At 40.9% G+C, this 61,027-nt stretch overlaps 3 protein-coding genes across 3 annotated transcripts; 1 reads left to right on the plus strand and 2 right to left on the minus strand.

Moving 5' to 3' along the window:
• Positions 1-15,270: 15,270 nt before the first annotated feature.
• LOC311486125 (immunoglobulin superfamily containing leucine-rich repeat protein 2-like) lies at positions 15,271-17,424 on the plus strand (the record flags this gene model as incomplete). Its single annotated transcript, XM_084541887.1, has 1 exon — positions 15,271-17,424. The coding sequence occupies exon 1, from the start codon at positions 15,283-15,285 to the stop codon at positions 17,422-17,424; it is 2,142 nt and encodes a 713-aa protein (XP_084398013.1). The 5' UTR covers positions 15,271-15,282.
• Positions 17,425-21,019: 3,595 nt separating this feature from the next.
• On the minus strand, positions 21,020-31,241 carry LOC311510112 (receptor for retinol uptake stra6-like; the record flags this gene model as incomplete). Its single annotated transcript, XM_084575057.1, has 17 exons — positions 30,800-31,241; positions 30,430-30,496; positions 27,997-28,082; positions 27,768-27,907; positions 27,198-27,364; positions 25,869-25,976; positions 25,388-25,455; positions 24,165-24,244; positions 24,025-24,086; positions 23,762-23,924; positions 23,604-23,679; positions 23,165-23,298; positions 22,808-22,925; positions 22,618-22,719; positions 21,629-21,792; positions 21,388-21,525; positions 21,020-21,303 (listed from the first exon to the last, which is right to left on the minus strand). Exons 1-17 carry the CDS (start codon positions 30,898-30,900, stop codon positions 21,020-21,022), a joined length of 2,058 nt encoding a protein of 685 aa, XP_084431183.1. The 5' UTR covers positions 30,901-31,241.
• Positions 31,242-35,090: 3,849 nt separating this feature from the next.
• LOC311486076 (photoreceptor-specific nuclear receptor-like) lies at positions 35,091-40,296 on the minus strand (the record flags this gene model as incomplete). Its single annotated transcript, XM_084541833.1, has 8 exons — positions 35,091-35,976; positions 36,454-36,559; positions 36,993-37,233; positions 38,073-38,251; positions 38,426-38,731; positions 38,849-38,952; positions 39,466-39,616; positions 40,206-40,296. The coding sequence occupies 8 exons, from the start codon at positions 40,294-40,296 to the stop codon at positions 35,844-35,846; spliced, it is 1,311 nt and encodes a 436-aa protein (XP_084397959.1). The 3' UTR covers positions 35,091-35,843.
• Positions 40,297-61,027: the final 20,731 nt, after the last annotated feature.

A 61,027-nucleotide genomic window follows, 5' to 3' on the forward strand; every position in this document is an offset into this window, starting at 1 on the left:
AAAGTCCATCTGGGAGTCATAGAAGTCAATAAAGTTCTTTGTGTAGGAACCATAGACAGTATCAAGTGGAGCTCCCCCTGGTGTCTGGCTGCAGTATAGGTCATAAGCTCCGCCTCCTCCATGTTAGTGGAGTGTGCGCCAAACTAAAACACTAAAATACACGTCAAATTATTATTATTATTATTTTGTTTCTGTCATTTTAGGTTGTTTATATAATGTTGATGCCTGTTTAAGTGTCAGTTTAAACTTGCGAATAAGTACAGTGCATAATCCAACATTTCCTTGTAACCGGTGGCTCAACTCTCGGACCATCCTAATCACACTCTGGCTCCAAAGTAGCAAGATTGTGCTGCCTGAACCCCCAGGAAAATAGCGTCAGTTTGGCCGATGCAAGGAAGTGAGGACACGTTGTCCATACAGTCTGTGGTATGAACCATAGGAGACTGTACATCCAACAAAACATACCATATCTCTTGACTTGTTGGAAATGATAAATAAAATAGTTGATACTGGAAATTTTAAAATTCCTCAGTGACACAAACATCTTTGTCCTTGTTTGGCCCTTACAAAGTAATTATATGACGGACACCATGTCTGAAAGACAAAAAGCCGTTAGTTTAACAAATTAAGGCAGCCACGCTAGCTACAGTATTCCTTAAAAGGTTCCCTTCATTTTTATTCCACACGGCGCCATGTAACCTGCCTGCTCTAACGGCCGGGCCAGCGCTGTCTTGCCTCTATGATAAACAGAGGGTTTTACATGCCGCTCTCTGCGTCTGAGCGTCTGATGAGTGCATGGACAATGTAGCGTTAATGGGTTTGTGAGTGCCGTTTTAATTTCCCATGTGGAGGCCGGGGGAGCCCGTCCTCCTGACCCTGGCGTGTGTCGGACAGCCCTTCCAGAGCTCAGCGGAGAAAAACGGCCTTATTAGCCCAGTTCATTAAAATCATTAATAGTCATGAAATGAGAGGCACCAGAGTCCAAAAGGCTTAATGCTCCATCCATATTAATTAGACGCCCACAAATCTGAAGTGAGGGAAACCGAGGCTGCTGCAGCTCCTGGTGCAAACACACACGGATGTACACACACATTTAAGCAAGCTGCCTACTGTGGCGTAACCTCCTCACACTCCCCTCCTCCCACTGTCAGCGCCGCTACCCTCCTGTTACTACTCCCGATTAAATTCCGTTTTAATTAAAACTGATCACATTAAGAAACTGATGTGGTTAATTAACTGGACTCTGGTGGAAGTGCCTTCCTCCACATCTGACGGCCGCATTGTAAAACACTTCCTGCTGAGGGGAATGGCGCGGCATGTGATATAGCACCCCCAGCACCCCCGTCGTCTTCCACCTTCGCTCCCCTTCTCATCTTCACACGACCCTCATTTCTCTTAAACATTCACTGCTACGCTCGTCTGTCATAACAAGTCCTTCAGGCTCATTTTCAGGCTTAATTCAAAACAAAATCTCGGGGCTGCAGTTTTTTTATGTTTTAGGAATTTCCTAGAAATGTGAGCCTCCTCACAGGTGTGATCAGTCTGATATGGCTCTTTGGTAACATCTACTGGCTGCCCTAGCAAACCACAATATTTTAAAGTATGTTCTTCTGCATTAAATTCTTCTCACTTATACATTTTCCTGCTTTAAAGGGCAGCTTTTTACCTAACAAATAACATCCTATATGTGCATCTATCCTGAAGCTTGCGTTCATTTTTAAGGGATGCAAAACAAGTGAGGAAAAAAAAAACAGTAGGCTGTGCAAAGCTGATCATTTTCCAGCCGAATTCACAGAACTGGAAGCCATGGTGAAGGTCATGAGGCCTGAAAAATGTTGAAGTCTGGCTTATATTTTTTCTTGTTCAGAAAGACTGGACTCTTTGCAGCCATTCAAGGTTCAACTACAAGTCTTTACTGGGCTAGAAACACAGACGGCATGTATAAAACAGGACAGAGTTTCCCGTAGGAGACTATGGTCCTCCAGTGTCTGCAGAACCATGATGCACATGCTCTATCACCTGGTGGTGACCAGTGTAGCCCGCTGGGTGAAGACATCCATTCTGGTTCTGTCCTAGGAATGGAGCTGGTGTATTTGGTGGAGGAATTCGAAGGAAAAATGTGTTTTACCACCTGCACGTGACACAGTACTTACTGGAGGAGATTCAGCCATAGACTAAGACTAAAGAGGATCACCACAGATCGTCACAGGAGGTCTTCCCTACCAATGGCCATTAAAATATAAAACTCCTCCCACTTCACTAGGGCGGAGAGCTGTAAGCAGAATCACAGTGAACATTATATGCAATATTTTCTTTTCTTTTCCTTAATACCATATGCAACATTGTTTTTCAGTGTGAAAAATGAATATGCAACACCACAGTGATGTGCTCATCAGACCGGTGCTGATCTGCAGCATTAGAATGAACCCCACTGATATGTTGTGGTTGTTTAAAACAATGAGCACGTAACATATTCCTGATTGCATTTGAAATGAGAATAAGAAGAACAATATCCAGAGACTAGATTCATTGCAGGCCTATGTCTGGATAAAACAGCATCTCTATACATGTTTTTTCATTCTTGATGCACGCTACTCTCCCACTCTTGATGCCTTTTCTCATCCCGTTCCTTCTCACGCTCTCTTTCCTGTCCTTCCTCCTCTTTGTTCTTCCTCCCCCCTCGTCACTGCCTCCCTTGTCTTCTTTGCCAAGCCTCCGACCACACGGCGCTCTTGCTAGCAGTTAGAAGTTATGGTTTGTGGCTGGTGAGCTGACAGCACTACAGCAGAGGGCGAGATAAGGCTGTGACCTCTCTGGCCGGAGAGGATGAGATGAATACATTTACGCCCCGTGTGATGGTAGTCTGGGGCGGGGGGAGATGAAGGGAAGGAGGGGATGGTGTGTGTGTGTGTGGGTGTGCGTCGTCCCTGGATGCCTCCCCCAGACTAAATCTGTAACAAGGGCTTCAGACAGCAATGGGGGAGGAGGGTGCATGTGGGTTTGGGGTGTGTATGTGGGTAAATATATATGAGTGTGTATCGTCTCTTCTTTTTTTCCCCAAGGCCTGATATTGGATGATGTCCCAAAATCAAGGCCTCCTGCCACGAAGCCACGATTCATCACTCAGTGTGTGCATGTGTGTGTGTGGGTGGGTGTGTGTGTGTGTGTGTGTAAGAGAGGTTGTGCAGTGTAGTATACTGTAAATTCATGCACTACAGTAGCTGCCTACGATGAATTAATCTTAACTATTTGTAGTTATTTTTAAAACATATACATTACTGGAAATCACGTCCTATAAAAACATGTTTTTGAGATTTGAGGGAACGAGACAGGAAGCATGGCTCAACACAGGACAGGCAGCTCGTCAGGAAACGATTCACTGGTCCACCTACACCTCAAGGACAAAGGACACTCCTTTGAGGACAACAACGTCCACATTTTAGCCAGAGAAGACAGATGGTTTGAAAGAGGAGTAAATGAAGACATCTTTGTCAGACTGGAGAATCCTTCTCTGAACAGGGAACTGATAATATAATCTGCCGTCAATTCAGAATACAGTCTTAACACCTGTACCCAAGAAGTTTCACCCTCGTTCACAGCGTGAGACTGGAGCCTCTGACTGATAATGGGTTGTTAGGGTACCATTTACTGGGGATGGAGGACAGGCTCAAACAGGCTCCTCCAACAACAGGTCAGTCTGGTCGTTAACAGACACTGGTTTTCTGATGATTTAAACCTCAATTCCAAGCCAGTCCTTTAGGAACTAAAGACGCTACTTGGATGAAATGTCTTCAAGAAACTCTACAAGTTCAGCTTCCCTTGTTTCAGATTTTTTGGAAGTACATACAAGACTAGTTAGTTTAGATCTATAACTACAAATCTTATAGGCTGCACATTTGTTAATAAATAAGATTTTGAAGCACCATCTCTGGGTGTCCTCTCCCTACAGTTATAATGAGCCATTCAGAGATACTTGAATCTTATCTGTGCTGTATGATAAAGTAGTTTAAGTGCAGATTCATGTGAAAGGTATACATTAACTTGCGAGTAACATTCAGCTGATTAACAAAAAATTATCAGACTTTCTAAGTTCAGTTGTCCCAAGCGTAATAAATTCTTAGTAAATTGACTAAAACATGCAAAACTACCACTTTGTTCCTTTCAACGTGTCTTTGCACGAGTGTTTTTGTGTTTCTCTTTTGGTTATGTGTGTGTCCACCAAGGGCATCATTTATCCACCAGCCCAGAGGCAAAAACAACCTGCTGCCAGTATTGATGGCTCCTCCTGCAGTACCTGCGTGGATTGGGTTCAGAGGTCACCAGTCACAGGCAATCAGGAGTAAATGGAGCCTGTGTAACACTAGACAAACGGCTAAGAGCTTTAGAACAAAGCCAAGGCCGCCGCGGTGTGCGCACTGTTGTGTGTGCGCGTGTGGGTTTCTGTGTATTTCCACAATCTCACTCAACCTTAGCCACTGTAACAGGATTAATTCTTGTTTATTTCTAAGCGTCTGACCTTGCTGATGATCCCTTTATCCTTCTGCTTCTCCTCAAGACTGCAAACCTCACCAAAAAAAAAGAAAAGAAAGTTAAAATCACATCTTTTTTTTTTATTTTTAACTTAATAAAATGGCTGCTTGGGGAGCCACTCTGCAGCCAAAACACATTTCCAATCCTTTTATCCCCGTAGTAAGGTTTAACACTCCCAGCTCCTACAGACGCCATCATACCCTGTTCATCCGTAGGCTCATCCAGTGCTGTTTTATTGTCTTATTGACTCTCCGAGCCTGAACGCCAAGATTCATTACAGCTTGTGGGAAGCCTCATGAAAGGAAAGCTGCCGAATTCCGCATCTCTGAGCGGGACGAGTCGAGGAGGGGCTCGCTTGAGGAGGAAGACACGTATCGCAGAGGTTTTAAAACCCACTGATCCGCCGTGCCTTAACTCACTCTTACATCATCATAAAACATCATCCAATTTAGCAGCACTGTCAGAGAGGAACCATAACACATTTGCATAATGCAGCGTCTTCACTATGTTAATTCTCCCTCGACTGCCGCGTACAAGGACTCTTTTTGTGTGTTTAGACTTGTTCTGTCTCTCTCATCCTGTATGTAGTGTGTGCATGAGTGCATTACGCCGTCCTAGCACCTCAATGACTGTGAAAGATTACGGAGTTAAATGAGGCCCTCCAAAAACCCTCCAAGCTCTCCATGCACCGGCGTGATAGTCAGCGATACCGCGGGGCATCGCAGGAGGAGCAATAGAAACACATTACTGGTGAAATCACATTGCTCTCCTCCGCTGAGGGGTGTAAGTTACCGGGGAAATGGATGGAGCACACAGGGGGGAGGTGAGGGTGATGGAGGTGGAGAGTGAGGTTCAGCCTCTCTACAATTTGCATTGACACATGTGATCTCTTTTTAATTTTCCAGGCGGCGTGAAATATGGGAGATGACTTGATTAAATTCCGCCTCGGCTGGATTCAGACGCGAAGCGGCGGGTACTGACTGACTGCACAGACACCTCTAGTGCAAGTTCAAGTGTGTTAAAGGAAGAAACGCCGCTTTAGACCCTATGGCACTGCTTTATAGCATCGATTTGAGGCTTTCAGTGAAGTGCAAGTGTCGTTGTGTGATGAGATGTTATCATTTTTAGATGATGGCTTTGCTCAGCAGATGGTAATAAAGGTCTGCGGGTTGGTGCACCAGTTTGGCCTAGACTCAAGTATTTGGCAAAATATTCCATTTTGTAGAGACATTGGTGGCACCCTGAGGTTTAAATAGGAATCCTGCTGATCCTGCTGATTTGGGATTTTGGAGATTATTTTTTATGTAGGCACAGGATGAGAGTGTTATTTTTGGCTTTTAGCAATATAAGTCAAAATCTTTAATTTGGATCACGACGAAATTCCTCTGGGATTCCGATATCCTGTCTCTACATCTATGACAAGTTTGCACCAGATAGTCATTGTCCCTTGCCATCATGGTGTGACTATTTGGTGCTTTCAAAACATAATCTATTAATCTATTAATCTATTAAATACATCATTCGTAGTCCCCAGAATATACAATTTAATGACCTGGGTAGTTCTTCCTGTCTGACCTGTACTGCCACCATGAGGTTGTGGTTTGGAGTGAAATGTTTCAGCAATTATAAAAAGGGTTGTCATAAAATTTCTTTCATATATTCTTAACATATCTCTACATCTATGACAAGTCCCCAGAGGATTTATTATTTTATTTATTCATTTTTGCAGCTCTTTGGAAATATCCCTCTAGCACCACCATGATGTGAAATCTGGTGGGTCACGGCCCCAAGAGGATACGAATTAATGACTTATCTCGTATCTTTCCCCGAGCACCACCACAAGGCTTGTGGTTTGGAGAGAAATGTCTCAATAACGTCTTTAAGTATTTGATAAATGACATTTAAATGGTGATAAAGAACGTTTCCTAGAGACATTCGTGGCACCCCGAGGTTGAATCCTGCTCAGTTTGGAGATGATTTTTCCTGTAGTTATGCAATGAGGTTGATATTTTTGGATTTAAATGAAAGACTGAAATGAAATGAAATATGAACTGAATTGAATTTAGAGTACAAGTGTGTTAGTGTCAACATGTGAAAATGCTGAAATATAATTGTAAACCTGGTAAATATTACACCTGCTTAACCTCAGAGATTAACACCGTCACTGTGAGCATGTTAGCATGAAGTAGCTTGAAGCACTGCTGTGCTGTGGTGCTGACAGGAGACTCTTGGCCATATATTCGCAATATATTCAGTAGTTAGCTGGTAAAGAGAGGAGCAGGTGTCACTGGGCGAGTGGGGCCATTTACAACTCTAGACGGGTCGCCAGTCTACCACAGGACTATCACAGAAAGACCAACAACCATTCAGTAGCCAGTGGCACCCAGTAAATATTTTATATTATTACCTTTTTATATTATATTATGACGTACAACCAAGAGATTTATATCTATGTTTTAGTTTAGATTTTCCCTCTTCAGAAGCATGTAAAGGGTGGTGGTGCTTGGTATTTTAAGTCTTATGGCACGAATTATCTGCATTTGTGATGAGCTGAGGTAACAAGGGTTAATTTTGATTTCTTTTTTGCCTCATTGATCAGTTAGCGTCATGATCAAGGCTTCAAACTGTTTTTTAGATGAGCTTTGAGTCAAAGGATTTACGGCATTATTTAAGGCATTATTATCTGACAAATCATAATTTTATAATGATACAATTGAGGCCTAAATAGACTTTACAAGTGACTAAACTTTTGCACACAGTCCAGCTCTCTTTATGAAATGAACATTTGAATAAAGGTTCCTTCTCCTAAAGTTTTGTTTGAACAAAATGTGTAGTTTATTCATGAATGCCTTAACTTTTCCAGTTAAGAAAACTGCACAAAGTGAAATCAAATCTGAATACATCAAACACTGGATACATCATCCAACCAATATTGCAGTTTAAATTTAAATTAAATTCAGTTCCTTGTGATGTGACTTAATGATGTAAGAAAGGACTGAAGTGTGGAGGTTTAGCGGACACATCAGCGGTGGTTCAACTCCGCATGAGAAGCAAACTTTACGTGCGACTTTCAAAAGCTGAACATTCCTAAATGAAGAGGACTCTGAGCTGGACTGGAGAAGAGGAGCAGTTTGATGGATTAAAGCAGCAGTGAAGCTTGACGAGCAACAAGACAGCTCAGATGAGAGGATAACACGGAGATAAGCTTGCTCCATAAAGCTCCACCTCAAGTAAAGTCAGTTAAAATGAACTGAAACATTTTCTTTATGAAAGGATTCTGGTGCCATCTGCTGGAATATTACCCTCTTTACAGAAGAGTCAAGTGACATTTAGTTTAAAAAACGTTTATTGATGCTGATCAAGAGACTGATGTTCAAATTAGCTTCAGCTATGCACTTATGTTGGACACCATTTCCCTAAATCTTTTTCTGTTCAGGTCCCTCACAAATAAAGTTGTTTTATTTGTTATTTATTAAGACATGCTTGTTAGGTTAATTGGTGATTCTAAATTGGCCGTAAGTGTGCATGCGAGTGTGAATGGTTGTCTGTCTCTCTGTGTTAGCCCTGTGATAGACTGGCGACCTGTCCAGGGTGTACCCCACCTCTCGCCAGATGACAGCTGGGATAGGCTCCAGCAGACCCCTTGACCCTTCACAGGACAAGCGGTTGCAGAAGATGAATAAATGAATGAATGAACCTATTTCTTTGAAACGGTTCTGGCCAGCTTCTGGCATTTTGTAGTTCCTGGAGTATCTTCCTAATGTGGAGTTGATGGGACCCATATCCTTGGAGTGCCAAAGTGCATTTACCTTCTTGTGACTGGCGCTGATTGTTTGATAGTAATGCCGCTCATTCAAACTGTTACCATGATATCACCATGAGTTTTGAGATGTGGAAAAACTATTACTTTATTTTTTAGTTATTTAATTTAATCCCAGTAACTGTCCATTACATATTTTTTTTGTCTATGTGAGTGCATGAGGGGAGGACATGCATTTGTGCACTGACGCACGTGTTTGGAAATCTGTTTGAAATTAAACATTTATCAAAATGAGAAACTAAATTCTGATTCTGATTCCTAAACCATATAAAATTATTACGGCACAATTAGATTAGGTGTCACAAATAAAAGGGAAAACTATCAAATAAAAGGGAAAAAGGGAAAAAGGGAAAACTATCATGTGCTATGTTGAAACACTGCAAACCTCGCAACCTTTGACCTCGCATAAAGATTAAATCATCAAATGTTCGTAGAAATACAGCCAGTTCAGGTATTAAAGTATTAATGTGGACCACAGGGGCAGCCGCTTAAACTCCCAGCTCTGATTACAGACAGCTACTTGACACACCTGTTGGTAGGATTGACTGAACAGAAAAAGATAAAACGGACAAAAAGAAACTGACTTTCACAGTGAAAATACTATGTCACTATAAAATAGAAAAATTATTAAGTCCTAAACAACATCTCATCTCAAAATTAAACATCTTCCCTTTTTATTCTTTCGCCATTCATTCATTAAATTTTAACAGCTCTAAAAACAGTTTCTGGCTCTACAACAATGAATAAACATGAATAATTCCATAAAAGAAACAGGAAACTCACAGCAGATCATGGTGCAGTTTGCAGACCTCATGCAGCATCAGGCCTGCTAACTCTCCAGATGCAGCCGATCAGCCCGCTGATTGAAAACCTGCCTCCTCCTTGAAGGCATTCTATTCTGTTCTATTTCAGATGTCATTTGATTTGCCACAAGGCCTCTCTGCTCAGGAAATGAGAAGTTACATCCCCTCATCATAAAACTTCTAATGTTCCGCAATATCGACCGAACTGCGCAAAGTGAGACGTTAAAATGTGCCATACTTAAACACCTTCATGACTTTAAATTATGTGTTTTTCAAAATATAGCCCTTTATTGTGACACTTGATGTCAGCTGGTAATTTGTTGCCACCTAGAGGACGCAGAGCCACTGTGCATGCCACTGACTGGGAATGTTTAACAACAGTTCAGTAAGGAGAAAGCAGATGACAGAGATTAGTAGATTTAACATTTACTGGGCAGAAAAAGAGCAGGGACCGTCGACTGGCTGGCTCATAGAAAGCTGCTAGATGGATAAATGGAGAAGAGGCATTTGCAACCTGCATAAAAATGACTCAACACATCAGTACATTTTCACATAAGTCATGATGGCAGACAAAGAGAACCCAGTCAAATAAATGAAACAGAAATATCAAGCTTTGGTACTAGTTTATTCAGGAAAATGACCCAATATTACACATCTGCGAGGTGCAAAAGTAAATGCAGCTCTGGGATTACAGGTCAATTTCTAAATTAGAGTCCATGTGTTCAGAGGCATTTCCAGTCCATGTGGAGGGCTCTGGTGTCGTTCAGTGCCCCGTTTTTTGTCACAGTCAGAGGGATTTATCACAGTCTGATCTTCACATCTGATGTTTGAGGAAGTGTATGTTGGCACAGACAGGGGAGCTGTCTGAGGAGCTCAGAAAAAGTTGTTGTTGATCATCAGGCTGGAAAAGGTTACAAAACAATTTCTAAAGCGTTTGGAAGTCTCAAATCAACGGTCAGACAGATCATGAACAAATGGAGGAGATTTAAGACGACTGTTACCCTCCACGGGAGGACGAAGCCACTGCTCTCCAAAAAGAACATTTCTGCAGTTTTCTAAACATCATGTGGACAAAGCAGAAGACTACTGGGATAAAGTTTTGTAGACAGATGAGACCAAAGTAGAATTATTTGGTTTAAATGAGAGGCGTCATGTCTGGAGACTAAACCACACTGCATTCCAGCATCAGAACCTCATCCCGTCTGTGAAACATAGGGGTGGTACTGTCCTTGTTTGGGCCTGTTTTGCTGCATCTGGCCCAGGATGTCTTGCAATCACGAATTCTGGATTATACCAGAGTGGCAGGGGTAAGGAAGAAGTAAGGAAACAGAATACAGATCACCACCTTACAGTAGAAGTGCAAAAACTATTTTCATGATGCAAGGGCTTGATTGTCCTAACTGTCCACAACTAATTTCATACTGCAGGGTGTGTCTTCACCTTATCCCTGTATGTGTCTCTGTGTTTCTGTCTAGGCACGGCTCATCTATATTGCCCAAAGTATTCGCTCGTCTGCCTTTACACGCTTATGAACTTCAGTGTCATCCCATTCTTAACCCATAGGGTTTAATATGAGGTCGACCCACCCTTTGCAGCTATAACAGCTTCAACTCTTCTGGGAAGGCTTTCCACAAAGTTTAGGAGTGTGTTTATGGAAATTTTTGACCGTTCTTCCTGAAGCGTATTTGTGAGGTCAGACATCGAAGAGAAGGCCTGGCTCGCAGTCTTCGCTCTAATTCAAGGTGTTCTGTCATGTTGAGGCAAGTCAAGTTCTTCCACACCAAACTCCCTCATCCATGTCTTTATGGACCTTGCTTTGTGCACTGGTGCGCAGTCATGTTGGAAGAGGAAGGGGCCATCCCCAAACTGTTCCCACAAATTTGGGAGCATGGAATTGTCCAAAATCTCTTGTTATGCTGAAGTATTCAGATTTCCTTTCACTGGAACTAAGGGGCCAAGCCCAGCTCCTGAAAAACAACCCCACACCATAATCCCCCCGCCATCAAACTTCACACTTGGCACAATGCAGTCAGACAAGTACCGTTCTCCTGGCAACCGCCAAACCCAGATTTTTCCATCAGATTGCCAGATGGAGAAGCGCGATTCGTCACTCCATAGAACGCGTCTCCACTGCTCTAGAGTCCAGTGGCGGCGTGCTTTGTTTACACCACTGCATACCAACTGCATTGTACTTGGTGATGTATGGCTTGGATGCAGTTGTTCAGCCATGGAAACCCATTCCGTGAAGCTCTCTACGCACTGTTCTTGAGCTAATCTGAAGGCCAAATGAAGTTTAGAGGTCTGTAGCAATTGACTCTGCAGAAAGTTGGCGACCTCTGTGCACTATGCACCTTAGCATCCTCTGACCCCTCTATGTCATTTTAGTTGCTGTCATTCCCAGTCGCTTCCACTTTGTTATAATAACACTGATAGTTGACTGTGGAATATTTAGTGGCGAGGAAATTTCATGACTTTACTTGTTGCACAGGCGGCATCCTATCACAGTCCCACACTGGAATTCACAAACTTAAAAATTATAATAAAAATTAGTTTCCATTCACGAACTATTAAGTCTTAAAGAAAATGTCAACCTAGCACCTGAGCCTTATTAGCAGCTGAAGATCACTCTTATCACAATATGCTGCTTAGTTCAAACCTGGAAGCCAGACCAACTTCCCCATCTACAATTTTTTTTGTGGCGAAATATTGGACTGGAGTTGGACATTTGTCCACATTGGAAACTGATTATGCTCCAGCAAAGATCAGCCAGTCCACTCAAATGGAGGTTTGGGTGGGCCTTATGTGGTGATGGACGTAGTCATACTGAAATGCAAATTGGGATATGCTAGATTAGTTTTGGTGTTTTTTAAATATCGGAAACGTTTCGCTTTTTGTAAATTCCCTTGGTGTCCACTCTTGTGTTGTAGCACATATGCTGGTGATTATGGGAACTCGTCGTGCTTTTAAAATGTCTCTCTGTAGGTGTTTTTGTAAGCGCTTTTTTTTTTTTTTTTTTTTTTTTTTTAAGTAGGAAAAATAGTAGTAGGAGAAGAATAAAAGCCCAGTTCCTGATTTAATGTTCAGATTCCAGGCAGGAAGATGATGATGTAAGATCTGAAGTAAAAGAATCAACATGTCTTTGGATCGTTCATTCATTCATTCATTCCAGTATCTAATCGACTACTGCAGGTCTCTCTGATTTCCCATTGTGAATTCTAAACGTGTGAAAGCAAAAAAGCAAGAAGTGTGTTTCCTTTTCATTGTTGCGCCCCTCTGCACCTCCACTGGTCTTGCAGTGGCAGTGCTTGTGCTTAACTATCTTAACCAGCCACACCCGAGAAGATGTAAATGAAGGGCATTGTTGAAGAGGCCTAAAGCGACCCCCCTGTCAGCTGCAGAAGCTGACTGTTGAGTTTTTGTTTTCTATTTTTTAATGAAATAAACCCTTATTTTTGAAACTCTGTCATGTGTCTCTATTCTATGTTGTAGCCCCTCGGGCCAGGTCGTAACACAAATGGGGGGTTTTGTTGAGACTGAATACTGGAATAGTTGTTGTTTTTGTTTTTTAGTTTTTTTTTTATATATAGGGTGAGAATGGGGATTATCCAAAGCTTAACTTGCAGTAGATGTTGATTTATTTATTTATTTTTCTTATAGAAGTTAGTAGGTTCAAGCTAATGTTGCCACATGAGGTAAATTGGCATGTTTTAGAACAAAAGAAACTCAACTTTTAATGTCAGTGTGGCTGAATTTCAGCAAAAGCTTAATGTAATAACAGGAACGTGTGTGTGGGTGTAACACAATACAGTTTAATAGTACTACAAAATACAGCCTCCAAAAAGAAAACACAGCTGAATCTCTCAGTTAAATCAAACTAATGCTGAATACAGTAACATTTGTAAAGCAGAGATTTAATGCCGGGCTGTTTTATCAGGATGCCTTCATTGTCACCAGTGTATCAGTGACTGTTTCATCGGTTTCCAAATGTGTAATTCCTGGATTCAAGCTTAGATTGCTGAAATTACTGCTGCCATGCAGACAGACATAGCAAACTGACTTATTGTGGCAGGAATACAATTTAAAATCAGTTTAATCTTCTAATTAATTTGTTTAGGATACACAAAGGTCACATAACGGTCCAAAATACCAAGTCCAATTTCCCACACTAAAGGTCAGAGCACAGATTACTGATTTATTGTGTCAGAAATGACAAAGAACTGCCCCAGTTAAGAAGATGAAACATGCAATGTCTGGATAAATAAAATGATTATTTAGAAATATGCTGAATAATCTTCTGGATCATTAAGCATTCACCCTCTAGCCATTGCCTCTCTAATCCTGATTTTAAGGTGTCATTTATTATCATTCATTTAATAATTTGAATCATATTTTACTGTCCTCCCTCCTGGTCACCCGCTGTTTGCTGCTTTCTGTGTCTAAATGTTGAGCTCTGATCAGTTCCCACACCCCTCCGGATCACGTTAGAGGTCGGTTCCCCTTTAAAAAAAAAAAAAAAATGGGACAGTTCTGTCCAGAGCTGATGATCAGGATGGAGGGAGGAGGAGAGGCACCTCAGTAAGACATACGGTATGTTCTCAGATAGGATGCTGCCAGGAGCGGACATGCGTGTAGAGGCAGACAGACACACGGACTCAGTCTCAGCCTCAAACTTCTGAGCAGCGCATTTTTGACGCAGTGGGATTTCGGAACCCAACGACGACAAATCGCAGAAACAAAACGCAGGTAAGCTCGTCTCCCAGTTTTAGGCTGCTGTCTGTCACTGAGGTGAGGGATCCTCTTTCCTCCGTGCATCAATTTTTCATGTGCGTCGAGGTCTTCTCGCAGGTATGAACTTTGGTCCGTTTGTGTCAGATTACAGCTGCGATGTTCGTGGCCGTGGATTGAAGAGAGGATTCCAGCGGTTTGCAGACAGACAGACAGACAGACAGACACAGAGGCGTGAGGCTGCCTTTCAGCACCAAGGACAGAGAGCTGGAGTCAGCTGCGCAGTTTTAAAATCTCCTCTGAATCAATGTGCGTCTGCAAAGCTCCAGATATGAGAGACTGAATGTGCTGCAGCTTTATTTTATTATATATATATTTCTGTTTTCCAGACACCACAGGGCCATGTTGTTGTTGTTGTTGTTGTTGTCAGAAAAACTCTCTGTATGCACCTAATGCAAATCAGCAGAAGAATGGCATTGCTTGTTTAAAAGGGACAAAATCAGGTAAAAGAAATCAGGAAAGCTTTAAATGTGACCAGCAAATAATAAAAAAATAGATAATAATGGAATAATCCTCATGAGAATTAAGAGAGAAAGGGGTCCTTCTTGCACAATCGACAGCCAATAGATGTCATATGCTGAGTGCAGGCAGAAATAATGGAGGAGAAACACAAGCTGCTATTAATCTCAGGATGAATAAAGTATCTATCTATCTATCTATCTACAAAAGTGTAATTATGCAGAGGATGGCTTTTATGTGGGCGGAGACTGTGATATGCAGTTTCTCAGTACACTGGGGGTTAATCAGTTTTATATTTTTAACAAAGTCTGAAAACATTGTCCTGGTTATTGAGAACAATATGCAAGCCTCACCGTCAGGCTTCTTCATTAAGAATATTGTCAGTAATTACATAACTCTGCTGAGACAGACGGCAATAAACCAAAACCTCCAAGGGCAACGTCTGCTGTATTTTATGAGCACTGTAATTTAAATTTTACTTGACCCGTGAGAAGCAGTTCCACAACTCTAAATGCAAATTAAACAGTGGGGCTGGAGCTGAGATGTTTTGTAACTTGGGCGCACCAATCCATGCATTAACGCTGGCAAAATTATGCTTTAACGCAAACATGGATTTGAGCTGTTGCGAAGAATCCCAAAGTCTTTCATAAACCAGATCGAATACACACGAACTGATGGAGGAGACAGCTGTGCATGTTCGTTAACGCAGTGTGAGATCTATCAAGTATCCAGCTGTTTGGGAACAAATTTCTTTAAAAAAAGTGATCCAGCTTTGCTCTTTTCTTTTCTTTTAGTCTTCCAGTGTAAGAATTCAGCATTAAATGTTCTAATAAATCAGGGTTTATGGCCTAATTGACGGATTAATCTGTTTTACAGGAGGAGAAAATGGCGGCTGCAGACATCATCCTCCTCTTCACTTTATGGATCGCCTACGCCTTCCCTGCTGGGCTCTGCTGCCCCGAGCTCTGCACCTGCTCAGACAAATACAGACGACATTTTGCCCAATGCTCAAACAAAGACTTAACCGAAGTCCCAGACGGTTGGCCTCCCAATGTTACAACCATAAGTCTCTCAGTTAACAAGATCAGTTTCATACCACTGGGCAGCTTTGATAATGTCACTCGGGTGACTTCCCTGTGGATGGCCCACAATGAGATCGTCTCCATCGAGCAAGGGGCTCTCACGCCTTTGGTTCATCTGCGCAACCTTGACATCAGCCACAATAAAATCACAGACTTTCCTTGGGAGGATCTGCAGAATCTCACCACCCTGCAGGTGTTGAAAATGAACCACAACAAGATGGTCCACCTGCCGAGGGATGCCTTCTCGAACCTCAAAGATCTGAGTTCCCTCCGACTCAACGAAAACAAATTTGTGACCATAGCCGAGGGGACATTCGACGGTTTATTGTCTTTGTCGCATTTGCAGATTTATAACAATCCTTTCTTGTGCACCTGCTCCCTCGACTGGCTCAGACACTGGATTTTGATGACAACCATCACAGTTCCTGATAGAAATTTGATCACCTGCGCAGCTCCCGAGAAACTCCAAGGAATGGAGGTCGCACAACTGCCCGAGTCGAAGTGTACGAGTCCAAATGTCATAATACAAACTGAGCCAAATGTCCGTAATAGTAAAGTCTATGAGGACAGTGAGTTGGTCCTGACTTGCGAGTTCAGAGGAAACCCGAAGCCGCTGGTCATGTGGAACATTCAAAGCAAAAGCCAGAAACAAGAGGTGGCCTTGTTGTTCACTGAGGACAACTCTGAATCTAATGAAGAAATATTCACGTCTCATAATTCTGTCAAAGTCTTTAATAACGGCACTCTTCTCATATCAAAACTCAGCAAGGAACACGGCGGCAACTATAGCTGCTCTGCCACGAATGAGTTTGGTAGAGCTGAGGCTTCGGTGTCAGTGGAGGTGGTGGCGTCTCCAAAACCAATACCCGAAAAGCAAATGACCACAACGCCCATTTACGCTAGAACAAACTCGTCTATACGGCAAACCACAGACAAAGCATCTGTCTTTGATTCTGTGCGTCTCCCTGATATAAGGAGAAAATATGTCATGAGCATCGCGCCGACTCATCCTCCAACTGAAGGCGCCAATTCCAAGTCTTACGAGGAGGCATCGGGATATCCACCAACCCCTCATAAATGTGGCCTGACTGCTAATACACGATACATTTCTGGTCACATCTTTAACGGGAGCCTGGAGGACGTCAAGCAGTACACGTATGACTTTGGCGTCATTGCTTTAGGGGTGTCGGAAACGGAAGCAACGGTGCGACTCAATCCCCTGCTCATACCCAGAGACAAGAGCACCAACCGGGCCGCTGCCACCTCATCTGAGAGCCTCGACGCTGACAGCGAAGAACGCCACGGCCTCTCAGAAAAAGCTTATTCAAACGGCTTGTACCTGTGCATCACAGCCGACCACAAGCACTCGGCCGTGCAGTGGTCGAGGATCAAGGAGGGCGTCAACACATATCTGTTCAGAGATTTACGGCCCGGCACCAACTACACGCTGTGTCTGACCTACAGAGGGGAGGACTGCGAGGTTCAGGTGCTGTTCACCACCAGACGAAGGGTGCCGAACCTCCTCATCATTATCTCGGTCAGCATCTGCCTCCTCACCGTGTCGACCGTACCCCTGCTCGGCGCCACGTGCTTCCACCTTGTGTACAAGTACCGCAGCAAGACCTACAAGCTGATCCTCAAGGCCAAAGACCAGTACCACATGGAGAAGAGCCTCGGGGCCAACTTCAGCCTCCACGCGCCTCACACCGAGTCCCAGAGGAGGATTAACGGCAGCCAGCTGGACGAGGAGGAGGCAGAGATGGAGAGCGGAGACGGGGAGAAAGAGGCGGACACGGAAGAGAGCGTGGTGACCGAGTCGTTTACTTTGTCCCAGTGCAGGGGAAATTTAGACGACTGTGAAGTGGGATCAGAGTATAGTGACAGGTTGCCTTTGGGAGCTGAAGCCGTGAATCTTACAAGCAATTACAAATATCCAAATTACTAACTGTTTGTGACGTAAAATAATAATAATAATTAGCATTTGTTAGTTTTTCCTGTTTCACCAAGGGTTTAGTTTCTCTTCGGATTTGCTCCAAAGTGATATGACAACACTCAAAACACAATTTACTTGTTTTTAAACCACAATCCAAGCTGAGACATTCAGTGACGGGACAGGCCTCCAGCTACCTGACTCTAGTGATTGACGAGCAGAAAAATGATGGCTCGATTTCATCTTTCAAGACCGTCGTACTCACCAAGTTTAACCATTAACACCACCAGAAAGTAAATAAGACAGCCTCCAAAAAAGGGGGCTCACCATGAAAGCAGTTTGCACGTCTGTGCAGCTATTTATTTATTTAACTAAATGTGCTTATTTGCTTTCTTGGAGAGAGTTAAATGAGAACGTCGATCTAATGTCTGTCAGGTAAATATGCAGGTAGACCATTCGCTTAGCTTAGCACAAAGAATGGAAGAAGAGGTAAATAGCTAGCAAACTAAAACTAAAGCATGCACCTTCACCACATCTGCACAATTCTTAGTTTTTTAGTTTTTTAAAAAAACGCCATTTTAAATGTGAACAAGGATCCAGATCTGCAACAAAATGCACAGTGTTAGACAATCATTATATGCATGTATTAAATATTTTATTTGTTTAAGTGCAATAGTCGGTAAGAAAATTCTACATCCTGTTAAAACCTCTCTGCATCTTGTTTGCCCTGTTTTAAACAGGTTATTCTGGGCCAGTCAGATCGTTTGGGCGGGCTTTATCCACTGAAGGATAGGAAACATTGTCATACACATCATCTGAGCACCTAGGAGCTGAATTTGCTTACAGACAAAACATCTCTGATTAGTTGAAGGATTTTCCAATAGCGTGCAGAGGTATTTTTCTCTCTGTATCGGTTGAATGAAATCCAGATGATGTGTTACCGGACTCATCTTCTGAAAAGAACCACCATGACTGGTCCTACACCAGGCTAGCTCTGTACAAATCTGATCCATACATTTAAGTGTCTTCACGTAAAGTCCAGTTGCCTTTGTTTTAGCTTTGTTTTTTGATACTCCCTGGCAAGGGAAGATGGAAATGATCCATCAGAGTGAACATGAAGACTTCTATTTATTTTGTGCATCTTGATAAATGTCTATCAAATTTTGAAAGTGTGCATAAAGATTCAGTCCTTCCGATGCTTTTTTTTCAGACCACATAAACCGTAAATGTCCATCATCTTGGAAAGACTTTGTCCAAAAGGTTCCTTGAAACATGAGTGAATAGAGCTTGAAGTGCTTCCTTCATTTGCATCAGGAAAGATGAAAAAATCAAAGTCAATGCCAGGTGATAATAAATATCAACAAGAGGACTGACAACAAAAAGCAGCAATGCTTGTGTCGCACGTGAAACGTATCGCAGTGTGATTAAGAAAATGTCAACTAGATGTAGGGGGTAGTGACTAAAAGACATTGGTATTGTGCTTTAAACTACTGCAGTACGTTTGTAGAGTTCAGCAGCTTAAAAACACAGAAACTCAGTCTTCTCAGAAAGGAGAGTTTAGATGTTAAGAAAACCTGCGTCGTTTCAAATAAAAGACAAAGCTTTTGTTTCCCGCTGCTATGAGCTCTTTGTGCAGATACGCTGTGAACATATGAAGATAACTATGGTGTTTTAAATGGAAACTGTCGTGGTTCAATGTTATCAACCAAGTCTACTCCCACAGTAAAAGCACCTATGAGTGCGTTGTATTTAGAGGACCTGCATGCTGCCTATTGTTGTGCGTCACAGTTTGTTAAAAACTTCCTGCCTCAAATAGTAACTTTGGGTCTGTGTTTCCGATTTTGTTTTTTTCAGTTTTATACCCCTGTAATGAAAGAAATAGTATGTTTTTACTAATGTGTTTAGATATTCTAATCCTATGTGCCTCAATAAAGTTTGAAACTTAAGACAAATGTGTAGTTGTTGACCTCTTCATGCCTGGTTTTCTTCTCTGGCCAGATCTTAGTTTCGTGTTGAGTCAAACCTATACCAAATATAATCTATACAGTTATACTCTATATACAATATGTAACAAGAAGCCATCTGTTGTACGTATGCTTTCAGTACCTTACTTTTAGTTAGAAACTGTTAAAAAAATGTAAAATCTATTGACTCTTATGTGGAATTTGTTGATCGTGTTTGGGAGAACAATTACGCAACAGTGACATCTTTTCCCATGGCTGTTAAAGGATCGTGGGAGACCAAAGCAGCAGTTCTGGTTAACAACATCTGGTTAATAACATGTGAATAAAATAATAAAATGTTAAAATAACCTGAAAATTTTTAAACGCTTCGCTGTAAAGAGAGGAAGAAATAAATCAAAACCGCAAACTTTGTGTAGCAATTGCTAAATTAATATGTATAATCAATGCATGCATAACTTATAAGCTATAAATGAAACTTTATATCTTTATTTATATAAACTTTTATTCATCAATTAAAATCTATCACGTAGCAGAACCTTTTTTTCACCTACATATGCGGCAACAACGTCTGCATTTAATCCTATAATTCGCCTGTGATTACTGCAAACATGAAATGCAAGCATTTTTTAAATATATCGCACGACAACTTGTAGCGCAGCAGACAAAGTTCATACTGGAGTGAGCAAATCCAGTCTTTTATATTTATGCTATATATAAATTCTACCATCCTTGAGCATCCATGAAACAAAACAAAAAAAAATCTCTCAAGCATCAAAGCTCATAGAAACGCGTGTGCATCAGAATGTGCTGACATGGCTGCATTAACCCTGGGCAAAAATAGATCTTTTATCGACCCCATGCTCCAGTTATGACGCTGACATTGATCAGAACTGTTTGTCAGTGCACTGTGCAGTATTAACAGAATGAAGGAGCTGATAGTCGTAAATGTTTCTGTTGGAGCCTCAGTGATTTTGTATTTATGCTTCAGTAAATGTCTTTGTTTTTTAGATGGCGGTTGAATAAAGTGGGGGACAAATCATCAGCAAGATAAGTGATACACGCAGGCTAACTCTGAAGTATGTATGAGATTAATATCATGCCATAATCTAAAACTGGAGCAATCTAAAAGGAAAATTAATATAAAATAATAAAGTTTCAGGCTTCAGAGTTCAATCTTCCAAAAGATTTTTCTGCAGTGTCTGATTACGGCGCAATATTAATCCCCATAAGGATTAACCAATTTGTGGCAGAGCCATCTGTTTAATGGTTGTGTAAGTGCATTATGTGAGATATTCATCCACTGAAGTGAAGGTAATTAAATCCCATCCAAAGCTTCATAACCAAGCTTCTGTAACTGGTCTCCATGGACCTGATTTGACTCTTTGGATAAAATCTGACTGATGTTTTAATTTACTCTAGGACCGTATAAAAATCTGGATACTCCAAACAATATCACAAGCAAATTGGTATTTTTGCAGCCCAAAGACAGCTCTGCATTTAGTGCTAACTACTGAGTGCAGGACTGGCGGTCTTGTCCTAACTTTCACCAGATGTTTTAGTTGCCTAACCTCTAATTATACCTTCATTATATGACATAATTTTCCCCTAACAGTGCAATACTTGGAGTATATCGCCAACTTAGACTTTCAGTCTGTTTTATCCTGGCTTGCCGGGGTCTCGGTGGACTGGACCGGCTCTGCAGCTGGCTTGTCGGCCTCCTTCTTGCTGCCTTTCTTGGAGGTGCGGCTGGGCGTGCCGTTCAGGATGTTCTCTGAGGCCTGCAGCGTCTGGAAGTGCTTCCTGGAGCCAAGCAGGGAGGGGTTGTTGACCAGCGTGTACAGCAGCTGCCAGCGAGCGCGAACCCTCCGACTGGTGTTCGCCTTGCTGGTCCTGTTTTCCTGGATCCCTGAAAGCATGGAGGAGGAGCAGGCTGAAGGTGGGACGAGATAGCAAACTGAGGGGCTCATTACTCTTTAGAAAAACAGTAACCCCCACTGTTTTGTCAGTTCTCTACCTTCTTCTGCGTCTCTTATTTTCTGTCCAACGTGGCCGCCCTCAACCATCATGTCCAGCAGCAGCCCGCAGAAAGCCTTCAACACCGGGTGTGACTGACTCACCTCTACCTTGAGGAAGTGGGTGTAGTATCGGTAGGCTGGAAGGTCACAGAGAGGGCCAGAGGAAGTCAGTCTGTTTGATATAGTATAGTGTTGGTATTATAGGATTCTGTGGTCACCCGAAAACTAATATAATTTTACCTGGATCGTAGGACTCTGCAGTGCGGTGAAGCAAGCTGATGTCGATACGACCAAGATGGAGGATGTTGTACAAAGCTGTTATCACGATCCTCCATATGGCAACAATCAGTCCCACCACAGTGTTGATCAGGAACAGAAGGTACGTCAGGAGGAACAGACTCTCTCTAAAATAAAAAACAAACAAACAAACAAAAAAACACAGAAGATAGGATTTTTCTTTTTGGAAAATTTGAAAGTTAGGGTAATCTGTCTCATCTGAGTTTAAGGAACCATGATATTGTTTCTAAATGAAAGAAATATTTGGCTATTTGATAAGAAACATTTATTTTCCAGGAAGGTCAGTTGTTAATGAATTATCCAAACTGTCAGTAGGGAAAATATTGCCATTGGCATTTCATTATCAGCCGTGTTTCAAGTGATACAGAAAAAAAGAAAAACCTCTGCATGCAATCGGATAGTCCTCCAACCAATCAGAGTCATTTTGTTGTAAACAAATTGAACTCCATGGCGCTCAGATGACCACATAAAGATCTCGGACAGAGCATAATCAGTTCCCAATGCAGTAACTCCAGACCCCAGAAGAAAAAAATGTGGACAGTGGAGGTTCAAGCTTGTTTTCAGACTAATTGAGCCATATAAAATTTATATATTATCTGTAAGTCTAAAGGTAATCAATATCAAAAAATTAAATATAACCTTGGGCTGAAAAATTAAATCGTCAACACAGAAGTGCAGTTCCTCTAATCTCTAATCTACTTTTGACTCCAAAAGGAAGTCGATCCACACAGACTTCCGTGTTAAAATGTCAACTCATCTGTTTAAATTATACAAATTTTTTATAAACTATAAAAATGATATATGATGTAGTATGTGGATTACATTGCCTTATCAGCAGCCAACAAAAACATCCAGTCCCAGCCAATTATTCTAGTAATCATTAAACGATTACTCAACAAACAATACATTAATCTCTGTTCCAATAAACATACCTGTTTTTCAAGTCTCTCGTACCAGCTTCCTTTTTGATGAAAGCAAACTTAGCAACCACATGCTGAAGCACTGTCACCAGAATCAGCGTGAGCCAGCCTGGCCTGAGACATCACAGAAATAAATAATAAATACATTATGTGTACTTTGATAAACTGATTAAAAGAGCTGCATGGAACGTCGGTGACTCACCATGCCTGTCCTGCGATTTCAAACACAATAATGTTACGGCCGTAAAAAACAGGGATGATGATCAAAAACACCAGGAACAAGAAGCAAATGAAAAACACAACGGTCTGGATGGCCATGGCTGCAAGGGCAGAACAGCAACTTAGTTAGTTAAATTCAAACAAATTTTCCAGTAGGGATTACATAATCAGTCTGAATAATTAGTCCTATTTCACTTTTCACTCCAGATTCTTTGGTCTCTTTAGCTTCTTTGTTAGAAGGCCCAGCAAATTCCTAAACACTTGATCACTGCAACAAGCATTAACAAACCATCCATGGTCCATGGATTATTACATGTTTTATAGTATATTTAAGTTTTACCGAGGCAGACGATTGCAGCCTGGTATCCCGTTAAACCCATCCAGCAGACAACACCAGGTTTAGACGGGCGGATTGTCTTCTGGCTGTTATAAATGCTGTAGATGTCTCCCTTATATAGTCCTTTCAAGTTTGATCTGCAACAAAATTAAACCAGCAATACAAGAGGGTCAGACAGAAAGGTTTGGAAATCAAGCAGTTGGTACATTTACATGGATGCTAGTATTCCACTTGAATAAAATAATAGGTCAATCAGAACAGACTCTTTCCCCTAGTGACTGGATAATTACTTGGCCTAATGATCGTAAAAATCTGCAGTATTATATGCATTGTAATTAAACTAAAAAGAAAGAAAAAGAGGACTGAAGCTTGAATAAAGAGACACAAAACTATCAAATAATGAAAAGTTGTTTAGGAGACAGGGTGGATTTTCTACACATACCTGTGGAGAACCATGGACTTCATGAGCATAGCAATGCTGACCAAACAAGACAGCGTCATCGCACAGAGATAGCACACTAATGAAAAAAGGAACAAACAAAATGACCATCTTGTCTTATCACGGTTTGTTTGATTGCCTAAAGAAGTGACCTCACACACCTTCCAGCAACCAAGTGTAGAACGTCACGATTTGAACCACCTCCATCCTGTCGTCTGAGAGGATGATGCCGAACCCGAGTAACAGGAAAGCGATGTTCTCATCGATACCAGCGCGAACGATGTGGAGAGTGGGCACCACCAGGGTGACTAGTAACAGTGCAGTCTGGAGCGAGAAACAAAGAAAACACACAAACATACTATATTCATATGCCCAAAAGACAAACAGCTGTAAAAAGCACTGTGACCTGTTTAAGAGTTCTTACGTGATATATCGCCACACAGGTGACAAAAGCAGACACAGCCAGCTTTAGTGGAAAACGAAACACTGAAAGATAAAATGAATAATTGTCTCTGGGAAAATAATTTGCCATTGTAGCATCACTTCAAACTTTGAGAAACTCACCTTTTTCAGGTATGTAAATATAACTCTTAGGCACCTCCAGTATTCTCTGTAACAGCGTTGGTTTTTCTGTGTCTGAAGAGCTTTAACATATAAACCGATAACTTTTAGTGTGAACCACAAACATTCCTGAATGCCCTTCTTATCACTATAACCTAAAGGATCACATTTCAGGAGTTTTAAATAACCAAAATAACCAGAATTACCTGAGAAATGGACTAGTTAAAAAGAAAGCAACTTGTTTGTTTCTGTAACTTCTGAGGTGAAGAGTATTAACCCATTCTTCCTTTTCTGCCTCAAAACAATGTAATTCGAGTGAGCAGAGGTGTCTAAGTTTCATCTTTTCATCCTCCTAAATTCACAGAAATGATTGTTGAGAACCTACATGTCAGTGAATCATCATTTAAACACAAGAATTGAAGCCAACGCAGAAGAGCCAAAAACTGCAGTTCCTTTAATGACCACTTGAGGCTGATTCCAAGAATGTGTCAATCCCCAACAAACCCTCATGTGAAAACTTATCCATTCAACTGTACTGGTAATAATTCTTAGAATTTTAGTTTAAATTATAGCAAGGTTTAATGTTATGCCTAACTGAGGGTGAGGCTGCTCAGTGTGAAAGGGGTCGTGTGCCACAAGTCCTCATAAGTTTCCAGGTCCCTGCCTCACCTACCACAAGTCCTCCTGTGTCACGCGCCCGCATCAGAGCTTTTTAACCATTTTTGAATTAGTCAGGAGTTACAAAATGGCGACGGCAGGCGGTACCACACTGGGCTTCAAACCTCTAATTAAATCCCTTTATCCAATCTAGTTTTCCTTATGTTTTTTTTGTTTTGTTTTTTAGTTTACTCCTTTTTTTTGTTTGTTTGTATGTTTTTGTTTTTAATCCTTTCAATATTTCATTATGCCTTTAAATTTCCTGCATTAAGTGAACTTGCTAACTGTTAGCATCAGTGGCTGCTGAACAGCTTTCCTGCCCGACCTAACCCTGTTGCACCACTCTGGGGCCCCAGATGGTGCTTATTTGCCATTCTCTCAGTTACATCTTTAATATTATATATATATTTATTACTTCTTTACACACACATGCATATTATATACTTTGTAGATTTTCTGTACCAGTTGTTTTGTTCAATGAAAAAGAGTTGCATAGTATTTTGTCAGGTAATTTGTGTACATGACTTCCTGCCCCCTTGGTCACAGAATCAGAGTTTCCACTTACTCACCTGACAGCTGAGGACTTTTTCTTGAGAAGCAACTTCACATAGTTGGTGTAGTAGCTGCTGTCAAGGTCCTGTGAGCAAAAACATTTGGCAGTGTGACAATCTGAGAGCCATAAAAATGTCTCTTTTGACACTAAAAACATGAAAATAAAACTGCACCTCTCTCTACAAAAAAGTTGTAGGATTAGTTTACTTATTCATTCTGATCACAGGGAAAAAAACTGTTTTCTGATTAAACCTGCTGTTGAAACTAAGTCTCTGTTGCGTTAATATATTCAAAAGGAGAAAAAAAAATTATCACCTCTCTCGTCATAATCAGCTCAAGGTTGCTAAATTAAACCCAGTCTGTTTTGCACAAGCTGCTTACTGTAATCATCGTGCTGTTTTACATAACTGAAATTCATATTTCTTACTTCAGCTCCACCAGAGACAAGGTTATGTTTTTTTCAATTTGATTAAATGTTAACATGTTGACTGTTCTCACCTCATCAGTCTTTGGTCCTTTGACAAACAGCACAGGAAACTGAACACATAGATATGCCAGACAGGCCAGCTGAGGCAGGCTTCCAAGCAGAGCATAGAATTTATAAATCTGTGAAAATGTGGGGGAAACGTAGTATTTTAAAGGGTCAATACATGGAAGATAATTTGTTTCGGTTTTGTTTTCTGACGTGTGTACTAAAACATAACTGAAAAACTTACTGCAACAAAAAACTCAGCAGCAGCATGTTCTGATAATCAATAGTTTTCATATTCTGAAATTAAAGCGGCACTAATCAATATTATTGTTTAAACAGTAGATTAAATGACCAATTGTAATGTAAGTTTTTACTGAAAAAAGGAAAAACTGCAGAGAATCATCACTAGACTCTGCAGTAACCATCTTGCTTTGGTTTTGTTGTTTTGTAAGTTTATAGTTTTTTGTTATTTTTAGGAAAAAATGCGTTAAATGTGTACAACAGAATGACAACTAACAACTTTACATTATAGCAACCTTAAAAACATCCAGAAATGTTGTGGTAAACGTAAACTTTTGTGCTTGAGTTTATGAGGTGACAAAAAGTCAATGCTCCAGCAGACCCTGTGACCCTTAACAAGAACAAGCGGTTACAGAAGATGAATGAATGAAAAAGTCAGTGTTGTTTTCTCTGCTTCCTGTACTGCCCCCTGGTGGCTAGAAAAACAGTTAATGCAGCTTTAAAAACTGTCATCAAATGCCACATCATCACATGTTTTCAAATCCTGAATGGATTATTTAATGTTAATTAAAATAACTGACGTGTAATAGAGATTGGTTTTAGGCCATTGTGCACCATGCGCTGCTTTATAGCAATACTGGATTTTATACAAGTTTTATAATACAGACGTTTTAAAGAAAGATTTATTCAAGAAAATGAATATTTTGATGGTGGATTCATGAACATCAACATTATCCAATGTGAGAGAGACCTTTAGTTGCTTAGATGTTACTTTGGGCTCCTTTGTGACCTCTCAGACTATTATCCAGGAGTGATCTTTGTTTTGGGTTTTTTGGGTTTTTTTTTTTAATAACTAATTTGGCCTTGAAATTAACTTCCTAACAGATATGTAATATTGGGTAATTTTTCTGAATAAACAAATGCAAAAACGCAATATATACATTTAATTAGTGTGATTAGGTTCTCTTTGTCTACTTAAAGGACTTGTGAGAAAATCCGCTGATGTTTTGAGTCATTTTTATGCAGAAATGTAAAGAATTCTGTAGAGCACTGTAGGATTTTATAAACATTGTCCTCTTTTAGTATGGAGCATTAATGTGCGGCTGGTGTTTCACCTCTGGAGTCTTTGGACAGTCGAACTTCTGCCACACCAGGACTCCAAAGTGACTGAAGGAGAGGAGCGTCCCAAACACATAGCCAGCTTTGCGCTGCAGAGTGCCACAGACCAACAGAGGATAAAACAGGACTGGATAGTAGAAAATGGCGATTATCTTCATGTACTCTGGAAACAGCAGATTTTTTTAAAAAAAAGAAAGAAAGAAAGAAGAAGAATGTGTTATTCCCTGGCATGTATTTTCTCACATTTAAGGTATCTTAAATCAGTTTGTTATAAACCTCAGTTTGCTTTACAAGGTTGCACAGCACGCTTAAATTGTCTGTGTATCTGGTTGTTTTGATACCTCCATTTTTCCGTCCCTCCTGGAAACTCAGCTGATACGTACCCCACATGGGGCAAACATGCTCAGAAAGAATGGATTTATTCGAACCAGAGATAAACCATTATATCGCATTTAAGGTTTCATTATGGTCTGTGGGATCAATCAATCGAAGATTTTAAGGCATTTCTTTGTGAACCAGTTCAATACCTCATCACACAGAGCATAAATAAACGTACGAATGTCCACCTTTAATTTCTGCTGGAGTGTCTTTGGAGAAAGGCAGAGGGTCTGGGGCGATCACCAGCATCGCCAGCTTGCTGAACACCAGCCCAAAAACAGCCATGACCAGGCCCTTTTTCTGAGTCTGGTCCAGGAAATTGGCTGGACTGTGGAATCAGGAATGAACATTCAGATAAACTGAGGCTAAATTAAATAAAATCAAAATCCTAATTATGTAACGAGTGTCCAAATTCACCTGAAGATGCTGGAGGATCCTCTTGTGAATCCTTGGCATAATTTGTTTTTCCTGCTGAGAACTGCCAGGATCAACATGACGGCCAGCTTCAAGGAAAGATGAAGTTCATCAGGATGAGCCAATACATTTGATATGCATTTTGCACAGAAAACTAAATGTTGATTTTCGCAAAGTAAAACTCAGATGTTCTGCTGACAGTTTAATTTATTATCAAGTCATGCTATTCATAGTGTTTTCCAGCTAAGGAAGTTTATCAAAACTTTGCAGTCACTGACTGAAAGTGAACTGGGAGTCATACAGTATATATAAAGAGCCTTGTATTGTGGACGGCAGTATCTTGTTATGTCTGATCAGCTGCGGTGAATAAAGAAACTGGGCCACGTCCACTCTGCGTAAAGTATCGAGATTTTACTGACAGAATTAAAGCGGCCTTCACTTGTAATTGGATGAATTCATAACGATGAGAACCATCATTAAATTGAGTATTTGTCCGAAGCAAAGAAAACTGATGGATTCATTAAAGAAGAACAGATGCGTTCCAATTCAGGCAACTCCAGTCTCTTACTGCATTGCTAGCATATATGGTGCTCTTCCTTTGTTTGTCTTTTGCGCTTGAACCTTTTTGTTATTGTGCCATGAGTTTCAGTTTTGGGATTTCATGTATGTTCTTCCTGTTTTACTTTGAAACTTTCTGTTGCTTTTGCTTCTCCTGTGGTTTTCCAGTTTGGCTCCACACTCATTATCCTTACCTGTGTCTTGTCAACTCTCCTTCCCTGTCTGTAGTTTGCTTGCTCATCCCTAATTGGTTTCACTTGTCTCTCATTTACCTGTGGTATGTATATATAGTCGCTGCACTTTGATTCTTACACTGTTGGGACATATTTAGTTTGGCTTCATTTGGATATATCCTGCTTAGTGACAGCAGATTTCCATTAAAATTAACTTTTGGTATTTTATCCAGTCCTTTTTATCCATGTTCTGCATTTGAGTCTTGCCTATCTTCAGTTAAACCACTAGATTTGACACATACAGTATACTGTCAATGGGCAAGAAGAATTTGTCTGGCTTTTTTGTTAAGGGTTGGTTTTCCTACTCCTTTTGGACCTAAATTACTACCTTTGTAGGACTCCACAAAATGATTTCCTAATGTAAGTAGTGTACCGTTGATTGACACTAGTATTGTGGTTGCTGCACCCTGTTTATAGCCCAATAAAAGGGTTCCAGTGCATGGTTGTGTGACCCCAAGCAACTGCAATCTAAATCTGAGGGGGTCACTACGCAAATTCATCTTAATTTTTTTCATTGTGAAATAGCTGAGTTTGATCCCTTCAGGTCAGAAATAAAACCATGACTCACATCTCATATGCAATGAACTTGGGTATGATTCGACGTAAATGGTCTCAAAGTCTTTCTCCGTGCTATCTAGAACAGTGTAAGCCACATATGGACCATCGAGCATTTAAAAAATTGTCCTAAAGACTCCAGTAATTTCACCTATTTCCTGCATTATGCATTTCAGTTGATCCCACTAGATGGCGAACTCCAGATACCAACAACCTTTACCAAAAGCAGAGTCTATCGTCTCTACTCGCATGTAATTTCTCAATCTGCTATTGGCCCGGCCCATTTGTCAAATTTTAAAAGCCAGTGTTGCCTTTAGGCCAAAACATTTGTCCATCTGACTTGGCCCTTGACCAGCACAATGACGTAAGGTACTTTTGTTTACTGCTCAATAACTGTTGGAGTCCTGTTGGTATCCTTGCTTTTCTATGTCCAAACTGAAGAGTCCAAGGACAAAATTTATTCTCAAAACTCAATCTAAGTGTTAAAGTATGCACTTTCCCACCTCAAGGAGATCTATGATTAATGTAAGTCTATGTTGTTTGGTCACATGCATGAATGCAGCACTTATAAGCAACATTTTTATAAAAAAGCTCTTATCATTATACTAAAAAAAGGAACAGTAGCTTTGAGAAATTGGTCGACATTGAAGTCCAAGCTTGTAACTTTATATGTCGTGCACACCAATGTGACAACGTCATACAGCTCTAGCAGGCTATTACCTCTCTTCAGCATTACTACTGGCGGAGCAAATGCAAGCAGAAAAGAAAGAAGGCTATTTAGTTCTTAAGGGGATTTACAGCGCAATTGCAGTTTGCGAAGTTGCAAAGTTTAGGTTCAGGTCATGTTTTATTGTCATGGTATATAAAAAATAAACAGCGGTCGATCATGTTAATGTCTGATGTCTAGATGTTACTTATACTTTTGTTCTCATCATCACTGTGACTATTCAGCGACTCAAGGCTTTATCACTGAGGGTATAAATATGTAATTTTGGGGCATTTCTTGATTTATTTTCAATTCTCATATTCAACAACAGAATACTTTTTCATTTCAGAAGCACAGGTTTTGTTTTCGCTTGAGTATACTTACCGATATTGACAGTATGCATATGTGGAAGAGCTTGTCATCTGCTGTTGGGTCACATGGTAAAATAACTCTGTGAGAAAAAGGAAATTACATTTTTTGATATTCACATTCAGAACAACTCTGTCTAATGCAAAAAAGTATTTACATGTGTTATATGCACGATTTGTTCTTAACTGAACGTATCTAGATTTTAAGCTTTCACTGGGAAGCTTTAGGATTATGTTTTTTTATTTCCACAGACACCAAATAACAATTAGACTCTTAGATTGTGAAAATTAAGTGGAATAACAAATTTGAGAAAATTTCTCAAATAATTAATCAAAGCGTAAAGAGAATCAATACTTTAACATCTGACACATTTTTTTATACTCACTCTTTGGGTGGTGGGGTTGGCTCTGCGTTGTTTGAGTACCAGTCAGAATAGTCATAGTAAGAATATTCAAACGGCTCAAATTCAGCCTTGCTGTGATTCATGTCAGCTGGTCAGTCAAGTCAAACAGGTGAAGAAAGTCAAATAAAGATCCAGAGGACTCCTTCAGGTCCTCCTCTGGTCAGGTAACCTCGCTCAGCAATCTGCTGGTGCTGCAACGCGTTGGGACAGCTTTGGCCCAAACTCCCCAACACATTCCAGTCCAACTGAGAGCTCAACGCAGCAGATTAATAGCTGCACAGAGGGGAGGGAGAGGAGACAGAGAGAGCCAACAATACAGGAAATAAGTGAAGAAAGAATCGTCTGAAGCATTTATACTTATTCAGGAATCCTTCAAATGCCATGGATAAGAATGTTTTTGGTCCTAATCTGGAAGTTGAGACCCATGAAACCTGAAGTTACTGCCGAAGGTTCAGCCGTTTATGTATTTATGCATTTAAAAGACAGAAAATATTTTTATCTTATGATTCAAAAACAGAACTGAGCAGAAGTCAAAGCACTATATTTGCAAATACAAGGCAACATTCATCACCTGGCGAATACCAGTCCTACCAAGAAGCATGGTGGCAGCATCATCATATTATGGAAGTTCTTCTCATTGCAGCAAAGACACTGAGACTGATAAGAGTTGCATGAAGAAGGAAGGCAGACAAATCAAAGGTCCTTGAAGAAAACCTGCTCCGGAGTGCAGAGACTTGACTTTGACGATGGTTCAGCTGAAGGATTGATGGGTATTCTGATGCAAGTCAAGACAAGTTGCTAATTGTTCTTGACCGGCCCAAACTTAGACACCACAGAACATCTGCGAACGGACCAGAAGATGGAAATTCAAAGATGCTTCCCGTCCAGTCTGATGTAGCCTGGGAAGACGGGGTCTTGATACTATCTAAAGCTACGCCGTAATCATTCTGGAGATGCTCTTCTGCATTTATGACATTTTGTGTGACACTTGTCAATGTCTTATTTACTCCATTACTGTGATTAGATGTGTATTTAACTGAAAATCTTGCTGATCAAGGCATAGCTCTTTTTTCAAAACCAAAGCATTATAAAACGTTCAAACTGGCCGCACTCTGCAGGCTCTGTGGTGGCGTCGGCCATCCTGTGTGGAATGGTCTGGAGCAGTGGCATCGCAGGGAGGGAAAGGAAGAAGCTGGAAAAGATCATCAGGAAGTCCAGCTCTGTCCTGGGCTGCCCCTTGGACTCGGTGGGGGAGGTGGGTGATGGGGGAGTTCTGGCTGAACTGTCCTCCATGCTGGACGATGAGTCCGGCCCCCCTCCATGGTGACCTGAAGGGACTGAGGAGCAGCTTCAGTGGCAGACTGCTTCACCCTCGATGTGTGAAGGAAAGATACAGAAGGTCTTTCCTTCCTGCTGCTGTTAGGCTCCATGGCGAGCACTCCTAATATGTGCAATATTGTTACACCTTATGGTGTAATAACACCAGTCTGTGCAATATGTCTATTATCTGTTCTATCTCTGTCATTACTGTATGCTGTTGCAAACTGCAATTTCCCCATTGTGGGACTATTAAAGGTTTTCTTATTCTTATTCTTATTCTTGAGTTTCCTCATGCCAGTACAGTAACAATGCCTGTAGGTGAATTTTAGGTGAATCAATGCTCCAATCTGTGTGATTTCTCATTGAGATTAGGTAATGTGATTACTGCGCTGCAACGTGACGTTAACCTGTTTGCCTCCCTCCGCCTGTTACTAAAGAGACTAATCTCATAATAAGATGAAAATCTCTCATTTCAACAGAGGCAACCTTTGTGTGAAACAGCTGAGGAATGGTCAAAATGAGAATGTTGACACGTGAGGTAGCAAGGCCTCCGGTTAAGGATCACTTTTCACATAATAAAAATAAGACAGGACAAAATTGTGCGAAGAGAGGTGGAGAGTTATTGATCAGAGGATAAACATAGATTGCAGACTTTCAGAGTTACCAAACAGGAGTTTAAAATTGGACTTCAATTAAATCTTTCATTTAGGGATTTGCAAAGTATACCTAACTTCATGTTTTTAACCTCTATAGACTGAATTGAAGGCAACAAACTTTGCTGTGAAATCAGATGAATCTCCTTTGGGAGTTCAAAGTTTCTTAATCTGGATTGGTGAGCTCACTCATATGACAGAGGCTGCAGAGGGCCGGCTGATCTGATCCCTGGATTTTCTGACTGTGCGGGCGTTTGTGAACCTTACACGGGACCCACAATGCTCACACAGCGCCTGCTAATTTCATCATTAAGGCCACCACCTCCAGAATTAAAGTGCTCAATTTCATTTGTTCGCTTTTTTCTAAATCATCTTTTACTGAAGCCACTTTTGACGTCTCCATTAAATGCAGCAAGCCTGCAGTTTTGCTCCTCTGTTGTGTCCGTCTGACGGCTTCAGTGCATTTGAATCAAAGGATGAAGTAATGCTGAGTGACGTCTCTTATCAAGATGGCATTTGGTTGAAGTACATCAACACACTATAAAAATGAGGTTTCACATCTCACTTCAAAGAGAAAAACACTTTATTTGAATAATGCAGTAATAAGGTCACTGTACAGGTGTCACTGTAAAGATAGGACCGTAAAAGACACTTAAAGAATGAGGTATTGAGGTGTACATCTTGCCAAATGTAATTTATGGTACATTTATGATAAAGAAAAAAGACAATGAAGAGTTAGAGATACAGGAACCCAATTTTGGTGGATGACATATAAAGTTTTTGATGGACCTAAGTTACACTAAATGAGACTTGTTTATGAGCAAATGAAGAATAAGAGCAGTTGATTTTATTCACATTCAGTTTTGATAATGTAAAACTGTCAGGCCGGGACTCAGACACAGAGAAGGATTTCAACAAACCAAAAATACTCTTAACAAGGAGAGAAAAACAAACCGGCAACATGGGGTGCACAAAGGGACAAAACACTCTGATGCAAGACAAGGCCAAACGCAGACTATATATACACAAGAGGGTAATGGGGAACAGGTGGAAACGATCAGGAATCAGGCAAGACAATCAGACCGGTGACACACAAGGGAAGGGCAAGTGACCTGAAACGATAGGAGAGTTATTTTTCAAAATAAAACAGGAAATCAGGGGACAAAAGACCCTTACCGCCATGTGACAGCACCCCCGCCCCCCTCTAGTGCCGACTTCTGACGGCCCAGGCTGTTCTGGATGGTCCCTATGAAAGTCTTTGATAACGCCTGTGTCTACAATGAAGCGTGACGGGATCCATTGTCTTTCTTCAGGTCCGTAACCCTCCCAGTCCACTAAATATCGTCTCCCCCAGCCCTGATCGCGTACTGCCAAAAGCTGTTTTACCTTGTATACGGGGTCGCCGTCCACCAATTCTGGTGCCAATTCATGGCATTGCCTGCATTATTGATTTACTCATGCCATATGAGGCTTGGTTCTGTCTGTGGTCCTCTGGTAAATACCTTGTTTCTGTTATTCCGAAATCTACATATATCTGATTGGGCGCTAAACAGTAAGCTAACTTCAAGGATATTTTATATCAGGGAAAATCAGGCACTAAGAGCATTCTATTGACCAGCAATCCTCTCTGCAGTCAAAAAAAACAACAATCAACATTGTTAAACTTTTGCTTTTTCCAAATTACACTCCTATGGAAGCCATCCTTAGCATTGCTGGGCTGTAGGATGTTTTTTTAAAAGCTTTTTTGATCACACCAAGACACAGCAAGCTGATGGTCGGCCATTTGCCAATGTTGCCGAATGCCTGTAACTCCTGTTTTTGTGGTCTATCCTGCACCGTTGTCACTTAATCAGACTCTCGGCTTCCCAACCGATTCAACATGTTGAATCTACGAGTCGGTCAGAGATCACTCTGACTAGCTGATCACCTTAAAGAACCAGTGCACAAGAATGGAAATCTTGTGTGTCTCCTCAGGGATTAGGTTCTAATTAAATGTAGGCACCAAAGCTATGTGGCTCATGTAAGATTTCATTTTGTAAGATGTTTAAAAGAAACCAGTGAGGACAGTTTGTAAGAACAAGGACACAGTAATGAGTTTTGAAATGACAACAAACCACATCAGGACTGCTTCTTATTTAAATCCTCCACTGTACGCATTCATCTCTTAACAAGATGCAAACAGTCCATCTATGGCCACATTTATTGTGTCCAAGAAATGTCTTTAACAACCTCTTAACTTGAAACATCTGTTCCAGTAACTGTAATTGGAACAATTTCAGCATAAATAAGCATCAGTCTTATCCAGACTGACATTAAAGGGACTACATTCCCATCTACGTTTTATATTCAAGACTTTGTTTTGAGATTGCTTTTGGTTTGTGTGTGTGTTTTAGTTGTTGTTGTGTTGTGGGGACCTAAATCAGATCACACAGTCACATTTTGAGGACAAAAAGTCCCCATAATGTGGGACAGTGAAGTCTTTATATGGCTGTATGAGGGATAAGACTTTGCTTTAGGGTTACAGTTTAGGTTAGGGTTGTGGGCGTTTAGATGTAAAGGGCTTCAGACTGATTTGTGTCCTCACAAAGATTGCCGTATATCTTCATGTGAGGAGGGTTTTGTGTGTTCAGGTCTTTGTAAACTCCTTTTAAATCTAGATGACAAAATGCGGTGTGACACAATGTTGGTACCCTCATTTTTACTTCATCAAGGCATGACAATATGAATACAAGAGTCACGTTAATGACAGCTGGGGGCTGGTACAGTCCATCTATCACCAAACACATAAACATACTAGAAGACAAAGTGCGAGTCACTTCAGACACAAATCTATGATGATATGATACAAACAGACAGCAAGCATGATAACAAGAACTGCATTTTCATTTTTTTTTTACAGCATGACCTCATGTGGAAACAATAAACAGAAAATAAAGTGGCCTTAAAAAATAACAGCACGCAGAATCTCTTGATATGTATACAGGAATATAAATGCAAGTATCTGCCGCATATCGTCCCATCCACACCAGGAGATGACCGGTGACTGCTCGGTTTCAGTTTTTGAACATGTCACACAGCAGTTTCTCCATGGGAGTGTTTCCGATGGTCCTGTGGAAGAACAGCAGCTCTATCCGCTCCGAATTTACGAAACGCAGGGAGGGGAGTAGAAGAAGCAGCTTGCCGAACCTGAACGCAAACAGGAAATGAAAATTAAATCACACATCTCCTTTAAAAGAAAAAATGAGCAGGAGTTTACATGTTGCTGGGGCCCTCTGCTGGCTGTTAGCAGCTAATAGGCTTGAAATAATAAATACGTGGCTCTTCTTTAAGAATTGCTTGTTACTCAGCAGAGAAATAACAAAAAGCAGTTTAGATTTAGTGTCGATTAGATTTATCAATCTCATTAATAGCTCATTAATATTTTCTTAACTTAACTTTCTTACGTATGAAGGTGCATCTGACCTCTCTCTTTTCTTTTCTTCCTCTTCTATCTTTCATTAGGGCACAAGGATTATCCATCGCCCCTCCTCTCACCCCATCCCTTCAGCCCCTTTCATCCCTTCATCTAGTTCCCTCACATCATGCCAATCAATAAGCTTCCTATGCATCAATTAAGGCATGGTCTTTATTGCTAAATTGGTGTTTAATGAAGCAGGACCTCACCTGGCTGGTTGACTGGGGTAGTGCGAGCGGATGTGTTGTCCCAGCATGACTTGAGACTGATCCTGCAGGTTCTCCACTTGTTCTGGGTCTTTCAAACCGCGAGTCTCTGTGGAGGAGAAGAAGAACCGCTGCGTGAGTCACACAAATAAAACCGTGTCCACGTGATTTAAACAAATTCATGCCGAAAGTCTAATCATTTAAATTATTTATTAGAAAAGTTTTATTGAGATTCAAAGTTCCTATTTTTGCTATTTTCCCATTTTCCTAGATTTTGTTTCAGAGAACTTGGTTTCTTCTTTCATTGGTTTCAATGATTTCACAATGAAAATGCTGACTGTAAGGAAGAGGACAACACTCTGCTTTACTATGATTAATTAATCACATATTTCAGAAACATGAATTTCTTAATGTTATGATTTCTTAACATAGTAACATCAAAATTTGAATTAAAATACTATTAATTTAGTTTAAATTAAGTTTCAAAGGTGGCTCTAGAGGAAAATCACATGGACTGAGTTCAAGCATTGTGTTGTCTTCACCTGGCTTGAAGAGCACGATGGCTTTGAGGCAGGCGAACTCTGTGGGATCCACAGCGAGCGCCTTGAAGCGACTGAAGACCTCCTGCAGGAGGCGCAGGTCCAGACTGGTGTAGCTGGTTTTGCCCTGCATGCCGGGACAGAGGTCCGGCAGAGAGAGCAGAGGGCAGCTGTCCAGAGGCAGAGACCACTGGATGGCACAGAGCAGGAAGAGCTCGCTCCACGCTTCCTCCAGCAGAATCACCTGATGAGAAAAAAGAAGAAGAATCTTTTTATATTCATCCTTTTAGTTTCGCCCAGTGAGTCAGACAGGAAAATATGGAAGCTCAGTCGTGACAGAAAAATATATACGGTCATGGAATTTATTCAATTTAAAAATGTTATTATCTCTTTATTCCAGAGGCAAATTATTAAACAGTGTCCATAAGAAAGATGGAACAAAAAAATAATAATTTTCACATATTTTTAAAGTCAGAATTAGGAGACATCAGGAGTTTACATTTAAATATATAGATTTTTAAAATATATACTCTAAATATTTAAAAGTTTTGATGTTTCTAGTAAGGTTCGACTCCATAAATGACAAAAACTGAATTATTTTGCATGTATAACAGTTATTTTACAGCCGTTTGATTAACTTGAAGAAAGCTCTATTGTTGTTTTGCACCTTTTGCTGCCATAGATGTAATTCTTAAATATTCTTAACTATTAAAGCTGATTCTGATTCTGATTTTGATAACAGAGGAGCAATTGAAACACGGACAAACCTTGAACTCTTCAGGTAAAATAATGTCTTGGCTTTTAACTTTCATTTTAGAGTTTTATATAAGATAAAGTAAGATAATTTATCCACAGTGTGCATAAATAAATTATAGTTTTTAATATTTATAGTTTTACACTGTCATGTCTGCATTTTCAATTTTGTAGTACATGTACAATGACAATAAAGGCACTGTATTCTATTCTACCACAGTTTCAGTATATTAAATCTTTAAACAAAACAACCCCACACTGAGAAGGCTGCAGTTTCTACTTTATGATAAATGAAAAAGTACCACATTCTCCCTGTGACCCAAATCTCACCTGGTCTCTGAAGGGCAGGTTAGAAAACACTGGCAGGTTCTTTGCCCACTTCACCGACATGAAGAGCAGCCGAGCCGAGGTCTCGTACACGTTTTCTGAGCTGGACGGATACAGAGCCATGTGGTACTCCGAGGACGCTCTCTCTGGCTCATTGCTGGTTACGTCGATGTTTTCGTCAACTGAGACAGAAAGGGCTGAGGTTAGAGTCACAACAAACCACAATTGTTTCAAATTACGGAGGAGAGTGTTTTTGCAAATGCTGCCTCCAAATCCTTACAAGTTTGGATAATAAATCTGAGGAGAATAACACAAAGCACAATGCTGCATATTAATTTTAACTTCTTTCTCCTCACCATCCTCAGGCTCCAGCTTGGCGCAGGTCTCGGCCGTCATGAGGCTGGCCATGAATCGGTGGTTGTTCTGGGGACTGATGCAGCGCTGGGGGGCGACAGAGGAGGTGATGGACATGGAGGAGGTGATGTGGGGCCACGTGATGACAGAGCCGCCGGAAGAAGAGGAAGAGGACGAGGAGGAGGAGGAAGAGGAGGAAGAGGAGGTGGGCTCCCGTGTGGTGGCCAGGTGCTCCTTCTCAGGGTCCACGTCGATGGAGTCCAGACGGACCTGAGCTGTGCTGCGGGGCTGCCGCTCGTTCTGCACTGCTGCAGTGAGGAGAAGACAAAAGACTTGGTTGGTTTTGATTTTAACCTCACACACAGTTTCACTTTTGAACCTCAGACACTAACATGAATTATCTGAGCATTTGTTAACACACTAACCATCTTTATTCATGCCCGCCTGCAGGCACTTCTTCAGCCGACACGCCTGGCACTGGTTGCGGTGAGCTTTGTCGACTGGACACATGCCAGTACCGGCCTGGCACCTGTTGACCAACAAGTCAAACATTTAAAGGGAGAATTCACTCAAAACTAACTATTTCATTTATTTTCTTTTAGCCTCAAGAAAATTTTGAATAAACCTTGGTTAAACACCTAAATTTGAAGCACAAAAAAAGTTAAATGGCCAATTAGTCATTTTTTAACGTATATAATTTCCATATATATGTATATATCTTTTTAGAATATGGATATGTAAAGGGAAAAAAATCTGTCAAACTATGTTTCTCTGCTACTAAAAAAATACTTTTACAATCTTTTATTAGAAGCAGAAAACTGATTTTGTTTTTGAGTTGTAGTCTGTGTATTCTGAGATTTGCCAATTTGAGGGCTTTTGAGCTTTTTTCATGGCTCTTCACTTTTGTTGACATTTGGATCTAAAATTACTTTTCTAGGCAAAAACTTGGATAAAATGCTCTTGAATTTGCCTTCTTTTCCCAGAATGCACCTCTTTTACTAACAGTGCTCAGTGAGATGGGGACAGGTGTGCTCCTTCTTGCCTGTAAATGAGCCTCCTCCTCACGCTGCGTTTGAAGAAGCCGCTGCAGCCGTTGCAGGCGTAGATGCCGTAGTGCTTCCCGCTGCTGGTGTCTCCGCACACTTTGCAGACCAGAGCTGGGCTCAGCGCTTTACCCGGGGCCGGGCTCTTGGCTGCAAGTCAAACAGAGAAGAGAGACACACACACACAGGGCAGGTCTGTTAGTGCCTGGTATTGTTTCATACGTGTGCCTGCCATCTGCACCGTCAGCTCGGCCTGCACTTAGCTCAACAGACAATATTGTAACAGACGTTTAGGACCGAAAATCTCATTTTATCTAATTTTACGATTATGAAATTAGAACAAAAAAATGGCTGGAGGCAGATTAACAATTAAAACAAACGATGCAAGGATGCTGAAATTAATCCAAATAAACCCATTGTTTACTAAGGAATCGCCCACAGTTAAATAATAGATATTTATTTTGACCTTTTTTTGCTTTAATAGGATATATTTGTTCTTAAGAAATGTAGCTGTGTGAGCTTGAAGCTATGTTTTTTTTAATTTACTTGAATAAAAATTAATTTATATCTTATTTAATTCACACTTGGCTGTTGAGGAGGATTTAATTCTTAAACAGATTAAATTTTAGAAATGTCTTAAACATCATATTTTATCTTCTTCCATCTCAAATGAATGTCATTTTTCCATCAGATCTTTTAGGATTTCCCGGCCACCTGTTGCAGCTGCTGGAGATCTTACCTCCTCTGCTGTCGTCCGTCCCGACGCTGCCGGATGATTCGGTGGGGGAAGAGGACGGCATCATGGGGATCTTCGTCAGGTGATCCTCCATCAGTTTTCACTGAAAATGTCTCCTTGATTGATGGACGAACAGCGATAACAAACTTTGTAGTCAAGTATTCGTCCTCTTCAACACACAGAAAGTTCCTTTTGTGTTTGTTGCACTATGAAGTTGAAATGCGTCGCTGTGGGGCCTCCAGTGGTCTGACAGATGGCAGATCGAGCTTCTACTGTGTTCCAGCTTTGGGGATGCAGATGGGCTGGGGTCCTGCCATGAGCTCTCGAGCTGACACTTGTTGCACGTCAACAGGTTGTGTGTCCTCCCTCCGGCCGTCGGGGTCTGTCACTGTCTGTGGGTTCTCCTCGGCAGCAGGTCCTCAAAAGGGAGCCCAGGGGGGTGGAGGGGCAGGATTAGCCCCAAGCGCTGTGTAAGCAGCATGCTTATTTGTCATCCTCTTAATCTTTACTGTTCATCTACTGGATCAATCAGTCACATTGCCAGAACATTGGTGCCGCTCAGACACGCATCTTCATCGAAACTAAATCAGAATAGAAATGGTGGCGACTCCTAAAAGCTCTGTAGAAGAGGAGTTGTAACTTAAGACCACTTCCCATCCAGCTCTGTCTCCTCATGTCTCCTCTGTCCCCGTCCGTCAACACTCCTCTTCGGTATCTGCATTTAAAGGGATGATTACATGAGGCACACATTATTATATTTACCAGCCTCTTCAATTTGTTTCCCCTCCTTTTTTTACCTCTGAATTCCCTGCTGTATATTTGATCTGTGTGATTGCCTCCCATTCATAATGACTCCCAGTGTTTGCTGAGGACCTGCCTATTAAGTCCCATTTCCCTTTTTTTTTTTTGAATGAACTCAAGATCATCCACTTCCCCCTAGAAGCCAGGAGACAAAAAAAAAAGGTCACAGAGGGAATAATAGAGTTTTGAATGACCGGCACTAATTTATATCCTTCATAAGATGCTGCCATTTATTATTAAGAGCCTAGAATTATCATACATGTGGCATTTACATAGGCAGTGGCTTTTAGCTGAGGCTAATAAGGTACCAGAACCAGCAAAACAAAAGGGAGAAAATACGAAACAATTATATTCAAATGACTTGTAGTTACCGAAACGTAGGACAATTTGGGGGCTAAATGAAAAGCTCCGTAGGTTATTGCTATGATCAAGATTAGAAAGGGCTGACGACATAGACGAACAAGCCATTAAAATACTCCGTGTTAAATCTCAGATGGACCAAGAGATATGGAAAGTCCTGGTAAAAGCTGAACTGTTTCAACTGTGACAATGAAAGCTGGTATTAAACATGTTAATGAGTCTCATTATTGTTTAACTGCTCGTTTTTACCATTTGTTGCTTTACACAGTTGAGCGGCTCAAGTGAATGATCTAAATATGAAGAGGACGCCAGCTGCCATTTTTCTGGCATCTGTACTGACCCGGTTGTGTTTATCTGCTGTTTGTTCTGTGCTTGTGACACGTGCCAAAAACTGCACTAATGAGTGATCTTAGATTGGACATATAGTGAGAACTCTTTAAAGCTGCTTCAAGCTTTAATTGATTTTTAGGAACAGGGAGAAACCATCTGACGTGGTATTATCTGAGTCAGTCTGCCACCGCCGTCCACCATCGTTACCAGCTATTCGTTAGCTTTGCCTACTTTTTTGTGTATGGTGGGTTTCAGAGCCTGTGCTGAAAAACAACTGAAAAACAACTGCTGTGATCTAGAGAAAATTGCCAAACCAACTAAAAGACAAATACCAAAGGGAGGCTGGTTCCAAAAAGGACTCAATCCCCATAGACCCCCATGTTAAAATGTCCAACTTTTCACTAGAAATACACTTAGTTACATTACCTGGAACAAAACAGTTTTTGTCTCTACAACCAAGTTCTCCATTCATGACCACTTTACAGGGGTGAACATATAAATTATATGGCTGCTTTGAGTAACAGATGGGTGCCTTTGACTATTTTTGCGTGGAGTTAGGTGGAGTTGGTTACAGCCAAGATGGCGACCCCCAGAGACATCACACTGAGCTTCAAAACCGCTCTTCAAGAAACCTAAGGGGTTTCCGCAGATGCCCCCCCCCCCCTCATTGATTGGATTTGTGACTGGTCATGCCTTTGTTGTTGTACAGACTCTTGAACTAGCTTGATAAGGTACGGACCATAGACAGTATAAAGATTTTATTGTATTTAAACAGTCTGTAGTACGGACACACCAAACTGACATCAAAGAACTTAAAAGTTGCTCTTGAACGCAACACAAAGATTACAACCAATGGCCAGCTGCAACATACCCTTCATTCTGCAACTGCGTGACAGTAATTGTGGCAGTAGTCTGTATTCATTATTCAGAAGGGGAAATGGGAGAGCTACTATTAGCTGGGAGGCTGCGTAGTTAGGAGGAGCAGCAAGAAAGTCTCTCCTGAATCATGCACATCACTTGGTCTACAGGTCATTTCATTTTAGATGATCATGCCGTTGTGACTCAGAAAGAACATCCCTAACCCTAACCCTAACCACCCTGCTTTAACTTGCATAAGATACAACCTGTGCCTGTGCATAATAACCTTTCTCTTTATGAGTAAGATTACGTCTTTGTCCCCAAACCTAACCCTAACATTATGATGAATGCAAGTTGAATAGTAACTCTCTTTTGGCTCCATTTTTGGTCTCAACCCTCTCCTTAAGGAAATATCTGTCTTTTTAAGCTGCTGAATGCAACATTATATTACCCAGCTACTTACTACAACAACAGTGATAATGAACTAAAAGAGAAGAGTTGTCGGCAGCAAACAATTAAACAACGAGCTAAGGCTCACTATGAAGTCACTGGAGCAGCAGCTTCTAACTCAAGAGACAATTTTAGAAAGAAAACAAATATAATGATGGAAAACAGATCGCTATTAAAAAAAATGTTGTTTATTGCTTGCATCCACTGTGTAATCTGTAAAAGATTTAAACATCTGTCCTCCCGGCCTTATCTCACTCACTTCCGTTATGCAAGTAGGAAATTTGCTTGGAGAGCAAAATTAATGTTGATGTCAGCGTGTTTCAGCCGCACAATAACAAGGCCCAACCATAATTGGAAAAACAAAGTGGAAAGCAGTTAAGTAGATTAGAGTTCGACCACATTTTGTCTGCCTGGGCACCGGCCGCCGTCACCAGATGACTGAGGAGGGGGAGAAGCACAATTAGCTCAAAAGATTAAAAGAGCAGTGAAGACACACTTCTTGTGGGCATCTTTAGCCATATGGTGGCTACTCTCTTCATCCTTGGCCGACACACTGTTGACCTTTGTCAGATTTACCAGTTAATTAGTCTTCTGAGGTCAGTGGGCTGCCGTCTTTCCGCCTGGATTCACCCAATTACACACTGATTACTGATTAGATGAGAAAGACATAAGAAAAACCTGGAATAGGCTCAACCTTTCTTGGTTTTTCTCAGGAGCTTCATGCCGGCATGCCTTGGCAGATTTGTTAGCCCATTAATTCAGTGTCTGTGATGAGTATTTCTTCAACCTGACCAATCATTCTGACCAGAAATTCCATCTTAACTGTTCACATGGATGCTAAATAAAATGATCCGAGGAGATATATATGTTTACATGCCCCAAAACATCCATAGAACTTTTTTTGACAAGGTGGTTTTGCTGCTGTGGAGCATCAAATAAGCTGGAAATAGAACAGAAGAAGAAGAAGAAGAAGAAGAAGAAGAAGAAGAGTCCTGCATCTGTCCTAGCTTGCCAGTATTCAGCATTAAATAAATCAACCGAGAGAGCTGTTGATTGTGTTTTCATTGTAGAAGCTGTGGTTTGTAGTAGGGTTTAATCCCGGGAAACGGGATTCCCGGGAAATCTGATCAAGACTATTTCCCGATTCCCGGGAAAGGTTATGACGGGAAACGGGAAATATATATTTATTTTTTGTTACACGTGCGCTTCTATTGTTGTCTTACGTTAACGTTGAATTCAGTGCAGCAGTAGGCTATAGCCTAGAAATCCACGCACCCTAGCGGCAGCAAATGTCATTTGCAGCAGTAGCCTAGGCTACCAACCTCCTAATGATGTCTGCAGCCAGCTTTGTTAGGCCTTAAGGTGAACCCTGTTATCGTTTCATCCCGCTCCACAGTCTGGCATCTACACAATCTTTAGTTCATAAAACATAACGAGTCATGCTAAGCTACCCAAAAAAAGTTCGTCGCAAAAATTCCAGTCGATTGCCGATGCATCTATGTTTTATGCAGAACTAGTTTCTTCAGAGCGTAATAAGATCTTGGTCGCGAGTGGTGGCACGGTTGGTCACGTGATCGTTCTACACCAATACGGTAGCTGCTTTTTGGCAGATAGGCTGTCACGCACGCAGCTCACTTGATCACGCAGCAGAATTGATCATTGCAAACTTTGTTGATATGGACATAAACGGTGTTTCTTGCCCTAATAATGTTACAAATAATATAAAACATGCTGGGAACGCATATTTGAATGATATCGATACATTACTTGGGCAAAAACAACAACAACAACAAACAGCTATTTCCCGGGATTCCCGGGAAATGGGTCGTCTTTTCCCGGGATCTGATTCATCTAATTTTCGGGAAAAATATTAAACCCTAGTTTGTAGTACGACTGAATTGCACTGCGTTGTACGAACACATGTTCCCATTATGTTGACATTCCCATTTTAGAGAAATACAAAAATCCAAATCCAAAATGATCCTCCTGTCACGCCTGCCAATAGGAATTGGACGCTCTAATTCAGTCACAAACCCAGAGCCAGTGGTTATGGTGATTTAACCGGTTTATTGTCTAGACAGAGGAAGCAGGTGGGAGCAGATTTTCAGGTTGACGGAAATGGAGCAGAACCAGGTTTGTGGGGAACCCAGGGAAAGAAGGGATAGAAATGCAGGGAGGAAGGCTGGCGGACTGGTGGAGCTGGGTGAGAATTCCAGGGAGCATACGACGGAGCTGGTAAGTACATGGATCCGAGAGCTGAAGACAGGGAATACCAAAATAAGTAAATGCAACAGTAGTATTTACAACTAAAGACTTGAGCCACAGCAAAGGTAAGCAGAGGATCTGGTGACAAGTGGAGGACTAAGGCCCCGTTTACACGAAGGGAAGACACGGATATTTCCCTGCAGTTTGGCCTCTCATTTACACGAAAACCCCGTTTTTATCACAGAAAACGATTATTTCTAAAAACTCCGGCCAAAGTGGAGATTTCTGATAACGCCGGTTATGTGTTGCCGTGTCAACTGGGAGAAACGGGGTTTTAGGTTCTCAAACGTCACATTCTGTCCACACAAACGAACCTAGCACCATGTTTGCTGTTTTGAAAGGAACAGGAAGTCGCTCGTGTTATTCGTTGGTGTCGATTCTGAGGATTTTGATTGGCTTGCATGGCTTTATTCTTTTCCCTATACTGCCGCCCATAGGTTTGGCATAGTTATTATGGCGCTCGGCGGCGTATTTATGCGGGTTGATGTAAATGACAAGTTTTTTGAAAACGATGTTGTGTGCACAATGTTATTATTGAAAACGGAGGGGAGGAAATATTCGTTTCTCTAAATACCCGGCTATGTGTAAATGTGGCCTAAACCAGGATTTTATGGACAAGGTGAGTAGATAGCTGATGAGGCTCCATTGCTTGCAGGTGTGCATGTAAGTGGCTCCAGCTCCACCCAGCTCCAGTGAGAAAAACGGAGACAGACACACCCAACAAGAAACAAACAGGAGATCCTGACACCTCATTTCAGCATCATCTGAACATTATAACAATCATGAAGCTAAGATTTAGTCCAGGACTATTATAATAGCATGGATTCATTTTCACTAGAGTACCTAATAAACTTGCAAGTGATGGTATTCTTGGTCTTGGAATAAAAACAGCCATAATTTCCAGATGACCGACCGCCTATGACCAATGCTTTGAGTCACCTGTTCTGCTCAAGAGTAAAAAGCCTCCAATAACCACAGATATTGAGACCAGTTGATGTTTTAAACCAAAATCACCTGAACCGACTCATATGTGACTTGCCTCAACTTCATACATTATGCAGCTTTAATTTACTTAGGATGTGCTGGTGGTTCCTTTAAATATCTCATGAGCAAAGAGCCTTGTGAGTGATTGCAGTTATTGCTTTATTATTTATTGAAATCAGTGTGTGCTATGAAAGGGTGGGGTCGGCAAAGCCTCCGTTATTAACCCTCCGTTATAGTCACTACAAATTAAGGAATTGCTTTGCTTCAAAAAAGGCTTTCCTCCAGCTTTCTCTGGCCATTTTAGTGCTTCCATCACATAAAGAATATGGAACACTAAGTGTTTTTAGAGATTCATAGGGATTCATAGGATATATACAATCCAAATTTTCTTAAGGGCTCTACAACACTGACTACGTCATTTAAACTTCATCAACCTGCTGGTGATCATTGATGCCATATCCCCAAACTGCCCCAAAATGCATAAAAATTAATATAATGACAAAAAAAATACTCAACAGATAAAGTTTTTATTATCCATGTTGAGTATAGTCCATTAACACGTAGATATGAAATTATATTTCTGGATTTTGAGAAAGTTTGTTCCATGCAAGGCTCAGCTTAAGACCTGACTGCATATTAACAACCAGAGAATAAACTAATGTGACTGAAAATATGCTCTTTTCTTCGAGAAGAAAGTGCAAACTCACACGGATGCACATTCTCTAATTTCAATCAATCTTTCAAAGTGGCAAACAAACACTGCCGCATTTCTTGTTGCCTCCATCGACTAGGGCCCGCCTTTGCATGAAAGTGTCTCGTGGCGCAGGAGCGTGAACGTGTTGAGCTGCAGGATCAGATCTGCTCTCCCAGTTTAGAAGATGACTATGCCGCTGAGATGACTGGCTGCAGCCTGCCGGCCAGGCCAATCTCAGCTTTATCGCAGTTTACATAATAATAATCAGACGCGGTACAGCATGACACCATGGAGTTTTAGGTGAGGACTTGCTTACACGAGCAGGCAAAAGATTATGCCAAGACAAATAGATTAGGGAGCAGTCTAATATTAGGATTCAAAGAATGATTAGAGGAGCCCTGTTATGTAATGATATTAATGAACCTCTGCTATGCTAACTATGAGACTTTGAAAACAAGTCCAGTGAGACAGCTTTAACCTGCGTCAACAGGTGTCCATCTGACAATACCTGCAGCCGCCATTGTAGTTTGTCGTCTGTCTTTAAGGTTTGATTTTCTGTCCTTTAAATTTCCAGATCAAAACATCAGCATAAAAACATATTAGTGACATGTAACAGAAGTGTAAGATTACAATCACAAAACTCAGATCAGAAATGTATTTTTTTGCCAATAAACATGACATATTCACCCACTAAAGCTTAAAATGCTCCTCATTTCCTCCTTTCTTAGTTTTACATTAGATTTGAAATATTTCTTAGTTGAGTTTACATGTGTAGATTGCAGTTTTTAGACTAAACTTCCAATTTAATAACCATAAGTCTTGATAAATTGATCATGAATAGTGGAGATTAATGAAAACCAAACTGTTAAAAGTCTTGCAGCTGCAAAACTATGATATCACAAAACTGGACCCACATAGAAACCTATAACTTGCTGAACTTTTATTTTTCACGTTTGTAGAGTAAGTACAGTAAAATTGAGTCTAATAATTCTCTTTTTTTGTTTTAGACTACACAATAATAGAAATCTCTTTCATTTTTTATTGTATCTCTTATTTAATAATAAAAAAACAAATACCAGTTGTTTTTCCAGTTTTCGTTTCTGTATTTAAAAGCAAACATGAAATAGCAAAAAAAATGCTAATATTATTATTATTTTTTAATGTAAGTAGATCTTTTTGAGTTGGTCTTTGTAAAAGGGCACCCTGATATAGACTGTGTGGAGAAAACCAATATGATGAGAAGCCATAAGACCCAGACATTATTAAAGACTCATCATCAACTTGGTTAAATAATTAGGTTTCAGAACAACAACCTAAGTTTGAAAGCACCCTGACGTTTCTTTGAACATGTGAAGACAAGCTCAGTTTTTCCTTTCACAATGAAAACACTTTTAACTATGATGAAAGTTAGAGGTGAAGTCAGTCCTTACCGCTGCACATTGATGATGTAGTAATTTGTTGGAACTGGGAGGAGCCTTAGTGGTTGTCTTTGTACCGACTTTGATGTTATGGTCCTGGGTTTCAGTGCTGGTGTTTTTGTTCTCTTTTCCTGCTCTCTCTCTCTCCCCCCCCCCCCCCTCATTAGGCTCACCTGGGCAAGATTCTGGCAGGAGCACATGACACAGCTGCGACCACTCTTCAATCAAACACTCTTTTAAAGGCTGGCCGTTGCTTCCCTCCAGTGCCAGATATCTCTGCATGTCATGGTTTGTTCGCGCTCTCCGGTTTTTGCCTTGCGACTTTAAAAGATTAATATTTTACTAACTTTGGACTTACCTCTTGTGTTTTTTGTTTCCTACCTTCCAGTGCATCCCAGGCAGAGCCAGAGTCCTGCCCCGGCAGCCATTTTGAGTTATTTTTGTCTGTTTCTCCTGGAGTTTCCAGCATCTTTTGTTTGCCTCCTGCATTTTTGTTTTTTTTTGTTCTGGGATTTACGTCCCAGACGAGTTTTTGTGAATAAACTCAACTTCATTGACTTTTATACGCAGTGTTGTCTCCTGCTTTGGGGTCCTGCCACTGGCTGGAAGTTTGAACTTGTAAAAAAAAAAAAAAAAAATCTATTGGTAGAGTTTTTGTCACTGTGATAGAGTGATGTGATTTAAACTCTCTGTGAAACCGTGGAGTGCTATTAGAGTGCTACTTTTGTGTTTCATGTAAAAAACAGGAAGACAGAGAAGCCAGCTTTCAAAAACTGCCCAAAACATTATAATTATGTTTAGTTTAGTTGTTTAACCACTCAGATTGGTTACATTAGTGAAATATATCATAAAATGCAATGGAATCAAAGCAAAGAGACACTGTTGATGTGTAATTATATATATATATGTACACACACACACACACACAAGTCCTGAAAGCAGACCATACTTCTCCAGTTTAGTTGACTGAACTCAGTTTTTAAAAACTAATATAAAGACTAATAGTAATAGCTTAAATGTGTAACTGATTATTTATTAATAACAGTATTATTTATTATTTATTTCATTAAAAATGACCATTTATGTTTTGTTCATGTGGCATTAACAGACTCCCACATATCTCAGATGTTCTGACAAATATTTGTTTCTTTTTTGTTGGAAAACATTAAAGAAAAAACTGAAAGAATGAAAAAAAATGGGTGATTTTAACATGAAAAAGTTGGCCACGTTTGAGAACAGCACCAAGCTATCACGCCTGTTGTTCACACATTACAGCCCACATCTGATTACATCACTGCCCTCACACTCTGTAACCTCACCGACCACATATGAAAGAGGATAACACAAACACACACATGCACGCACACGCACCCACACACACAGAGTTACCATGGATCATGAAGGAAACTCAAGGAGGAGCGTGGAGATTGAGTGGAGGGGGGAGGTTAAATCTGATCTGGCCTGTGCTGACGACGGCAGTGTGGCTGCGTCCTCACATCAGCCCTGCATCAGTGTAGGAGTGTGTGTGGGTGTGTGTGAGAGAGAGAGAGTTATATAACAGTGTGATAAAGCTGCCTTTGGGATCTGACTGTGACCACTGAGCCTCTTACCTGTGCGTCAGATGGAAAACTCTGGCAGCAGATCTTCATCTCCCACATCAGTCATCTTAGAGTTGAACACGCATTAGTCTGTCAACACAGAGCACAGTAACTTTAAAGCTATACAGTTAATGGTTAGGGGTACATTTTTATATTGAAGATATCCAATTAATTAAATCAACATACATGTTTGTCAAATTTCCTGAAGGTCAATCACTATAACCCACACATTTTCCTATAGCCCTTCCATTACAAAAACTTGATATTAAATCTATCATACTCCTTCAGGATTAGTTTTCTAATGTCTCCTTAGACCTTCTGGCAAGTTATATCAGTATAAGTCACAATCTGTGCTAACCTCACTAAACCTAAAACATACTTTAAAGGTCAACTAAAGAGCTTCGCATCCAACCATCATGTATCTACGTCCTTTAAAAGTAAGAGCTGAAAATCAACACTTTTGGGATTTAGAAATGTTTAAGACATGTTCCAGGGTGCTGAAAAAATAAAGAGCCAAGTAGTTCATCAAATGTCCAAGAACTCCATTTCTGAAAGCATGTCACAACTCATCAACATGGACCGTACTGAAGACTTTCACTTACAAGTTCCTGAATGCCACAATAGCCTTTTATCATGAGGACAGTAAACGCAGCACCATTTAAATGCAGCATTAGTCACAGCACAACGCACATCATAGCTTTCATTATATTTGTAAAAGCTAGTGTTATTTGTTATTTATATTGTTTATGTCAGTGTTTTTACCATTTACAGTATACAGCAGTTAAGTACTGACTCTTAAATATCTGTGATCCCTTCCACTTGTCCGCATCCAGGCCCCAAGAATTATTTTAGCTCCCCTTGCAGCTGCACTGGAGGCCACGCGGTCCGTGAATCCACTGTTAGCAGGAGCCTGGCCGGCCTTGTGTCCAGCTCTTTCTCTCTGTCCTGACCTAGATCTCTGACAGTAAACAGCTGCTTCCTAAAGCGGCATCGTGCTGCTATCAGCAGAACGGCCCGGAGAGATAAATGTCAGATTGTACCTCGGCTGAGCCTCTTGATGCAGCTCAGGGCCCCGCGGTTTGTTTAGGAGATCCAGAGACACTTAACAGCCAACTGCTGCTGCTGTTGGCGCCATTGTTTCTTTTTCCTGTTGTTTTTTTGTTTTAATTAATACTGTTCGCATTCAAGGCATGCAATAGAGAACAAAGGTCTTCACACTGCCTAAAGCGGGAGCCACGTGTCTGCTTCAGTGAGCATCAGATGTAATGGAGTGATGGACATCCAAACAAAAACCAAAAATTCGATTCAGTGAAGGTGAAATCTGTCATGTGGACACAAGTTCAATTGAGATCATGTCCTCATAAAGCTTGTGTAACTGAGACAAGCAGTACTTAATTCATAGAGTACACTCAGGCAAAGGCTGCACCGAAACAACACCAATCGCTTAAAAATATTAATACAAAATATTTTAACCCTTAATTTTCCCGCAATGGGGAAATTGTAGTTGCTGCTGTTTGACCCATCCATTTGTTTACATAATAGTGTGTACAGTTGGAGCAATGGGCAGCAGCCTCTAAGGCAGGGGTGGGCCAACTATGGGTTGCGGACCACATCCGGCTCGTTGGTCTTTTTAAATGAGCCCACCAAAGATTGATACAGAATCGCCCAAATCAAATCATATCATTATTTTGACTGCATTCTTTTGACCTTGTCCTGTAATGCCTGGCGTTCCACCATGTGGAAAGGAAAAGAGTGCCGAGTGTTTAATAAGGAATGGACCACTAAATACTTTTTCGCTGAAGTCCGGTCAAAGGCTGTATGTCTTATTTGCCAAGAAACCGTTGCAGTTTTAAAGGAATCATGCTAATTACGCTAACAACCAGTCAATGCAAGAACAGACGGCTACCGCTCAGACGTTGGCAGCTAGTTTGCAGGCTCAGCAAAACACCTTTAGCCGACAAACTGCCATCCAAGAATCAAGCATGAAGGCAAGTTATTTGCTGGCATTCAAATTAGCAAAGACCAGCAAGCCTTTCTCCGAAGGAGAGTTTCTCAAAAGACTCGCCGCGTTGAGTTAATTGACGAAGACTTAGCTAGCAAGCTAAACAAAAAAGCGGAGTAATTTACATTCCATTCATTCCATTCTATTCTATTACATTCTATAGTAATGGCATAAAGGACACTGCTCAGCTTTTAATTTTTATCAGAGGGATTAATGACAATTTTGAGATAACAGAGGCGTTATTGGCCATGGAATCCCTAAAGAGGAAAACGCGGGGAGAGGACTTGGATGGCAGCGTGTCGGGGGTCATCAAGAGGCACATGCTACTTTGGAGTACGCTCACCAGTGTTACCACAGATGGATCGCCAAATCTGACTGGAAAAAACGTCGGGTTGCTGAAAAGAATCCAGGAGAAGGTGAAAGAGGTGAAACCTCCTCCTGGAAGTTAGAAGTTATTTTCCTAGAGTTCGTTGGCTGAGGCATCTCCTGGTTTTCCTCTGCAGACGTCATGGCAGATTTCGTTGGAATGAAGACTTGGTGCTTAAAGTCACGCAGGGTGACTTTAAATTTCCCTCTATGAACCTTGTTGCGGTTAGGGTTTGTAGCTCTGGTCTCCATTTGAAATCGAGTAGTGTTTACTGTTCGATTCTCTGATTGTCGCTGTGTTGAATATGAAGTAATCTTCACGTTCGGGTTAAAATGCAGAGAGATAATTCTGTGAATATTGCACCAAATAAAAATCTAAATAATCATTAAAAACTGTTCATGTTTTTGCAAACTACCACAAATATGTCTGTTTTTGCCAACTACCACATAAACATTTTTTTTTTTTAAATAAAACTTTATATCATTATATTTTGTTCAGTTTTCATCATTTCAGTCAAAACACAACTTCCCCTAAAATACATTAAAGTAAGACTACATACAGTATTACACAACTTCACACAACTGCATTGCGACGAGTATTAAAGTTTTGGGTGTTTTGAAAGGTGCCTATAAATAAATAAAAATGTATTATTAAAGTTGCCTACACGTTTAGGTGTGCTGTTAGTATGTGACACAGTATATACAGGTGAATAGGTGGTGTACTTCTCTGTGCATTAAATTTGGTCCCGTACATACTGTTCTTATTTAATCCCTTCACAAGATCTGGGTCAATTTTGACCCAGAACAAAAAAAAAGTGAGCGTTTAATAAGGAGTGGCCAACTAAATGTTTTTTTTTACTGAAGTCAATACTACAACATCAATACAAGATCTTGGTGGAAAATGAATGCAACACTGGATGGAAATAAATCCTGTGACATTGCAGAAGCTTATCAAAACAATGCCACAGCGAATGCGTGCTGCAATCAAAGCTAAAGGCTGTCCAGTGTATTATTATTATTTTATACAATTTGACTTCATGTAATATCAGAGCTACCTGGAAGTACTGTAAATCGCAGATGAGCAAGACACAGACTGTTCACTCTTGAATAATCTGATGCTCGCTCATCAAGTTACACGTTTAATTTCATAGGAATATAGTATGAGCACCTTGGGGTCTTTGCCTTCTAGATAAACATGAATAGATTTTTTGGCTTAGTCAGCGAATAACCACATACATTTATTAAACATAAATTTGACTCATAGATATGAACAGTGTCTTTGATATCAAAGACATTTAAATCTGGAGTACGGTTCAACTTAAGAAGATTTGAATAATCCTTTTCAATGTCAGCTGTTGTCAAAGAGTAGGACTGCAAGTTCCAGGTATTCTGTCATTTATCCTGCAAGGTATGATTAAGTATTAATATTTTTTTAATTAAGTATGGAAGCATTGAATAAAATAAAATAAAATAATAACATTTAGAAATCTCACCTCTGTGGACCTCTTAATGAGGTACATTTCCTTAATAATATTTAATAGTTTAAAGGTTTTTACTGCCAATGTTGCAAGTTAAGGAGTTTTTCAAAAAATAAATGTAAAAATAAATACATAAATAAATTTATTTGTTTTATCACCTTGACAATAATTCAGTCAATTACTCTAAATGAAGCTTGGGTGGCAGCAGGAAGCAGAGAACAGTGATTTGTCTTCCCTTCCTGCTTCTCACTCGTGTACATTTCATTTTTGCAGTGGACGAATAAAACAAACTAATTAGACGTACTTAACAGATGGCTGTCAGTCAAAAGGCCTAATTTAGCACGGCCGCTGCTGCTGCTGCTGTTGCTGCTGCAGATTAGGTCAGATGACTTTGGATGAGATTAGAGCTCCTGGGGAAACACGGAGGAAGCAAGAAGATTACAGCAAATGAGGTAACTGAAATGACCATTGTTACATTTCAATAAGCTACAGTACAGTGGCACTGGTTTGTTTTAACAGATGGACGTGTTGTACCCTCTAAATGGCATGTCGCTTTAAGAAAAAAAATCATACATGCAAGAAGAAGAGTTCTAATTTTCATTTGCACAGAGGCAGCTTTAATGCATTAATGGCATCTCAGCAGTTGTGGCAAACTGGGGGTAAACTTTACACGAAACCTTTGCACTAAAATGCCCCAAAAACTGACATTGTTCCTTTTGGTCAGCGACCATTGACTGTATATACTAGTCAGAGACGCAGCTTGTAAACAGGCAAGACGTGGAACTTCTTAGAGGGGCCCCAGGCCAGTAGGGGGCACCTGAGGGCTGACGAGCTTTAAACTACAGCAGTGGCAATGTGCTAAGTTTTCAATTACAGTAGGAGACCTCCCTAAGGGACCCCCACCTGACACAACTCTGCACACTAAAGTTGCACAAGCATTGCATTATTTCATTAATTCTGTCTTTAAAGGTTAACATTAGTTACCATGACCAAGTCTAGTGTGGACATCGGGGCCCCAATAGACTCTAAAAAGTGTTATTTTAAATGATATAATGTATAAATTATTATACATTTATATTTTACTGTTAAAAAATAATCTCCTTGCAGCATTGTTTCCTCTACAACAAAACACAAACAGTCCATTAATTAAAAACCTTGTGTTTGTGGTTGGCAGGGGTGCAGACTAACAGTAGCTGCACTGTTTACAGTACTCATTAACAATGGTGCCCAGTGAGCTTCAACGGGGCCCTAATACCCGCCCACTCGTTCACCCCCCCCCCACCCTCCGGCTCATCTACTGACTGCTGACACAGCCATTACTCACCAGCGTAAAGCAGCTCTTTGGCCGCGCTGCTCAGCGGGGCTCGTTAAGATTTTTTGAGGGGGGTAGAGGTGCAAAGGGTCAGGCCGATGGGCGGCAGGGATTACCACCGAGCCACCATCTGCCACCCAAATGCTGCAATAATCAGAGTGAGGAAATCAATCGCCTGAGTAAATATCATAGACGTTTAAGCTCATTTAAGGCAGTAAATTATAGGCCAATTTTGAGAGTGTTTCACTGCTGCAACCAAGGAACATGCTGTCAGCGTAGTGAGGCGCCTGACTCTCATTATTACGTCTTGGGTTGACAGGTGAATATGCATCAAACTCGCCTCAGTATCCCTGTGTCTAATCACTGTCTGACGTCCCAGAGGCGCTCTGACATCACCGAACAGACCGAAATACACTATTACTACTATTAGTCTTTATAAGACTGATGCAGCTTAGCTTATCTTAGCATGAAGGGAACTAGCTAGCCTTGCTCTTTCTAAAGGTAAAAAGTGACACTCAAAACGACAAGTTGTTTTTAAACATGAGTTTGTGTGTTTTGTGTGTTAATTACTAACATTTAGAGCAGATTTTAGAAACCGCTGCCTCCAGTTTATGTGCTGCCTCCTGGATCTAGTTTTGTATCGTTTTACAGTGTACACATATGATAGTAGTACCAATCTTGTCATCTACATATAGAGACGTCCCTTTAGACCTTATTTATTAAAAAAAAAAAATGGTGACAGGAGACAAATCATTTTTTGACTTTTGTGAATTTAAGAGGTGATATATGTCATAAAAGACAATTTTCTGAGTCAAGAAAGTTGCACTGAAGCAGAAGACTAAAACCTGATAACTTTGGTACATTTGGATAAAAAGCTAATTAGGATCCTGCTACAGTGGGTTCAGTGTCCAGTGTAAAAGCTAATATTAGTTTTGTTGATTTGTATTAAAATCAGGTGATATACTATATATATATATATTTTTTTTTTTAAATGAAATTTCTGAGATTTTCCTACCAAAAAAGTACAAAAAGTCAAAACATAAATCTACCCCATAAGAAAAATCACATATAAATAATTTCTTTATTTCATATTTACCCTGAACAGCTGCATTTTTCTTTAGCAATTACTTGATGTCAGTAAATTGACTTTTAAACGCCCTATGGTGAAACAACACAAACAGGTGAGATGTCACTCAGTCAGTCTGTCAGTCATTCAAATCAGGTAGTAGAGAAAATGAAAACATTCAAGTCTGTGTGGAAAAAAAAAATCATGTGTGAGGCCGAGAAGCTGACTTTAATGCAGTCAGTGCATGTTTAGCCTGACATAGTGTGAAAGCTTAACTATCTTTACAACAAAATGAGACATTATTGACTCAGGATAATTTTTTTTAAAATGACAAACAGCATATGGGCAATTCAATGCATATTTGTTCAGACACAGTGTTCCACCATGTCCACCAGAAACCACAGTACACCTCTCATGTCTGAGCCATCTCTAGCTCATTACTCATTAAACATCAGACTTTCTATTAAATCCTTGTTACTGTAAAAGCGGGCTTCAGTCCTTTCTGTCGTGCTTTCAGAAGAGAAATAGACTAACCCGTCCTCTGTGGAGTCACAAACTGCTTTTTTTTTACCCCAAACTCTGAACAAACCCAGTGTGATTTACTGCAGTCAGTATCACCAGTTAACTGGCCTCACACACCTTTTGTACACAGACTTGAGTGTTTTCATTCATTCTGATCATTCGTCTGATTAATAAGGAAAAGACTAAGTGACACCTGTTAGGGTGGGAACAGTTACACCTTGATTATTCTCACAGATTCATTTACTGATATCATGTAATTTCCAGCACAAGCTTAATATTCTGAAATACTTTAAAATACTGAAAATAATCTTACGTTTTTAATGCAAACCAACTTCATTCCAACAGCTATTACACTGAACACTGAATGCTATGTTGCAGGATATTTACACGAGAAAATATTTCCTTTGCTGGGAAAAAGTGGAATTTACATCTAGATCCATATTAGTTTGGACAGTAACACAACTTTTGTTTTTCAGCAAAACGTCCTGAAGATACAGTCCAAATCAGAGGAACAGTGTTTCCTCTGATTTGGACGGAAGTTCTGATAAAACCTCTCAAACCGAGGCCTCCAGATGTTGTAGCTCACACCTAAACTTATATTTATTTGATTGTATTAACAATTCAGACAGGACCATATAAAGTAATTTTATTGCATCATACACATTCAGCTTTAAGCCGCCCAATATGACCAACAATGGTGAGATTTACCTCTGCAGGACACAGATGCTGCTCCATATGAGTCATGCAAACAACAAGCAGAGCTTACAGCCACTAATTCAAACAGATGCCTGGCCTGGCACACTTTTCCCGCCTTTAACTAATGCATCATATTGTTATCTAATCGGCTCAGCCGTAATTAAACTGATATCCACATCCTCTCTTTTGAACTTCATACATTCAAATCTCCAACTGTTTTAATCATAGAGAAAACAATTAATTTCCATGCAGCAGCATGTACGTACATTATAATGGAACCTCCCCTACTTTATGTTGCATGCTATACTATAAGATAATCTGCTAACATACCGCAGCTCTCATGTATTAACTGAATGTTTTAGAAAACCAAGATGAACGTCTGCAAGGATAGAAAAAGAGACAATCCAGTCTGAAGCAGAGAGACTCAGCTTCCCTGTGAGCTCAGCGCAATGGTCACTTATTGTTTTGTTGACGAGTGTGATGCTGCAGAGAGGCGTCAGTGGAGGATTAACCAGAGGTGGCACATGTCAGGGAGTGAGAGTGCGGACTACAGCGTGCCGGGCAGACAGGCTCAGAGCCGCTGACACACGACTGAGCCTCAGCGCGCTCCACGCTGAGGAGGGGGCGGCTTGGCTTCTAAGATGTGATACAACACACGGCCTGAACGTTTTCCACACGTGATACTCACCTGCAGATTAGCGATACAAATGCGGATAACAAAAGGTCATATCAATACCTTTAGTAATGGCAAATTGGCAAGGCTCCAACAGCCAAAGTATCGATCAATGATTTCTAAAAATAGCTGACTTCTCTAGTCAGTAGCATGTGGCAACCTCCTGGGCTGAATAATAAACATATATATATAGCTTTTAAATTTGGCAAAAAATGTTTCATGGCATTGTCACCTTAATACTTGCTTAACTGAACTAGACTGACATTTCCTGAAGGTTGATCCCAGTGTGCTTTCCTAGTGTTAGTGTTCCATCATTTTTCACATCATGTAGATGTTGTCATGTCATAATTTCATCAGGCAGGGGTAGCTGACATGGGAGTGCCTTGGTCTGTACCTTTTGTTTCTCTCTTCAGGCTGGAAGCCAGACCAGCTTCCCTGCCTACGAGTGTTTTGTGGCTGGAAGTTGGTCTGGACGACGTCTCTCCGTTGGGAACTGATTATGCTCCAGCTGAGAACTGCCAGGCAAATCAAATCATTTGGGTGGGCTTTATGTGGTGATGGACAGAGGAGTAATGGAGCTGTAGTCATACACGTTATCTGAACAACAAGAAGGACTGCCCTCAGAGAAGCGAGCTGTTTAGAGTCTGTTGTAAAAGATATTGACAGAGAAATAATTTTAATGGATGAACAGTTATTAAGGCGTTTGTTAAGAACGCTTTAATTACTTAATTGCCACATAATTCATTGCTCTGATTGGCTGTAGGACTATCCAATTGCCTTCACCGAGAATTGTACTTGGTGACCATTAGCATGACGTTTGCTGGGCGTTTCTAAGGAAAGTTGCACAATTGTTTGAACAGTAATCAACTTTTATCGCTGTTATCACCCCCATTCATATGGACCATGAAAAGATCCCTATCAAATCAGTTCTCAGTGGAAGTGACAGGACATGGGATGTTACTATGAAGCTTCAACGCGACATTTTTCACGTTAAGTGAGCACCTTGTTAAGCCTAACAGTGCAAATTTTCTGTTTATTGTCATCATCCTCCACTGCAGCTCATCTTCCAACATCTTCCAACAGAAGGAATGTATGTTGGTCCCAGTGATGTTAGGAAGACAATTAAAAGTCCTCCAGTTTTCTTTCCATTCAGCCATCTGATGCTGGTGGCATGATTAAAACATTTATTATCTTCTTTGATTAACCAGGGATAAAAATGTCTTTGGATAAAACCTTAAGTGCTTGTGACCATTAAATAAAAAATACAGTAGCCTTTCTTGGAAGCATGCAGCCAAAGTCCTCAGGAGGTTTTGCGAGCAGTCAGGCTGCTGCCATGTAATCAGGACGGGAACTCGAGCTGTCCCTCACCGGCTCGCTGTGGCCCCACTCATTATCTTATCTCCCATTGTAGGCCGCTGTAATTCCCCCTCTCATGATTGATGATGTCGCTGTCTGATTACACCAAGACAAAACACCCCTAAGATCACCTTTCGCTGCTGCGGCCAACTCCACGAGCTCCACGAGGTCTGCAGGAGACCTGGGCGGTCACGTTGAGCTGCTGTCACACGGATGTCACGTTTGTCTTATTTCTGAGCAAAAGTCAGAAGTAGTTTCATATTCTTCACACTGCCAGCAGAAGAAGTCGCACTCTCTTATAAAATTTGGTGATACTTGCTCATGTTTGACAGATCTGGATTTTAATTTTCTAGATGCACCTAACGAGACAGGGAGCAACAGTGTGTTTCTGATAAGGAGCGCCGTGTGGTGCAGCACAAAAAGAAATAAGAAAGCCAAGGTATAAAACATTTAGACTGAAGGCTCCTCCGCTTCAGATCAGGTCCCTGGCCTGCCTTGGACAAATCAGATAGGTAACCTGTGCTCTTTTTAAGAGAGACAGTGAGCCTCATCTCTCCATGCGGCAGGTGGAGACAGATGCCTCATTATCCATGCCACAGGGGACAAAACAAGCCTGGGACCCGATGCCCCCACCGCTGGCGTTTAGTTTCCAACGCGCCGACACAAGGCGGCCTTGGACCATCGCCGGGGCGCGCTCATCTCTGACCTCAGTGAGCGCAGGTCGCTCGCAGAGTCACATTAAACTTTCAGAGGACCCAAAGGTCCCCGTCAGGAGTGTTAACAGCAGCATTGTCCCGGCTCCCCCTGACTCAAAGGGCCAAGTGTAACAAGGCACCCCCTCCCGTGGTCGGGACCGCCCCCCCGTGGGTCCACAGATACAGTGACACCCTTCAAATCCATCTGCAGCTCCTTTGAGTCAGACAGAGAGGCAAGAGATGGAAGATTTACCAGCATGTGCCTTGTTGTTTTACACCGAAAGCGTGTTTTCAAAGATGGTTTTAAAGACGCAACGAGCAATGAGTGAGCGTACGAGTGGGATCAGACTCAGATGATGGGATTCCCACTGAGACGCCTGATCACATTATAGGTGTAGTCCACCTAAACAGGCTTGTCACAGTCATCTGTCAACTAAGACTTACTAAATATATCTTTATCCTTCTGGCTTGGACTTTCAATGCAAAGAAATATACTGTATATCACCATTTGTAGCAACTAATTTGTTTCCAATCTGACATAAAAATGCAATAAAAATAAAGTCAAATTCATAAAAATGTCTCCTGATTTTTTGATCTATCCGACATGACACATTTATTTTAATATGTTCGTCCACTGGCCTTGCAGTGGCAGAGCAACTGTTTATGGTTGGTGCACCAGCCACACCTGAGAGGGCGTGGATAAAAAAAGCATGGACAGAGAGGTGCTCTCACATCTCACATCACTCTTACACCTGATGGAGGAGTACACCACTTATCTCCCATTGCCCTTTATGTTTGTAACTGTGATGTCTGTCTCCACTATACGTCGCGGGACAAAAGCTAGGTCCTGACAATTTTATTTGCAATACTTTAAATGCTTTGCTTCAAAACGTCTCCTAAA

This window comes from Chelon labrosus, assembly GCF_963514085.1.
Source record: "Chelon labrosus genome assembly, chromosome: 3".
NCBI classification, from domain to species: Eukaryota; Metazoa; Chordata; class Actinopteri; order Mugiliformes; family Mugilidae; genus Chelon; species Chelon labrosus.